Source organism: Melanerpes formicivorus, unplaced genomic scaffold, assembly GCF_026170545.1.
Source record: "Melanerpes formicivorus ecotype bairdi unplaced genomic scaffold, bMelFor1.0.p_v2 SCAF_2, whole genome shotgun sequence".
In the NCBI taxonomy this organism is placed as follows: Eukaryota; Metazoa; Chordata; class Aves; order Piciformes; family Picidae; genus Melanerpes; species Melanerpes formicivorus.
In genome coordinates, this window is record NW_027142354.1 from 43,237,193 (window position 1) to 43,309,281 (window position 72,089).

Below are 72,089 nucleotides of genomic sequence, written 5' to 3' on the forward strand. Positions count from 1 at the left end.
GAAATTGGGTGTTTGTGTTATTTCTGATTTTGTTTGCTGTAATATATTTACCTCATACTTTTGATGTCTTTATAAGCAACAGTACTACTAGTTTTGTTTTCTCTTTCAGAGGATCTCATTGCATTATACTGGCAGTAAAAAAAGATTGTGTTGCAAAGCTGTTAGTTTTTGTTTCCCAGAAGAAGATATTGAGTGTAGATAATTTAAACCCCAAACAGATGCTGTGCTATGGGGGTTTTTGGAAACTGTGAGCTGGTGTGCTTTCAGACCAAGTGAAGTGGAGTGGGAACGGGAGGACACGGTCTCAAGCTGAACCAGGAGAAGTTTAGGCTCAAGGTGAGGAGAAAGTTCTTCACAGAGAGAGTTGTTAGCCATTGGAATGTGCTGCCCAGGGAGGTGGTGGAGTCACCATCCCTGGAGGTGTTGAAGAGGGGATTAGCTGTGGCAGTTGATGCCATGGTTTAGTAGTCATGAGGTGTTGGGTGACAGGTTGGACTTGATCATTGTGGTCTTTTCCAACCTTATTGATTCTATGATTCTATGAATGCTTCTTAGCAAAAGCTGGTATCTTACGCAAAGAGCAAAGTTGTGATGGCTTAGGGGTGAAGGTAGGTCATACAATTAATATTTCACACATCCAGAGACCCTAAAGCACTTTCAGATATATCAGAGGCTGGCATTTGTGTATAAAGTGACTAACTTCGCTAGTCTTAGGTTATCAAGCTTTCTGTAAGAATTATGATTGCAGACATGTTCTTGCCTTTTACTTTTGTGTACATCAGACAATGCATATATGCCTCCACAGAAACAAATTGTCACTTCAGGCTTCCAGCTTGAGGTTTTAAAGTGCCAGTGCAAAACTACTCCAAAAGATAGCATACTGAATTTTCAAAGTAGACAAGAACCCCATAACCTCTCATGCAGACTTCATTCGCAGCTCAGCACAAAACTTACATCAGTACCTCATGTAGAAATGAAGTGTATTTTATTATAATTCAAATGTTCTTGTAAAAGAAGTTGATTTACTTCAGTGTTCAAAGAGCAGGGTGTAAGTCATCTCTTTGCAAAGGAGGACTAGTAGAGTTTCCAAATCTCATTTTAGCTGCTCCTTGCAGCAAGCTCATGAACATCAGGAGTGTTTGCTATTGGTCCTGACAGCAAATTCTAGGAAATAAAATCTGTAAGAAAGAAAGGAGCAAAAGGATACTCACAGTACCAGTATGCTGAAAACTAGATCAAGCTGGTGCTGTTGTTATCTCAAAGGTGTATCACAGTATCACAGTATCACTTAGGTTGGAAAGGACCTTGAGGACCATTGAGTCCAACCTATCAACACAGACCCCATGACTAGACCATGGCACCAAGTGCCACGTCCAATCTCCTCTTGAACGCCTCCAGGGACAATGACTCAACCACCTCCCTGGGCAACTGGTTCCAATGACGAATGACTCGCTGGGTGAAGAACTTCCTCCTCACCTCGAGTCTAAACCTCCCCTGGCACAGCTTGAGACTGTGTCCCCTTGTTCTGGTGCTGGTTGCCTGGGAGAAGAGGCCAACCCCCTCCCGGCTACAACCACCTTTCAGGTAGTTGTAGAGGGCAATCAGGTCACCCCTGAGCCTCCTCTTCTCCAGGCTAAACAATCCCAGCTCCCTCAGCCTCTCCTCATAGGGCTTGTGTTCAAGGCCTCTCACCAGCCTTGTTGCCCTTCTCTGGACACGTTCAAGTGTCTTGATGTCCTTCTTAAACGGAGGGGCCCAGAACTGGACACAGTACTCAAGGTGCGGCCTAACCAAAGCAGAGTACAGGGGCACAATGACCTCCCTACTCCTGCTGGCCACACTATTCCTAATACAGGCCAGGATGCCATTGGCCCTCCTGGCCACCTGGGGACACTGCTGGCTCATATTCAGATGGCTGTCGATCAGCACACCCAGGTCCCTCTCTGTTTGGGAGCTCTCCAGCCACTCTGACCCCAATGTGAGGGCGATCTGGCTGCGACATCTGTCACCCCATTGATCGCCAGGGTTAATTCGGCTGATCTGGCTGGCTAGGCGGGTGTCCCCATCCTCCCTCACGGCTCCATGTGCGTCCCTCACGAAGCTGCGCGCTCAGTCGAAGAGGACGACCTTCCCTGATAGAGACGGTACCGTTCATCGGTCAAGGGTATACGGTGTGAAACAGGATGAGACTGAAGAGGGTTCAAAATTAAATGATTTCCCATTCAGTGTTTCCTTCTAAAAACATGAGATAATATCTTAAAAAAACAACAACAACAAAAAAAACACACAAACCCAAAAAACAAACAAACAAACAAACCCACCAGAAAAGTAATTTTCTTTTGCTGTTCTGCCTATTTTATATTCACAAACGTGGGTGAGGAGTTGTGAGCTACAGGTGCACAAGGGCAAATTTCCCAAAAGGCTGCTATTCTTTTGTACATTCAGTTTACTTCTGTTGCATTTGTCTCTGTGATCCTCTGCTAGTACCTCAGTTTTGGGAACAAATCTGTCTGCTCGGGCTAACAATATTTATGGATGTTCCTGGTGTTCAGCTGCCAATCGGAGGCATGCAGATGCAAACTGGATGGTTAGATACACAAGCACTTTGATTTGTCTGTAAACTCATCGTGAGCCTGTGAAATCTTAGTATGGATTTTTGTAGGTGGAATTTTTGCTTTCTTAAAAGGACACTGAACCTTTGAAGCACCTCCACTTAATGGTTGGTCAGATCAGTTGGTTTGTGCTTATTTTCTAGGTGACGATAATCTTACAATCCCGAAGTTCAGCCAGAAAACATATTGCTGAGGCTAAAAATACTTGCGAAATAATATAACAGATAAAGCTCTGAAGAAACAAGTTTTATGTGACAGTCTTGAAATGTTTTTCAATGACCACACAAAAGCGTTAAATGGAAATGGCCTGGGGACAGGCACTAAATCAATGAGCACCAGTAAATTTGTGAAATCCATTTTTTGCTTTTCACATGCATAAAAATTGATGCAGCTGATGCTGTGTAACTCCCATTAATTGCCTAGGGTGACAGAAGATTTATCAATTGCTTATTGACTTCTTGGAAGCCATAGGGGGGAAATGGAAGTAGCTTCAAAGTTAACTGTGTAATGCAGAAGATATCCTTCCTGAGTTGATGGGTCTCTATAGCTTCACAATTTTCCTACCATAATAGTTTGCTATCAACATTTCTGCAATTGAAAGCAGAAACAATGTTACTACAGTGGCAAAATAGCTAAGATGTGTATAGATAATATACATTCAACATACGTAGCATCATGAACATTATATCATACTAAAAGATTTTCAGAAGTGGCTGTTGGTCCTGTGCTATCTGCCCTGAGCACAGTCTTGGGCTCTGAAATTGGAATATATGGAAATAGAGATCTGTATAAAACCAGCAGGCAGAGGAAGGAAGAGGATGATATCAGTGATGATAGTTCAGTACTACTGTTTTGTATCAGCTTTCTCTAGGTGTGCCTGGTTACAGAGAGGCCAGGATCATTTTTGTATGTAGTGAGTGTTGGTGCCTACAAGAAGAAAATAAAAATACAACATCTAATCCCTTCCTGACATGTATTAGCTAGAGAGAGGATGAGTCATGCTCTGAATGCACGATGATGTTCAAGAACACTATACTATAAAATCCCAGTTTTGCCAGAAACTTCCTGCTTTGTTGTACATCAGGCATCTAGACCTCATTGGTCTGAATGTGTGTTTTACTCCAGTGGTAAATTTATGTTTTAAAATGTTCAAGTGATGAATATTAAGATCTTAGCTAAAGTGAAGGATCTTTGCTAAGTCAGGCTCTGTCAAACTGACTGCTTCCTTTCTGAGTTTCCATTCTGGAAAAATGGAGATAATGTGTCCTTCTTCTTCCTGCTATCCTTTAACATGTGTTATTCTTTTGCAATCATTTATTCCACAGGAGTTCCTGTCCAGTTCAGTAGGATGACTTGTGAATCTTCCCCCCAAATCAAGACATTTGTTCATCAGACTTTAAGAATTTTTATAGGAGCCACAGTTCCACTGTTATAAATAGCATATTTTCAATTTAACAGCCATAAGATGAACTACTTCTTATGTGCCCTTCTCCATTTTCTTACTTCCCCTGGGTATAAGGTGTGAGAGCTCATTAAACTTCTAAGTAAGAAAAGAGAAAAAAAGTAAATAAAAATAAATATATAAATTAAAACTACACCATCTGTGATATAAACAGGGCACTCCAAAATGTAGTTAAGATTTCCATAAATGTGACACATGATAAAAAGAGCAGTAGCAGAAAGCAAAAGAAGAAAAAGGCTTTTAAGGCTAATAAACTTTGCACTGAAAAGTGACACCTGACACTTCAAAGAGAAAGAACTGAGGGTTATTTATGTTTTCTGTGTCTTTAACAGAAAACAAACCAATGGCCTTTTTTTTTGCAATAATAAATTGCTTGGGAATCTAACATAGATGTATAACCTACAGTGCAGCCAAGAGTGGGAGGAAGGTTTGGTATAAAATTAGTTTTATGTTTTTCTCTTTTCTGCTGCTCTTTAAAAAACATGACTCCCAGTCCTTCAGTGTCAATCTTCTTCCTTTTATCTTTAGCTCTCTTCCAACTCCTCTTTGAGGAAGTAAATCCTTCTAATACCATTAGCATGAATGCAGACAAGCATCCTGGAAAAGAAGTCTATCATTCTCTGGCTTTGTCTGTTCTTCCGTGTTTTCTCCATAGAAGCTACATATTAACAAGTAATTGAAAATAATCTTCTGTAATGAGATTTTTAATGATAACAAATAGTGACTTCTGCATAACAGTAAGATCATGAATGCACAATACAGTGAGATAATTTATTCAGGGAAGTTGGATATTTTTAGGTGATGTTTACATAAAGTGAAGAATGAAGTGGTTTAGCATCAGTTGGAGGAATTAGCAGTCACAGCACGATGTCAAATTTAAGTTGTACGAAACAAGTAGCTAGTAAAGATCCACCATATATTTAAAAGTGGGAAGATACTGATTTAAGGTGAAAAAATCAGTGATGCAGGATCAGCAGACATAAGAGTTTCTTGCCCATAAACCTTGTAAGCAGAAACTCTAAAATCCCAGGCACTGAAAGGGAAAAAAAGAGGGATGTGGAGGTGCTGAAATGTGTCCAGAGAAGGGCCACGAGGATGATCAGAGGGCTGGAGCACCTCTCCTATGAGCACAGACCAAAGGAGTTGGGGCTGTTCAGTCTGCAGAAGAGAAGGCTCCGAGGTGACCTCATTGTGGCCTTCCAGTATCTGAAGGGGGCCTACAGGAAGGCTGGGGAAGGACTTCTCAGGATCTCAGGTAGTGATAGGACTAGGGGGAATGGAATGAAGCTGGCGGTGGGGAGATTCAGGCTAGAAGTGAGGAGGAGGTTCTTCACCATGAGAGTGGTGAGACCTTGGAATGGGTTGTCCAGGGAGGTGGTTGAGGCCCCATCCCTGGAGGTGTTTAAGCCCAGGCTGGATGAGGCTCTGGCCAGGCTGATGTAGTGTGGGGTGTCCCTGTCCATGGCAGGGGGGTTGGAACTAGATGATCCTTGTGGTCCCTTCCAACCCTGAATGATACTATGATACTATGAAAATGGAACTAATGGAGGAAGAGGAAGAGAAGCAGATTTGGCAAGCTGCATTTTGAAGAGCTATTAGATTTAAGAGTGAGGAAGCAAGAGGGTTGCAGCTGAAAGGAACAGATTATTTTGTTGTTGTTTTTTTTTCCATCACATATCTTTGGAAATCCACTGATGTGCAAATAGGAAGCCCTCACTCTGGTGAACACTGTCTCAAATGTGCTCCTCATAGGGTAATGAGGAGATTGATAATGGAATTGGAAAGTTATGGCATTGTTTTGTGACTGTTCTCTCTGGGCTAGGTGTATTGATTTGTCTCCACAGATAAGGCAGGCTAGAGGAGAACGTTACACTCCCATTTGAGTTAATTTGCCCTGGTTTGTACCTGGAAGTGGGCTGTGAGCTGTGGTGAATCTCACCTGCCCTGCAGGACTGGTGCCAAGGCTGGGCTGCCAGAGGAAAGGTGTTGGCATCCCTGCCTCTGTGCACAGCCAGGTATTCACTCTGCGGCAGTGCTGGGCACAAAAAGCCACAACTGTGGAGTTTCTGCTGTGGAATGCTAAAAGACAGCCTTTGCTTTATACATGAATACGTGCTTGGTGAAAGTGTTGCACAGAGCTGTTACAGGATTTTTTAGAGTACATGAAAAATACGGGACTCAGTGTTGTCCTAGAACAGAGGCACTCTGTTTTCATAGTGAGATTGATCTAAGCAATTGAAAATTTACTTATAAATGAGACAGAATATCCATTACTTAATATGTCAAAATCAAAATTGTCATGTTTCAAAAGATACAAGATAACTGGTGCACACATTATGGGTTCACTTCAGAAATACATTAGTGAAAAACCTATATATGTCAATATGCAGAAGGTCAAACTGGGTGATGATAATAGTCCATTTCAGCTCCCAAAAATCGGTGAATCTAATAATTTCAGTGAAAGTGCCGGCTCTAACTGTCATTTGTACTGTGACCTCTTCATATCCATCTGGGAGTCTTAAGTGGCCTTAAAGTAGATGCAAGATTTACTGATTTTTTTTTTTTCCCTTTCTTCATTAGTTGGACAGTAAAAAGGATTTGTCTGTAACTAGGATTGAAAGCTTTATTCTACAGCTTGTCTGCAAGCTTTTGGGGCTGAGAGGAGAGAGTCCATCTCTAGCCTAGCTCTTTGTTTATCAGATCTAGTGTTCCCAGGTCCCACATCGCAAATAATGTATTCTGTGCTGAACGTAAAAGAAAAGTCACTTGCACATTTTTTTCAGTGTTTTTATTCAGTGGCAATGTTTTTGACCTAAAGATGAACCAGATTTTAATCTTTTGTGCCCTTTATTCACCTTGAATCTTTTGCCGTATTATTTAAAATATTCATACTTGCATTGAGAAGCCAAATTTTTCAAGGTGATCCTAGGTGAATAGGATTAAACAACTCAGGTCAAACTACTTACTTAATCACTGTATATTCTTCACGCAATTGGCAAGAAATTATATTTCATACAGCATTCTTTATAGTCTCTAGTTTTAGTATTCCGAACGAAGAAAAATGAAAGGCAAATATCATGACCTTTTGTATCTCAATGACCTGAAACTGGAGATGGGTTGCAATTTAAATACAGAATTCAATCCCAACTTTACAGTATCTGTAGGCACTTGTAAAATATGTCTGGGACATTCAGAATGGAAAAGATAGACTGTAATATCCTTTCAGGGAGAAGAGCTCTGAAAATTGCCATTTTCCCTTCACACATTAAGGCACTTAATGATTAGAATTCATGAATTTGATTAAGAGAAAGTCATCATTTCTCCCAGAAGCAAAGCTGTTTTCCTTTCTAATTGTTTGTTTCTAGTGCAGGAGAGATGACTCGTGTTTCAGTTTTATGCCAGAAAAAATGCCATTTTTTTACTGTTTTCCAATACAAAAATTTCACTTTATTAAATTATCATCTATTAATGACAGAGCTATGCAATTTCTGCTCAGTATTCTTTAACAGAATGAACTGTGACAATCAAACGTGGGAATTTAGTCTAAGCACATACTGCAGTGTTACTGGGCAAAAAGATGACATCTTAGCAGAGGGGTGCTTTTTCTCAGTCTGAGCATGTGCTCAGCTCCGTGGAAGTCAAAAAAGAATGACACCTGTAGAACAGAGGGTGAATTTTAGGAACAGACAGACTTGAAAGGAAAATCTCTTTCCCCTTGAAAATATCCTAATGAAGGCTTTTCCTGTCTGTACTGGGTGGGCCTGACAGGTTGGTGAGTGTAGAGGGCCACACTGGGCTGTTCCTGCAGCAGAAGCTCGTCCAACGCAGGAGCTCAGCAGATGCTGCTGCTTACTGTGTTGTAGCCATTGAGAATTGCCTCTCAAGGGCCCCTGCAAGTCCACCAGCAGTGTACAAAGATTCCTTATCATACCAGTTTTGCAAATAGGGGATAAAATCTTCAGATCTGACTACTGATTTGAGCTACCTTTTACTCAGAAATACGTATCTTGAGTACCCTTGCAGAGGCCTAGCTGACTGAGCACGGAGCGCCTACATCTTAAATATCAGGCTTTACTGGAATTTCTTGGCATAGGGGTTCAAGTTCATTATTAACATAAAAATCCTGAATGAAGTCATTATTGGTTTATGTCCTGTATTGGGTGAAAAAGAAGATGGTCCAGCTGACCAGTAGCAGCATCACGTAGCTGCAATGACACCAGCCAGCTTTAGGTGATCTCAAGTGACACAGGTGATCTAGATAGCTTCAGTTCAAAGATGCAGCAAAAATGTGACTGTCAGTCATTGCAGTATAGCAAATGTAGTTATTTTCTCCTTTCCATCTGGTGCCAGACAGATCCTTAGTGAGTGGTTTGTACCAGCTGTTCTTACTCAATTCTGCTCACAAGGAAATGAGAAAGTGTTTCATGGTTTTTCTGACTGGAGTAGGAAAAAGGAAAACATCTGAACTGCTGCAGCAACAAGATGAACAAAAGAAAACCTAAGACCAGAAGTAGATTTCATGACAGTAAACATACCAAAGGTATGCTATGCCAACTTGGACACAATATCTAGACTTCTGGCATCATGAGCAATAGATACAAATCTGTCAGTGATGGGTATGTGTACCTTATATAAGAATTCATTGCATTGAAGGTGTTCTAAGAAGGTCTTGCTATTGGTTTATTCAATATTCCATTGTCTTCATAAGATAGGTGAGGGCATTTTACAAAGCAAGCCATAAGCAAAGTATATTTATGCATAAGCTTTCTGGGAGCAGTTTTCAAGCATGAAAGATTTGCATATCCAGTGGCAGAGTTAAGAGGTCTCCAGGTGAACATAGGTATTCTTACTAAGACTTTTAGACCTCATCAGTGTCTAACGTGTATACTTCTAACAGTATTTTTCTGGAAGAAGACAGAAAATGCCAGATTTAAAAATGGGATCTTGATCAATGTCGTGTGATTTTTGTTGTGTGCTTAGCTGCATGCAAATCCTAGGAATAACCATTGAAGACACAAGCACAGGATGTGAGAAAATAGGAGTAGGCTGGTAGATTGCATTCAGCTCCTGAGTTTCTCTGACAAAATGTGTTTCCTCTAAGGCAGTTTGTCTTTAATATTTTCTCTCAATTATTATCCTAATTACTTTTATTTTCTTTTTTTTTTTCCCTTTTTTTTTTTCCTTTGCCAGTTTTGGGTATTATTTATAAAGCTCCAACTGCCAGGCTGAAACAGTTTTGCTGGAGCCAGCTTGCATTTTAAAATGCCATTTTTTGCTTCTCATTATTTAAGAGGGAAGATGAAAAGATGAACCTCAGCACACAAAACATTAAAAACAATAAAGGAGACTAAATAAAAGAATGACTAGCACAAGCATTGTTTTGGAAACAAGAGCTTGCTCATAGTTTGGAGAGAGGGGGAGAATTTTTGTTATCACTTCAAGTTACTGGGTTTCTTTGAAAAGAAGAACCTTGTCTTTCAACAGGAGTGTACCACAACCCTTTACAGGACCAGTGACTCTTTCACAACACTGAATATAAAGAGCAATAAATTGGCAGTGGCGAATTTAGGAAAACAAAAGGAAAGCAGGAAGAGAAGCAAATCCCAAAGAACCTGTAATGCTATACTGTAGAAGGGAGCATGAATGTTAGTTGGTTTATTTTAAAAGGTGTAAAGCAGTAAGAAACAATTTTGAATTGTTGAAGAAATCATTATCCTCTGTCTCAAATTACCTTTACAAAAGCACTCGGGCTCTGAGCAGGGGAAGGCCAAGCAAAATGGTGCCATGTTGTAGAACACAAAAGCTCTATTGTTTTAAAGAGGTGGGGATTTTTTTTCCACTCTTTTTCTTTAAATCTTTTACCAGACTAATGTTTTTTCTCACAGTTAATAGCACAAGTCATAGGAAAAAAAAAATCTAATAGTCTGTAATACTTCTGAAAAAAAATGACTATTAAATGTTATTCAAATTCTATGCATTTGTTCTCTTTTTCCACTTTTTCATCAAGCTCATTTCACAAAATGAGACTCAGTGCGTAGACAGTGTTTTGAGCTTCTGTAATTAAAATCAATTATTCTAGAAGTATTAGTTCTTTATAGAAAAAAAAGGAATTTACCTCCTAAGAAAAACATAAAAGAAAAAAAGAAAGGGAAAAAAGGAGAGAGAGCCGGCATAAATAATACAGTGAAAAGGAAAGATTGGATCAATTGTTCATATGCTTCCTTCTTTCAAATTGAATTATTCATTGTTTCCTTTTAAAATGCACAGGAAATAACCTTTAAAAAAATAAAATAAAAATTAAGACTGCAACTGAAGTTGCACATTCAACAAAAGCAAATCCATACCTGTGAAGAATATGCAGATTCTGGAAAATTAGCATACCTTGAGAGTTACCTGGTTTGTGACTTTTCTGGGTTTGTATTTCAAAGCAAAATCAGGTGGCATTTCCCCGCTGAAGTGCAACCTTATCATTGTAATTGCTTACATGTTTTTAGATGATATCTTTTTATCACATTATTTTCTAAAGATGATACTACACTTTGGTTGTATTTCAGGTTCATTCATGTCTATATTAAGTGGCGTTAACCTAAATTGTTAGGGTTGGAAAATACAAAATTAATGAATTTAATGTATCAGCCTCACAAAAGGATAAGTTTGGGCTGCTGTGTTAAGGAATATCAGTGCTACAGAACAGCTGCTTCCAGGAAGGGCAAATGGCATTTGTCTGTCTATGAGTATTGCCCCTATGTTTAACAGCTTAGTCAATAGTAATAGGTGAAAGATGCAGTTCAGGGTATAGTAAAGACCTTTTTTGTATGGAGTGTTTGCTTATGAAACAGTCAGACCATGCCTATGTTAAATAACCTTTGGGAACAGATGCATCTGGGTCCTTAACTCAGAGACCAGAAGTTTGTTCAGTACTTCACAGAACCACAGACTATTAGAGGTTGGAAGACACCTCCAGAGAACATCAAGTCCAACCCCCCTGCCAAAGCAGGATCACCTGGTGTAGTCTGCACAGGAATGCATCCAGGCAGGTTTTGAAAGTCTCCAGAGAAGAAGACTCCACAACCCCCCTGGACAGTCTGTTCCAGTGCTCTGTCACCCTCCCTGTAAAGAATTTTCTCCTCATGCTGAGCTGAAACCTTCTATGTTCAAGTTGGTATCCATTGTTCTTTGTCTTATTACTATGCAACACCATGCACAGTGATGTTCCTTTTTTTTTTTGTGATCTCTGCAAACTGTCATTTGGAAAAATCTCACTGCAGCTTCCACTTTGCTTTTCTTTCTGTCTTGCTGCTCCTTGTAGGATGTCACTTTCCAACAGTTTCTGGGCAACATTTAAGGAGCATGAAGGTGACCTCTGTAGAGGGCTTCACATAGTGGCGCAGCATCTAGTGCATTTTCCTAGGAAACTCAAGAGAGGATGGATGGTAGTGATATGTATTTCTGATAAAATATTTTCCATGTAATTTACTTGTATTCAACATAGGTGACTTGAAAGGAATGTCCTGCCCCATAGGCATAATTTTAGTTCTGGGTGGGGTCAGACTCCAAAGCTTTTAGAGCAGGGAAACCTGGAGCTCTTTAAAGAGTGAATCTCACTGGTGCTTTTAGAAAAGAGGTGACATTTCACATCAGAGGCAGATGGAAGAAATATTTATTTGGCGTGTTGATTTCAAGCAAATGATGGATGTTGTAATTTGCTCACTGGATTGGAATGTTAGAGTAAAGCTCCGGGGAACACAGAATTATCTGGCCAGTGAGGCAATAAAGAGAGCATAAATAATTGATTTATCATATGTTTCTGCAACTTTTCCCAAGGTTTTCACCTCCACATATCAAGATAAGTGTTTGTTATCATATATGATTTTTCACACAGGTACAAGTTAATGCATACAAATGTATACCCCAAAGCTCATACATGGAACACCATAAATGCGTTACAGAAAGCGAGCAAGCAGACTGTTGAAATTTCAGTGACAAATACAGCATTGCATGTGGATGTTTCTTATGGGGAAGGGGACAGGGGAAAAAGAATAGGGCAAGGGAACTGTTCCCAGGTCATAGATCTTGAACTGGAAAAATAAAAAGCTTTCCCCTGTCTGCAGTGGCCTGTGGCTGTTTTCTTTCCATCTGAAGAAAAATCATTTTTCTGTAACAGATATCCAACCTTCAGAGTGGCTAGTGAAAGAAGCTTCATTTGCATCTTTAGATAATCATCCTATTTTTTTCACTATGGAAACAGCTGCTGCCTTGCCCATTGTGCAGAGGAAAACATATTTCATCTCTATTTATGTTCGGAGAATGTCTTGTACAATATTTTGGTTTCTTAATTTATGACCTGTAGCAATAATAGCCATAATCATTTTAATGAACTAATTACATTAATTACTGTTATTGCATAGTAGTGTTAGTATTCTTACCATAATAATCATGGGGAAAATTTTAAGCATTAGGAATGAAGAATTGTATTATTGTAACTGCAACTTAATGTACCTATATTTCTCCTCTAATCCCCAACCATGCAGTGTCAAGAATTTAATGCCTTCAGTTCTACCACACTTCAGCTCCAGCATTGTGAATGGAGTTTCTTGGTTTTTTTCAATATACTTGACCCATTTTCAACACTCTCATGGTAGGCTGAATGTTGAGGGGGAAAAAGAAAAATCTCTTGCTTTGTATTATTAAGATTAAATTTGAGTCCTTATTTTCTCGACATATTTAGTCTCGGCACTTCCTTTGAATGGAAGAGGAATTGGATTATTGCATTTTTGTGGGCAGTAGATAACTCATGGATATTATAGCTATACCAGGGTTTGCTTTATTATTGTCATAATCTTGGAGTGGTTGGGGTGTGCAAGAATTGTTTGTCACTTATACTTTGCTTATAGTGAAGAAAACAAGTGAAATAAATTAAGGTGAGACAAAGTGTAAAAATCATGATATTAAGGCTCAAATTATGCAACACTGGAAGTCAAAGAAATGTTAAAAATGATAAGACTGAAGTGGAAACATCAATGAGAAAGGATTGCCTGTGAGAAATGAGTTGCATGAAAACATAAAACTGTTTCTGTTTCTTCCTTTGTGTCTATACAAAAGCGTTCAGATATAGCTGATTCTAATCAGTTGAAGCCTTTAATATATTTCAAAGTAGATGAATGGTGTCTGCAGAAAAAAGGGAAAAAAAGAGAGTCCTTGATACCTTTTAGTGAAGGATACATTAAAATTAATGATCAGTTGAGTTGAACAACTCAGAAGTTACCAAGTGAAGGCGGGACCTGCTCTATTCTAATATAGCAAACTAACACCATTGTAAGTGTAAAGGGACTTAATTTTAAAAGAGCTGCTTCATTGTGAGCATATCAAGACAAACAACCTCATCATAGGCACATGAACAGACTGTTTAGGTGCACATGAGCAGGGCTCCACAGAGCTTAGTGCTCCCTTTTCAGTTATTGTAGTAGTCTTAACATTAATTGTCAAATACTGTAAGGAGTCACTAAAATGTTTTAATTAATTCCCTAATAATCTCTTTCAAACACTAACATTTAAACAGGATGTTTACTCATCATTCATTCCTTGCGTTTTGACAGCTGAACATTTGCAACATAGCATTGAAAGTAAGTTTTTTCTTATGGATAGAATGATGTGCATCAAGATGCCCTATGGAATAAGCCAAACGCTTTTAAGAGGCATCATGTTTGGTGCTTCTTTGAACATTCAGGTTTGCTCTACAAGTGCTTGGCGTCTGATCTGTTTCCTTCAGTAGAAATATTCAGGATTTCCAGATGTACAACAGAGCAGTAGCTCAAACCAGCTTGCCAGATATCCCTAAATCCCAGACAAATGTTAAACTTTCTTGAATTGTGCCACCCATGTTAACATTCTGATCAGAAAATGAAGACAAGCCAAGAGAGAGTTGTAAAACCTCTTACAAAAGTCTTTAAAAGTGCATTTTTTTTCCTTTTATAGTAAGTGAATTCTGAAAAGGGCAAAGTATGGATAATCAACATAATGTGGGCTATTTTTTATGCACGCCAAAATAGTTCAGATTAATGGCATTGTTTTGTGTGCATGCCTGTGAAGGGCAGCAGAAACATTCTCAGATCCTCGAGCCATGTTTTGTTGTTTCTCTGGCTGTACCATCATTTGGAAACACTGGTATCAGATTCTACCTTGTTGCTCTCCTTTTTAAGACCTTTGTGTCTGATTCTCTATGGGGTTTTGGAAGCTCAGGGGTTTGGATTGGTATGTGTAGCGGACAGATCCTTCCCAGTAAGATTCAGGGTTACTAGAGCCATTGAGGAAGCAAATTTCTTTGGTATAACCTGGATCTCAGTTCAAGGAGGTGCCTCATTCTGTACTTTGAGGACAAATTTGCCCAGTCTTCAAACTCAGCAAGAGCTTTCAATAACCTTTGGGGTTGTGCTCGGTGTGTGATAATTACATTAACCAGTTGAAAACTCATTGTGCCATGCAGTGTTACAAACCCTTCTGATTTGATCGGACAACTTGATTGTGAGGGAGATTCTGGTATTCAGCCATACAAGATTATCCACAGATGCTGTGTCTGAAGTCGTCCCATATGTGTGTCATATGTGATGGTCCTCCCCATGGCTTTCATGTATCTTCTTTTGCACAGTTAGTATTGTGATTTGGAAGTAAACATTAGCTTTTGTGTAAGTAACCTTTAAGTGTGTATGTACTATGCAATTTACTCCATTTTCTTCTGTGTATCTTTGCAGCCTTATGTTGCTTTATGCGTATAACAGAATCTCTCTTGTCTGATTTTTCATTAACTGGGTATAAATTTGCTTTCCTTTACAAGTTTAAAGAATTTGGAGAACATCAAGTCAGAAAAAAAGAATCAAAACAAACTGAAACAACCGGGAATGCATATGTCTTGATGAATGAGACATCTTCCTCATAAGTCAGGAAAACCATACAGTGATTTTTCCGAAACCATTTGTACAGCCTTTCAATGTCCACATGTAGCAAGCTCTTTGAAGCATGGATGGTCTTTTGGCTGGATGTTCAGTATATGTGTCAGACTACGACCCTAGAATTAGTTCTGCCAGTAACAGGAATGGAAAAAAAAATAATAATCCTTACACCGCTTCCTTCTGTTAACACAGTTTCACAAATCCTGTTAAGACACTCCGCTCAGATGCTATAAGAATACTGATATTAAGGAAGCTGGGATCCTGAGAACAAGGGAATGATCAAAACCTTACTTTGCAAGGAGGGAGCAATGGAGAAGGGGTAGAAAATTCAGACCACCACAGAAAATAGGCATAGCACTGGATTCCTGAAGAACTGATTAAAATGCACCTGATGAACATTGTGTCTTCTGCCAGGCTGTGAGGACAAGCCTGTATCAGAGAATAGCAGGGGAGGGATTGTTCTAGAGAAGATGGCTAGCTGAAGGGCAAGACAGCAGAAGTTGTGCTCTTTCACTACTGCTGAGGGAAATGGCCTGTGGCCCTGGAGTCTGAGCAGAAACCAAAAGTGAGACCTATGTTAAGACCTCAAGGATCTGCATTTAGAGACCAGATTGATTGAGGTGAAATTCATGTGATTTTGAGGAAGGGTTATTCAAAAGATTAATTGCTTTAATTTTGTCCCAGCTCTACCTCTTTAGTGCATAATAAAACAATTTCTCACATTTTTTATAGCTTCTTATCTCTGATTTTAGTTTTAACAGGACAGGCTATTTTTTTCATTTAGTCTAAGATGCATGATACGAGCCACGCTCTTCTGTCCCTGACTCTTAATCCTGATGTCAAAACCAAGCAAACTGTACTTCAGGTTAGAATAGAATAGAATAGAATTAACCAGGATAGAAAAGACCTTCAAGATCATCAGGTCCAACCTGTCACCCAACACCATCTAATCAACTAAACCATGGCACCAAGCACCCCATCCAGTTTCCTCCTAAACACCTCCAGTGATGGTGACTAAACCACCTCCCCGGGCAGCCCATTCCAATGGCCAATCACTCTTTCTATGAAGAATTCTTCCTAACATCCAGCCTAAACCTCCCATGGCGCAGCTTGAGACTGTGTCCTCTTGTTCTGGTGCTGGTTGCCTGGGAGAGGAGACCAACCCCCACCTGTCTACAACCTCCCTTCAGGGAGTTGTAGACAGCAATAAGGGCTCTGAGCCTCCTCTTCTCCAGGCTAAGCAACCCCAGCTCCCTCAGCCTCTCATCATAGGGCTTGTGCTCCAAACCCCTCCCCAGCTTTGTTGCCTTTCTCTGGACATGTTCCAGCAACTCAACATCTTTCCTAAACTGTGGGGCCCAGAATTGGACACAGTACTCAAGGTTTTTTATTGTCCTTCACTGAAGTGGCCAGTCTAGGCTCTAAATGGCCTTTTGCCTCTTTAATTTTTTTCCTGCATGACCTAGCAACATCCTTAAGCATTTCATGGGTTACTTCTCCTTTCTTCCAAAGATGACAGACCCTCGTTTTTTTCCCTTAATCTGTTCAGAAATTCATTGCCCATTCAGGCTGGCCGTCTACCCCAATGGCTCATCTTCCAGCACATTGGCACAGCCTGTTCCTGTGCCTTCAAGATTTCTTCCTTGAAGTAGGTCCAGCCCTCCTGGACCCCTTTATTTTTAAGGGCTCTTTCCCAAGGTACCTTCTGGGGTAGTTCCTTAAGTAGCCTGAAGTCTGCCCTCCAGAAGTCCAGAGTGGAGGTTTTGTTGATATCCCTCTTAGCTTGAGTGATTATTGAAAACTCAATTATTTCACAGTCACTGGACCCCACACAACCTCCAACCACCACATCTCCCACCAGCCCTTCTCTGTTTGTAAAAAGAAGGTCAAGCAAGTCCTTACCCCTGGTAGGCTCACTCAGCAGCTAGGATAATAGGCTATCCTCCATACACTCTAAGAACCTTCTAGACTGCCTTCTCTCTGCTGTGTTAAGTTCCCAGCAGACATCAGGCAGGTTAAAGTCACCCATAAGAACAAGGTCTGGCAATCTTGAGACAGCCTCTAGCTGCCTATAAAATAATTCAACTTCTACATCCTGGTCAGGTGGTCTGTAACAGACTCCAACCAGGATGTCAGCCCTATTGGCCTTCCCTCTAATTCTCACCCACAGGCACTCAACTTGATCATCCTTAATCTCTAGTTCCATGGCATCTAAAGCCTCCCTGATGTACAGGGCTGCCCCTCCACCCCTTGTACCTCACCTGTCTCTCCTGAAGAGCCTGTAGCTATCAATTATAGTGCTCTAGTCATGTGAGTCATCCCACCACATTTCTGTGATGGCAACGACATCATGACTTTCCTGCTGTAACAAGGCTCCCAGCTCCTCTTGTTTATTACCTATGCTGTGTGAATTAGTGTACATGCACTTCAGCTGGGCTGCTGGTTTCACCCCTGACTCCAGCTTACCACCCTCAGACTCCTGTCTGGGGAGACTGGTTTCAGCCCCTTCCCCCTTCAAATCTAGTTTAAAGCCCTGTTAATGAGACCTGCCAACTCCCTTCCTAGAACCCTTTTTCCTTTGTGGGATAGGCTGTTCTCGCATGCTAGGATTTTTCTCCCCCTCTGGGATGGATGGAGTACATGTGTATCACATGAGGTTCTTGCCTCACTTTTCTATTTCAATCACCTAATTTTAAAGACTTGTTTTTCTTTTTCCTAAATTACAAATCAAATTATAGTGGAAAAAGGTGAGCCCTGTGGCAGTGTGATTGAAATAAAGGTAAACTGTGAAAAGACACATGATTCAACTAACCACTCTTCTGTTTGTGTTTGGGCATGAAGGCACCTTCCTGTTGGAAAAATCTCTAATATAGTTTGGTAAACTGATGATTGAATCCTAAGATAAAACCCATTGCAATGTTGCAGCAACTCAAAATTGACTGTAAAGCCTTTTTCTGTGCAATTTCACTATCACTAACAGGTAAGTAGAACACATTTGATTTAGTTGTGCCATTTTCAAATTGTGTCATCTGACAAACTTAGTACAGAATATATAATTAGATCATACTACTGTACTTATGATAATGAATGCTGCATTCACGTTACTTGATGCCTCACATTAAGCAGATATTTAATTTTTTATAGCTGGTTTTGACAGGTAACATTTTTTATCCTGAGCATAAATCTGCCAGGAAGTCTATTTGTACTAAAGGCTTACGTTTAGTGTATTAAAATTTTGCTTTTTAACTGGCAAATCTGCGCAAGTAGTTTATTTTCCAAGCAAAATGTCTTTAAGGAAATTCTTTGTAATTACAATTTCTTTATTGTATGATCTCATTAGCAGTATAAATGAGGCTTTAAAACATTTAACATTACAGGTGTTTATCAAAACGTTATGCATTCCACGAACTAAAGCCTTCTGATACATTAACAAAAAAAAAGCAACTTTGAAATATTTGCTGGCAGGAGTGAGCAAAAACACCAAAATGTGAACTGAGAGCAGACAGCTCTGAACTGGATCTGGTGGATGAAAGTGCCTGTGTGTATTTTTGTTTTGGCATATTTTATGGAGTAGCCAAGAAGTAGAAAATAAACCATGAAGAGAAAGAATAAAAATGTGAGAAAGCCTAAACATGGTACTGAGTTTCCTATCTGAATGTAAAAGTGAGGGTTCTGTCACTTTGTGGGAATTGCCTTGTATCTGCTGCATGTAGTGACTGTACCATAATCCTAAGCAGTTATTGTTCACTGCTAATTAATTATTCATAATACTGGGTTTTGATAATTCCTCATGCTGGCATGCTAGCCTGTTTTGCTGAATGGGGAGGCTACTGTGGATATGTTTGTGCATGATACTGAGTATATTCACAGAGCCAAGTTTCTCTCCTAAAGGAACAGAAAATAATCTACCTTGTCACCGGATCTTAACTTCAGTGTATCATTAGCAATATGAATGTAATGAGAAGAAATTGTTTTCAGACAATATGCAGAAAACTCTTTTAAAAAGACATAGATACTCTTATTTTAGTTTCATCACTCCTAATCTCTGGTTATTTTGGTTGCCAGAAAAGAAAAGTGAAACAGCTTGGAAGTCTCTGGGCAGTCCCTTTGGCTACAGAAATCTCAGGCTGCATTTATCACAGGAAGATAATTTAAAGTGGAGGAAAATAATTTGTCCCTATTGGAATTGTGTGCTTTGCTTTCATAATGTGTGTATCCTCTGTAGGCTAAATAATTTGGGACCAGTGGTGAATAATCAGGGACCTGACTGAATATATATTACATTACTGGAAACACTCTTGTTGATTTAATGTGGACTTTGGATCAGGCCCTGAGGGTGCAGAGCAAGTCCAGCCCAGTAGATGAGGGCTTTAATAGACCTTTCTTCCTTTAAGATGCTCTGGAATGCACACAAATACACATTGGGGAGCCTGGAGAGTACACAGATAGGTATGTGGAATAGAGGCTTATCTACAAATAAGTCCAAGAAGAGGAAGATTATATTTATCATAAAGCAATTGGGAAAAAGCAGTGTGTCTGTGAATCAGCCCTTGCATCTTCTCCTTTATCTGTGGAACTGATAGTGGGAGAAACATTGACATGCCCTTGTCTGTAAAGTTTGCATTTCTGCCTCAGAATGGAAAGCCTTCAAAACCTTTGAAACAGTGACACCAAAGTGGTGATTAACTTTATAGGCTAAATCACCTTCATTAAATTTAATTTGATCAAATTAAAGCTTTGCTTTTTTTTTATATGCACTGCTTTAAAAATGAAACAATTACCATTGCTACTTTTGGGCCTTGAATGCAGATACGGCAGTCCCAGAGATTGGATGCTGTCAAAATTTCCTGCCTGCATTGACTGAAATATGAATATTTTATCCTAAATACCCTGGTTATAGCCTGCTTCTCATGGTATGGTAGAATTTAATGAACACTCTTTCCTTAATAATTCTATGTTATTTAGTGCTTTAGTAAAAAGGTAAGGGGACATAATTCTCAGATGCATTGAGCAAATGCATTGTGACAGTTATTTAAATTGTACTTTGAATCACCTGTGCCCTATCTCTGCAGCTAATTAATAACTTCTACACCTGACTTTTGTCAGAGGCACCCCCCACACACACACCCCTTTTGTTTCTCATATTTACAGTACTGCTTGGTGCATTGTTCGAGAGTGTTTGCTATAAATTTGACAAAGAGGAACAACCATAATGAGTGCAGATGGACAAAGATGATGGCTGCAGGTGGCAAATGGGAGCTGGAAGTGCAATGGGTACAATTTCAAGGATTATTCAGTCATTATCTGAAGGAAATATTTAAATAGCAGTGTGAGGTATGACAGATTCTTTCATCTGACTGGATAAGTGATAAGAAATGTTGTTGATGACTAGTGGGGGGCTATTTACGTAACACCTTGCTTTGTGTATCAAAGAAATGGATGACAAGTAAGCAGTTGTGGCACAAGGTGGACCAAGTCCTGTGTGAGCTGGAAAAACTGGGCAGGAGCTTCTGGAGAGGGGGTGTCCAGATACTGCTAGAAAGCACTGGCAGAGGCCAGCTCTGGAATGTAGAGACAGAAGGGAAGAACAGGCACAGATTTAGCAGAAATTGAAGTAGATTTCCCAGTTTTGCTTACCAGGAAAAATCTTCTTGAAGCCAAGAAGAAATTATTTTGCTTTCCTTTAAAGCACACTGGGATCAGGGAGGCTTGTTGGGACTGTAGCTCTGGAGTTGTTTGGGAATGCCTTCTCTGGGTGCTGAAGGGATCTGTTGTCTATAGCTGAAAGAAGCGATCCTCCAGAAGCAAAAACCTAATCCAAGACCAAGCCCAAATGAGTGTTGGATCAGTCCTACTTAGAGCTGGGGGTGGCAAGACCTGACCCTTACCCAGCTCAAGTAGTTTCCGCTAAAAGCCACGGACAAAGAGTGGATCAGCAAACCTGAAGCACAATGAAATTGAAGGTCAGAAAGGAAAACTGCAAGAGTTCTAGAAGGTAATTGCCAAGGAGTCATGAACTAATGAATTATGCTTCTTTCAAATCTTGCAGATCTTAGCTGTCCTAACAGCAGGTGATTGGCAGCTAGTTTCAGAAATAGAAATACAGGTGAATTAATATATTTCCAGACAGTCTTGTGCTGATCACTTTCATTTCCTGCTTGTTTCTTTTGTTCTTTCTTCTCAAGAAGCTTCCTTGCTGTTCACTGCTATCATTTAGGTAAGCCAGTTAAGTAGACATTATAGGTTTAAATGTAATGTTCACAGGTTGTAATCTCTCTAAAGACATAACTTTTGTTGGAAGAACGGCGATGATGTATTAAAAGAAAACCCTCAAAATTCATTGTGTTTTGATTTCAGGGCTATGTCTATGTTGAGAAATTAAGCTGAGATTTTAGAATTTCAGATACATATGTGAGCTTAAGAAATCTTAAGGAACTCACTGTAGGTTGGACATCTTTGCAAAATATGGGATTTGTGCAACTATTTGGTACTATTAGTTTTTAATCTAATTAAAAATTCACAAATACATATTAAGAAATATCACATCTTGGCTTTTTTGTCTGCCTAATATTTGTCTTTGTTCCATGTCTGCTCAATGAAGATTTATCACTGTGTTCCTCATTCTGTATAATAGTTTTTGCATGTCTAATTGGATTGGTATGTGTTCAGTCTGGGTTCACTTGAGTGTTTGTCACAGCAAGGTTTTTCTATTAAAATAAGTCCTACTTTAGAATAATTCTGTGGTTTAAATTTACATTTCTGTTGCTTAGTGTACATTTAAGTAAGGAAATGATAGCTTGCCATCTTGGTGGCTCCTTCCTTCAGTGGTACCTGAATGAAAGTAGAGTTTAGTGCTATATTTTAAAAATAAGAACCTTTGTGTGAGCTAGTGAATTTTGAATTGTTTTTTCTATTTTAATTTTTAGCAGTTCTCTGAAATGGCTGCAGGCTAAGTAGTGCACCTGCAAGAGTGCAATTATGTCATATTGAGCTAAGGACCCCTAGCAGAATTGCTTGAAGTGTTATTTATGAGCATTGCAGTCCCTAAGCCTTGAACACTTCAAGATATAATACAAGTAATCCTGTGCCATTTCCCACTTTATCTAGGTGTAGCATTATTATACTTAGAGCTTTCTCATTGTAACTGCACTAATGGGGAAGGGGGAGGAGGAAAGAGAAGAATGTGACAGGCTAATGATAGGAAGGAACCTCATTTTCCAGCAAGGAAGAAGAGCAAAAGATTTTCATGATCTCTTTCTTAGTGTCTTGATGCTGATGTACAACCTTTTTTGGCTTTGGACAGAGGACAGGTGTATTGTCAGGAGCTGTATTGGCCCCTAAAAGGAAACATAAGTCTTGTGGTGATCTATTAGGGAGCAACTGACAAGGACAAGTCTGAAACACTTTCTCTGGATGTGTCCCTCTCTCAGACGTGCTTCCTGCATTCTGCTTACTCTGACAGCTTGAAGAGTGGGAGAGAATGGTAACCTGTGGCATACAAATGCTAAAGACAGCACCCACACAAGTTTTGCATGGCAGAAGGCAGCATTGTTGTAGGCCTGCAGGTTGGAAGCCATAGAGTGTTGAGAGAAGTAGCAGACTCCAGGCAAAAGTGGGAAACTGGGCAGTAGTCCTGATCAGCAGCTTTCTGCACAAGGTCCATCTTAAACCCTGATTTGGGAAGGAAGTACACAGTTTGTCGTATCAGTCTTCAGAGGTTGTTGACCTCTCTTGTAAACCACAGTAGAATGTGCCAGCTGAAAAGCCCTCTTTCCAAGCCATTTGCAATTTGGCTACTACAGCTACTTTTTTCTCAGTTGGGCCTTTCCATTGCCTTCAGTAGCAATTTAGAAACAGAACCAGTTCCAGTTCCAGCTGTGTTAAACTAGCTTAATGGCTGCCTTTTTATTTTTCTTTTTTTCCCCCCCCTTTTTTTTTTTACACTGTTGAGAAGGACTGCTTGCTGGTGGCTTGCATTCTCAGACAACTGTTGATTATTTTCTTGTCATTTTCAGTTCACTGGCTGAGGAAAAATCGCTGTAATAAACAGTGACAACAGTAGGTCTGGTAGCAAATCCCACTCAGCTTGGGGCCTTACACAATCCAGTGCCTGCAACACACCCAGCGGGCCACCCAGAGGCTATTCCTTGTTAGCCACCAGTGAGGTATAGCAGCATAGTAATTCTTAAGCACTAGTTTCTCACCCTGAATCACTCTGAGGGTTTCTCTTTGTCTTCACATTGTGAATTCCACTTTCTTGGTCCTAATCCAGCAAATTGGTTAGATGGTGTCAGAGTGGCATGTTCATATAGATCATAGAGAGCAATCAAAATGTAGGTGGCAAGTACATAGAAGAGAAAATGCAGTTATTTCGTGGGAGCCCCACTGATTATGCACACACACCACGTGGGTAATAAAAAACAGTGTCTCTCTGGATGTTATTAAAAGTCAAAACCAAGTTGTACATTTGAAATTCTCTGTTAGCAAAGAGTGCCCTCAGGCAGCTCAACTTTCTAAATCTTGATGTTATTTATTGAATAGGATGTAAATAACCTATCAGCAAGATTAAAAGGAGTAAAAAGGAAGAGAAACTCTGTTACCTGCACCCTTTATGTGATACTGAGGGACTCATTGATTCAGTCAGCTAAAACATGATTCACAGAGATGAAAGAAATTTGGTCATTGTTTGTGATACTATTTTGGAAAAATATTCTTATTGCTAGACCTCCAGACATCTGAATTGGAGGAGGGTTGGAAGAACATTGTGTTCATAGAAAACAGTAACTTTTCAACCAGTGTTTTCAGCATCCTGTGATTTTTCATTAAGATGCATCCTTACTTAAATGATGAAATGCCTAGATAAATCTCCAGACACTGAAGTCTCATTTCTGATTAAAAACAATAAATTCATAAAAATATGCTGCTGTGATTTGCATTTGCTATCAAGTTTTAAGTCATGCATGAATCTATGAAATGTGAGGTTACTCCAGTAACCTTCAAACATAAGACAGTGAATGAAATCTCAGTCGAGGAAAAAAAAATGTGAATTGCATATGGAAAATGAGAAAGCTTTTGGAACTGTCTTGTTGTAAATAGGAGTAAGCTTGGATGCAGCAGACATATGTGGCCAGGAATCATACTCAAGATGCAACAGAGGAATGACTAAGCAAGCTTAGGAAAGAAAAATTTCCACTCCTGAATGGAAGCATAAAACTGCTCCAAATGGCTGATACCTGGCTATGGGCTGGTTGGCTGCCACTGATCATGTGTCAAGGGAGCCTGTAGTAGGATCAAAACTGCTATACCCCAGACTAGTCTAGACTGGAGTCTGCCTGGTGGCAAGTGAGATTCAGTGTCAGGGAGCTCAGAGAAGCACTGTCTGCCTTTCTTTTTTTTAAACAGAGACTGATAACTCTTCTCAAATGCACTTGTAATTCTGTCAGCAGGCAGACGATAACATATTTTAAGGGAAGTGCCTTGAATCTGAGCCATTTGGACTTTGTGTTATATGTATGACAGTATGTTTAGCTTAAGGTTTTTTCCCAAATGTGTTAATCATATGAAATAATTTTGTAGTTCTGAAGACATTACTGTATGAACCCAAGAACCTATGGTGAAGATCCTTGCATGCTGAAAATAGGGTAGCATAAGGGCTTTTCTAATAACCACTTTTTTGTCCTTCATAAATCCATCCTTACAGTATGATATGTTAGCTTTCCCTTACCCCTGTCAGGGTAGGATGCAGGAGAACTTGGTCCTTTGCATCTAAGGCAGGGAATAAAGTGTGTATGAGAGAGCCTCTGTATCACCAATATACAAAGAAGAGATAGAAATCCCCTGCTTTCTCCTCTAACAAGAGGAAAAGAGAACAGAGTCTGTCGATCTAGTAATTTTCTGCCACTAGCTAATGAATATTATTTTTTTTAACTTTTCATTACAGAACCTTCTTTTGTGGTAAAAGTAGGTGATGACTTTGGCATCATAGATGTCAGAGTGACTAGCAACAGATTGCTATAGAAAGATTGAGAAATATGGAAATCACTAATAAAAATGTGCATTTTCTTAAGGAAAAAAAAAAAAAGCCGACCACAAAAAGAAAACCCAGACATGTAGAAATACATCATTGGAATACCAGCATATTCTAACAGCAGCAGTAGCCCCTTGAACAGAACCACTGTGTCTTCTCTCCTTTCAACTATGGAACTAATTAGCTGTTGCTACTTCCAATTTTTAACCTTGGTCTATTGGTTCATTTCATTTTTATTCTGTCTTTAATCGTAGCATGTCCATCTTGGCTTTATGTGGCATCCAGGCTTAAAATGCTATGAATGAGTGAGAGAGCAGACAGGAATGCCTCCAAGCTGAGCTTACCCTGTGTGAAGGTTGTTTTCTATGGAATCACTGTAGATACCCAACAGAGACAATTAGAATATATCTACTCCAAAATACCCTTTGGTAGAGCATTGGTGACTAGCTAATTAGAGGGACTTTTACAGCCCATGGAGATAATGAGACTCCACTGCCACCTCAATAGAAGGACTCACAGTGGGCCACAAAATACCTTGTTGCTTAGCTTACAGAGGGCTGAAATCTGGTAAAGGACTTACATCCTTTTAAGGCTAAGTCCTTTACTTACTCACACTGATGGCTCATCTGGCTCCTGGGCTCTACTGACTGCCCTGTATAGCCTGGATTATTATCTTCTGTTGCATGTCTGCAGCAGGACTGCCATAAAGAGGAATGCATGTGACAAACTCTTTGAGTGCTGCCATCTGAGAGTACACTTCTGTATTGTCTTTTAGTGTGCATTTATGGATCTCCATTTTATTCCAGCAACCTACTCCAGATGATCTGTGTGTGAGCTTTGAAGCATTTCTTCTGCTTTATTGTTGGCCTGGTACGTGAAATTAAAAAATACAAATTAGGAATTATTCCATAGTCTGTTATTGGAAGTAACTGATGATCAGCAGCTAGTAACACAGAGTAATGCTTGAAACATTAAATCAATATCAAAAGCTGTTTATGAACTGGTAAACTAGAATTCAGTCATTATGGACATTGAGTGAATCTTTGCAGGAAGGAGTTTTAGCTCTTGTGAACTCCTCGGGACATTAGTAAAAGGAGCAATATATTGATAAGGTGGCAGAGTTGGGAACATGTTTGTTCTGTAACTCAGCAGTGAGGCCCTGGGTTCTACTGTGTCTCTGTGTAAGCTCACTCCAGTGGTATCTGAGCTGACTCCCAGTCTGAGTGCTGCTGCCTGTAACTTAGCTATGGACTATAGAATTAGACCCTGAAAATATTAACAGGCACATGCTAATAAAACACAGCGGTAGAGGCTGAGAGCACGCCTTTCCCATCCAGCTTCCTCAAGTATTACAAAAAATGTGTGTCTGGAGAGGCAGCACAGGGACTCTTACAATAAATCTAGATTGGCCCTTGGCCAAGAAAAGTTATCATTGAGCTCAAGGATCTGGGCATCTCCTGAGGAAATAAAAAAAGCCTCATACGCTCATGTTTCTAGCGGCACAGTTTACATTAAATTAAAATACGTTTTATCCATTTAGCAGTCTGAATAATAAAAGCTGTATACAGCTGCACTAGCACTGTGCTGTGCATTTTAATGACAGGCTTGTGACTACCCTCCAATTGCAACTGCAGTTCAGATGTTTCTTAATGTATCCCAAATATTTTATTAGGGCTTCTTTTAAGTGTGCGTGCCAGAGAGGGAGGGGAAAAGAAGAGTAAATAGCATTTAAGATTTTAATAATTCTTTGTTAAAGAGGGTTAATGTAAGGGAAATATGGAAATTGTATGTTTTCAGACTGACAAGCATAATCATTTTGCCAAAACATGATTCAAATAACTGTCTAAATATTTGGAGTGTCTTCTAATAAAAGTCTACTCAACCTGTATTCCACAGTCAGATTAATTTGGAAGCAGAAATGACATGCAGTTCAAAAGAAGGCATTAAAGCAGAAAGGACCACATTGTTCTCTTCTGGAAATCGTGATTTAATATTCAGACTAAAGCCTTAAATGTTTGTGTATTTTGCCAGCTGTTTAGCAGCTTGAGGCACTTTTGAGTAGTTTCAACAAAATGACAATAAGACTTGGGCAAAGTAAGATTCATTAGCAGACAAATAAGACAAAGGAGGGGAGGAGGGGGAGTAAGGAAACTAGTAAACAGGCTTCACTTCATTTTTACCCTGAGTTTGAAAGGAGTGTGTGTGTGTGTAATTTGGAGAGTATTCTCCATTCAAGGGAAAGCCTCTGGAGTGAAAATGGGTAGTCACATGTGGCTCCCATTCCCTCTTAATAATCTGTGGGAAGAGTGTCTGTTCCTTATAGTGACTTTTCCCTACAAACAATAAAAATAGTTTATAAAAAGAACACAATTGTAGATATTTCAGGCTTTGAAAAATAACAGCTGCTTAGTGCATTAGCTAATAACAATGCTTTAGGCAACCAATGTTGTTTGTGAAAGAAATGGAGGTGCAACACGTAAAATATGTCATGTCCAAATGGATCTTTAAACAGCAAAGATCTTAGCTGCAGCTCTGCTTTATCCCTGACACAAAAGTACTTGTGGCTTTTGGCTTTTTGTCTTAAGATTGGTGCATACATTAAAAATGTATTGCAGAATACTGGATGAGGATGGTCTGTTCTTTTGCCTTACAGCTTTGAAAGTGTTTGGTGCTGTGGATTCATTCTGATCATGCATTGTGTAGTTTATTTGGCCTGCTCTTATTTGGCCGTCTTGTCAGATTCATCTGGTGCTGAGGAAAGTTTTCTAACTTACCAAACTGCTCAGTCAAGACTAAGTAATTTATGTCTGTAGGGAGAAAGCATAAAAGCAGTCCTATATGGTCAAGCTAAAGGAGGTCATAGCCAAGCTGGGGAACATCAGAATACGGTACTCCAAGTGAAAGTCCACAGAACAATAAAACCTATTCATTCCTTGCCACACTGTTGTGAAACAGCACTTAAATAAGCGTACTATAAAAGCTGCATAATAAAACCTGCTGACATAAAGCTGTAGAAGCCAACTCTTCACTTCAGGTATTAATAAGAATTTAGAATTCAGATTTCAACCAATGGAAAAAGATTTATTTTGTTCATTTAGCCATGAAGCTGAGTGGTCACTGATTTGAGGAATGTAAATTTAGATCCTTTTAAACTAAATAGCAATTCCATAGTTAACATTTCTCATAACCTTTTCACTCCCTTGGCATACAAGATACCGCTGTATACACGCCCAGAAGTGTTTCTGCCAGGATCTAATTACCCTTCTGATATATGAAGAAATACATCAGACTCCTGAGAGCTATGTTCACCACAAACATGCCTCACATGCACTTTGCTTCCAGCTACAAATGAGGAGTGAAAAGAATACCTGCTTATCTGTCTGTCCTGAGAGTCCCTTGTTAGCAAGCAATGCAAGGACATCTCAGCAAGTCAGTCTGTGTCTAAGACTGCATTTGAAGATGATTCCTAGTGAATTGTAAACACGGAGCAAACTGCATAGGTAGTTGTAATGTAGAGGCAAAATGAATAAAATACACTGAGGGCACCTAATATTCATTTATCAGCAGTGGCCTTTAACAAGGTGGAGGAGGCCTCTGGCAAGTCAGGAATGCTCTTTGGAGACTGATGTAGCCAGCCATCGGATGTCACTGTTGCACTGCTCAACCCCTGCTAAAAGACTTTTTCTAGTAAAAATTCTCTCTGAAGGAAGATAACTAGATAAGAATTGGGAGAGGGGGATTCTGAGTCAGATTCATCTCTGTGTGTAAATTGAAGCCAGTAGCTTAAAGAAGATTGAAACAAGTTAGTCAGGTTTTTTCCCACCAGTGTTGAAAGAGGCAGAGTCCATTAAGGCATGGATGCAAGCAGTTGCTTGATTGTAATGAGGGAGGGAGAAGATTGTCTCAGTGATGGATCCTGGGGCTTGATTCCTTTTAATTTTGATGGATAGATGAGGGACCAAAGCTCCAAAAACTTTAAGTAAGGAAGGAAAGAGGGACCAGGCAGTGCAGAATACTTGTTTTCTTCCTACAGTAGGATGAGGACATTTCCTGTGCAAAATTGGACCATTGCCCCATGCTTCAATTGTCTTCAAGCCATTGAAAATATATCATTTATCCTTATTTTAGTCCCCACGTGGTTATTGTAGTCTTTATCTGCTTTTGATGGTGGTACACTTTGGATCATCTGCTCTTAATTTGTACCTTCTTAGCACATACATACTGTAGTATTTACCTGATAATTACAATCAAAGCAGTGTATAAAGATGTTTGAGAGCATTGAGTGTTGTGGACCTATTAAGGAAACAACATGTTTCCTAGTGTTACTATACATGTATCTATAACATATGTATAGGTCTAGTAATGAAAGAAAGATTGATAGCAATGATTAATCTACAGATCCATATAAAAAATGATCCCTAATAGGCTACATTGCCTTTGTGCTTTATATATGTACAGTTACATCCACGAGGAGACTTTAATGCCTTAGGTTCCCATAGCTTACTTTGGAAAAAATAGTTCAAATTACCTTAGATATGAACATTATCTGTCAAACGAGTTGGTAAATAGGTACACTGAGTTATAGGGAGATAGCTCTGCATTTATTGTTAGATCTGCTTTTATTTAACACCTTAATAATCTCAAAGGCACATTAAGCAGCATGGCAAATCAATTTGCAGGTTACATTTTGGAAGATCTGTGAATACCTGTGAGATGAGATGCTAACTTAAAAATCTTGCAGTTAGAAATAGGACAAAAAATAATAAATAAAGTCATCTAGGAAGTGTGCAAACAAAGAAGCTAGTAAGAGAGCAGTACTTCAACACAAAGGAAATGAGATAGTGAAGCCAGTGTGATTTTACACTGTGAACTGCATGACAAATAATGGGGAAGGGATTGTCAAGGAATAGTTGTAAGACTATTGTGTAATGAACTAGGCATGGAATAATGATAGAGACTAAATTCCTACATTTGCTTTGACTTGCTGTGGATTTAGCATATCAAATTCAAAATCATTAGAATGCTGCTTGTTTCTTGAAAGCCCCAATGTTCCTGATGCTATTATGAGTCTCATTTTTAATTTTCAATGAGGTTTTAGCTTCTGGTATTTAAATAAGAAAAAGAATTACCTCACATGGCTAGTAAAAAGAAACTCAAGTAATTGAAAAGTACTGTGGTTTTTTAATCTTATCTCAGTACATTTGAGTCCTAAATGGTAACTACTACTTCAACAATTCTTCACAAAAGTGAAGGTAGGTCAGAAAAGGTCATAAAAAAAGACTGATTAGTCAGAAAGGTGATTAAGAAAAAAGAGTAAACTGAATAAATAGAAACAATTTGCCAAAATGACAATAAAATAGGTATATAATAAATAACTGAGATCACTGAAACATGATATGAACAGCAATAACAAAGGGGCTATTAAACAACAAAACAAATCATAGAATATTATTTGAAGCAATGAGTAAATGATGCTAGATGGTAGAAGGAACATAAAGGAGGAAGTAGGTTAAACAGTGTTTGAAACAGGATGAAAGACCATGAGGCAAGAAATCAGGCATTGTTAGGGGGATAAACTGAGTAGTGCCCTTCCCATTCCTAATCCTGAGTACACTGTAAGGCACACTTCCACTTTGCCTTTCCACATTGTACTAATTTTCATTCTGCTTTTATTATGACACTTGCCTTTCCTGAAAGAAGTGCAAGGCCAAAGGTAATTGAACTTGGTGAAGACTACAAAAATGGACTCGTTGCTGGCAATATGATTACAGAAGAAAGTATTCTGAAGGCTGCACTTGGAATTTTTAATAGGAAATGCCTTTCCAAAAGACAAATGAGAATACTGGAAAAGAGAGCTTAATTGTAAACCTAGATAATCCCTTAGGCTCAGGAGCATATTTTAAGAAATACATATCTCAGTTCAAAAGAGGCTGTTTCTTTAGCCTTTTCCTCTATTAGAAATGTTATTTCTGCCTGCCATGTTTGTGATCAGATGGGGAAATACCCAGAGATTTGCTCACCTTAGTCCCTTTCCTGTCATCAACAGGCCCCTTCACACACCAACGCTTGCTGTGAACTTAAGTAAAATCAGAATGTAACTTTAGGGGTGTTTGTGTACACGTGTTCTTTCTTCTTTCTTCGAGATGTAGCGGACAGTGTCAAACAGCTCAAGTTTAGGGGTAAAAATATAAAACCTCAAACTGTGAAGACTGGCGAAAGAACATTAAAAAGTTCCCAAGAGGGAGCTTTAGCTGTTAATGAGAACTATCAGTGCACAGTAGAAAATGGCATAGCGTGCTGCATAGATACATAGGAATGCAATGGCAGTGGACAGGAGAATTTTCATGCTCTGTAAACAAGGATCTGTTCGAGCTTCACACAGAATTTGAAATGTTTGCTGTGACTATATACAAGGATGCAAATAACTGCTAGCAGCAGGTTCTCCATAGGTGGTTCTAGAAAGACAGGAGTATTTGTATTTAATGAATTCTAAGACTTGACAACTGCTGGACAGCATTAACAGTTTTTCACTTTTAATGTTCACCCTTTCTGATACATACTGATGACATTTTTTTCTAGCCACATCTGGAGTGTCTTTAATTGGTTCTGCACATGTTGCACTTGTTTTGCCTTCCAGTGAATTACCAGAAGCCTCCCTTCTACTAGTGTCCAACTGTGTGTTCTTCTTTCCTATTATACTTTCAGCTACTGTGTTCCTTCAGCATACATATACAAATTTATGTTGCTGTGTAGACGGTTTTGTCTCTGATTACAAGCACAATTGCTTTTAAATATGTCAGGTAGCCTGTTGCAAAGGCTGAATGCCTATGCAAGTATAAACAAGAGAAATTCCTAGATAAATGTATAATCATTAGGAAGGGACCTTTAACTAAGCCAAAGAAGATTGCTGATGCACATTCATAGGCTCCGATCCAGCAAAGTGCTTAAACACCTGTTTTACTTAAGAACACAAGCAGCCCAATTGAAGTTAATGGGACTATTCAGGCTTAAAAATAAGCACATAGATTGAACAGTTGGATTTCAGCCAGGAATATTAACAGGTAGGAGCCATTGTATTTATGAATTGTCTTTCTGTCATGCAGAAAGTTAGTAAAGCACTATCTGTTACAGTGGGATTGCTTGTACTTTGTGCAGCCACAGAAATTGAAGAAAGAGGAAGGATGGAATAGTTCCACAGAAAGGAATTAAAAGCCCCTGCATTAGAATCGCACTATCTGCTTCCAGGCACCCAATGTTTTTCACCCAATGAAAAGTGCTTTTCTAACATGGCATTTTCTGAAAAGCAGTAAGACACGTGTGCATGTATGCCATCCCTGTCTTTGGGCTGGCACTGCATCTGCAGAACCAGTTCTACCTAATGCTCTGTACAAATGTCTTTGGCTGTCTCTCATGCAAGGAAAATGATGCTGATGAATAAAACAAAAGAATTTGCTAACTCTCCTGTCTGAAATCACAGCATGTACTAATGAAAATGCTAGGTCTGCTTTATTTGAATGCAGCTCGACACAGAACCTCCACCCCGATTTTCTTTGTGTGAATCACCCATTCCCATTGAGAGTGAAATGAAATTCCTTTCCTTACATCCTAATAAATCTGAGGAACATTATGTAAATTGAAAAATGCACCTTTGTCAGAATGCTGTCAGGTAGCACCTTTCACTTTGGAGCACTATTTGTAAGCACAGAGAAGCATCGAGAAAGTAGTAATAAATTGCTCTGGTACACTATTCTGGCAGCTGTTAATAAATCAATGTGAAGGGGAGTTCTGAAGGGCAAAATGTTGCTGTCGGTAGGTGTCCAATTTAATTTTGCTCAAAATTAATATTTCGGATATGATAAGTGAGCTGGCAGGAACAGATTTCATGATTAATTCTATGGAGTCAAAAATGCTTTGATGGCACTTTAATAGCGGCTTCACTGATCTGAAAGTCCCTTCAACTAACCAGTGTGCTTGAGTTCCCAAATTATATTATTAAACCTCTTCTGTTAGTTTGTAAATAATGAAATGTTGCATATTAAAAGGTGAAATTAATATTGCTCCCATTTCTACCCATGTAAACTAGGTGGGGACTTGACTGGAATTAACTTGGATATGTAGTGGTTTAAGCAGCATCAGGTAAAGGTCAATGCTTTTGAGAAAAAAAAAAGTAAGTTATTTTGTTAGGTATCTAATTCTCTTGACCCTGCCACAGGAAAATTTGAATGACCTTGGGTTTGTGCTGGAATAAACCAGAGAAATGTTTGAAGGTTCATTAGTATCTAGTTAGGGTGGACTGAGAAAGCTTTTAAACATAGAATGATGTTAACAACAAATACGCATTTTGTTTTATAGTAAAGACCTTTCATCCCTGCATCACAGGGACCTTTGCAAATGCTAATCAGTGAAGATTTGCAGTACCCTTGTCAAATTTCATACCTAACATTTGTATGTACAAAACCGTTCTCTTTAATGGAGTTGTCCTTTGTATTGGACATTTGCTGATATGCCAGCTTGTGAAGGAGATTCTTCTATTATCATTTTACTGATAGAAAAACTGAGTTACAAAGGGCAAGCTCACATCAAAGTTAAATGCCGCCTTGAATCTGTAAGTATTTTACAACCTTTTGCTGTTCATTTTTCTTGTAAGCCACAGAATTCTCGAATCTCAAGACAGGCATGGTTCTAGAGGTTTGTAAAAGTAGAAAGGCACTGGGGGTGGAGTGTTTGGATGTACATATGCATATTAAAAACAAGGAGAAGGTACATTTATGCAATACAGATGAAAAATCATGCAGATGCATAAAATGTATAAGAAAACTGATTAACTTTAGCAATGTAAATTACCCTTATGTTTATGCATTTCTTTGGTTTAGAATATTCATTAAAAGCCATAGAAACAAGGCATGTTGCTATCTGTTTCCAAGAAGGTAGTACTCAACCTGATTAACTTGTATTTTGAGCATAGTATCATAGTATCATAGTATCATAGTATCAGTCAGGGTTGGAAGGGACCACAAGGATCATCTAGGTCCAACCCCCCTGCCATGGGCAGGGACACCCCACACTACATCAGGCTGGACAGAGCCTCATCCAGCCTGGCCTTAAACACCTCCAGGGACGGGACCTCAACCACCTCTCTGGACAACCCATTCCAGGGCTTCACCACTCTCATGGTGAAGAACCTCCTCCTCACATCCAGCCTGAATCTCCCCACCTCCAGCTTCATTCCATTCCCCCTAGTCCTATCACTACCTGAGATCCTGAAATGTCCTTCCCCAGCCTTCCTGTAGGCCCCCTTCAGATACTGGAAGGCCACAATTAGGTCACCTCGGAGCCTTCTCTTCTCCAGACTGAACAGCCCTAGCTCCTTCATTCTGTCCTCATAGGAGAGGTGCTCCAGCCCTCTGATCATCCTTGTGGCCCTTCTCTGGACACGTTCCAGCACCTCCACATCCCTCTTGTAATAGGGGCTCCAGAACTGGACACAGTACTCCAGGTGGAGTCTCACCAGAGATGAGTAGAGGGGGAGGATCACCTCCCTCGACCTGCTGGCCACACTTCTCCTGATGCAGCCCAGGATCTGATTGGCTTTGCAGTCTGCAAGTGCACATTGAGAGCTTATGTTGAGCTTCTTGTCCACCAGCACCCCCAAGTCTCTCTCCTCAGGGCTGCTTTCCAGCCAGTCACTGCCCAGCCTGGATTTGTGCCTGGGATTGCCTCGACCCAGATGCAGGACCCTGCACTTGCTCTTGTTGAACTTCATGAGGTTGGCTTGTGCCCACCTCTCCAGCCTGTCAAGGTCCCTCTGGATGGCCTCCCTTCCGTCCAGCGTGTCTGCTGCACCACACAGCTTGGTGTCATCAGCAAACTTGCTGAGGGTGCACTCAATGCCACTGTCCATGTCACCCACAAAGATGTTGAACAAGACAGATCCCAGGACTGATCCCTGAGGGACTCCGCTTGTCACTGGCCTCCACTGGGACATGGAGCCATTGACAGCCACTTTTTGGGTGTGGCCATCAAGCCAGTTCCTTATCCATCTAGTGGTCCACCCATCAAACCCATGTGTCACCAGTTTGGAGACCAGGATGTGGTGCGGGACAGTGTCGAAGGCTTTGCTCAGGTCCAGGTAAATGACATCAGTTGCTCGCCCCTCATCTATTAATTTTGTCACCTGCTCATAGAAGGCAACCAGGTTGGTCAGGCAGGATTTGCCTTTGGCAAAGCCATGCTGACTGTTCCCAATCACCTCTTCACTATTCTTCTGAGCCAGTAGTGTATATATTGAATTTGTGTAGAATCCACACTTTATACCCTTTGTAGCAAAGTGTACACAAGGTGGGTGAAACAAAAGCTTATGTCATTTTTACCTTGAAAGGAACTGTTTTAAGTGGAGTTTGCATCAGCACATCTCTCCCAAATTTTATCTGCTAATATTAGGAGCTGGATTATGCCAAGTTCAACACAAAGCCAGTAAACCCAGGAAAGTAATCTTAGTGGCAGAAGTAACATAGAGGGCAGAAGAATTTGGTGTTTGGGTGCCTCCTCTTCCTGTGGCTGCTCTGCATGCTCTGTGCAGTGGTCTCACCTTGCCTCCCTTGGCAGCCCCAGGAGATGTAGGTATGTCTGTCCGCACTGCAGAGCATTTGCCCATCAAGCTATATGAGGAAGATGACTACCCAGCAGTTGGCCTGTGTAGGTGGGAAGAGAAGGTCACACACAGCTTTTCAACTCAGCATTGCACCTCTGCTAGAGTCATGCTTTCCCTGGGCCGTGACACTGGTCCAGACTTCCATCTGGTGGTACTTCTTAAAATCTGGCAGACTGAACAGGAACTGGGGTTTGTGACCAGTTCTGAGCTGTAGCTCCTGTACCTCAAGCCTAGGTGATAACCCAGGATGTGCCCTAAATATTCCTGGTGACATCTGGGCATGCCAGAAAGTTTATTCCTGCATTAACCCTGTTATGCCTATCCTCAAGCACATTGCTGCCATGAGCTCTGCTTAGCCTCTGGATCCAAGCTCTGTCTGCAGGGGACGTGAGCCCAGCTTTGACAGAGACTCACTAGTTCAGTCATTCTGAGTTGCAAATACACAGAAGACTGCCACTTTCTGTCACATCAGAAGGCATTAAGAAAGAACAATGTAAACCAAGCATTGTTCGACATCTAAACTTCAGCTGTCAGTCACGGAAGAATTTCTGAGGGGTTTTCTTCTATGTCTGGATGAGTAAATGAAAAGGTGAAAATGAAAAATAAATTCCCTTATATAAATGGAGCACTTGGATTATAAACTAGATGTAATGTTCTGTTTCTGTGGCAACACAGAGGGACTGAAGGCTCTTATAGTAGTAGTTCTCTGACTCATTCCTTGAAATTAGTACAGTCTTTTAATTTGAGGCTGTTGGTTTGGCAAAAGAACTTCAGAAGCAGCACTTTGATGTCTTTTTGTAGCTGAGGAAAAGCCTTTAATTAGGTCACCTAAACTTCATTTTCTTTCAAACTGTTCACTTTCACAATTCCTTTTTCCTTTCTTTCCTTTGATGTTTCAAAATATATGCTGGTGATATTTAAGTTTATTTATTATGCACTGGCATTAAACCTTTGCTATTAACATTTACTTATCTGCTTGAAAATTGATTAATTAATGAAGTGTAGAAGGAGAATTATTCATTCACGTCTCATTTAACATCCTACATGTTTGTCACAGTATACATATGTTGTACTCTGTAGCAGTAAAAACTGTACTGTAGGGAAAAGGGTGTTGTGTCTCTCAGCACAATGGTTTTCCTGGGTTTAATTCCATGTGTAAGATGAAAATTAATTTGGACTAATTCAGTAAGAATGGCCCAACTTCTGAGCTGACTGCAAAGTCAAACACAGACAGATCAGTCTGACTGTGGGAAAATAATAAGAATTCCATAGGACCTAATGCCAGAGTATTTCATTGCAGTATCTAACAGTTCTGTATGGGTATTGTTTGGAAGATTCAGAGAAGAAAGGTTTTGTTGATGTGCATGTTCAGACATGCAGGTTTTGAGAGTTTGTACAATTATTCTTATAGAAAGGGGGAGCAGAAACAGTACCAAATGACCTGTCATGCAATTGAAAGGATGGAATTCAGCCTGTGCAGCAGTACAGACCATTACCCACACACTGTTAATGTTCTATATTAGCAGCCTCATACTGAGCACAGTGCTGGTCATAGCTGGATCCTTACAGAGGCTGTAACTCAGCTCTGGTAAATGCTGATGAATATTTGTGATGCCAGTCTGTGAGGCATCTAATGAATGGAATTAATTTACATGAAGCATTGAGTGACTTTTGTGCTTGATCCTGGTCTTGGTTTTGGAGCTGAAGAGCAGCTCTGCTTGGGGTATGATGTATTTATGGGGAGTTCTTCAGATAAACCAGGAACTGGCAGTTGGTTCAACAGAGTGGCTTCATCTTCTAGGCTTAAATATGTGGATCTGTATGTCACCTTGTCAAGGACTGTAGGGACACATGGTACCTCACCTGGTATAATAAAATAAATCAATCAATAGAACAAAATAATTAGTAGGAAAACACAGACAAGTTTGGGAACAGTAAGTCAATGTTTTCTATGAATATGGTGCTCTACTGAAAAAATTACTATATAGCAGTTTTCCAGTAATTTTTAGATCTGTCTTATCTGCTTTTGTTTGTGGATTTGGATTAGTTGGTTTTGTTTTGTTGGTTTATTTAGTAGGTTTTTTTTGTTTGGTTGGTTGGTTGTTTTGTTTGGTTAGAGTTTTTTGTTGTTGTTTGGTTGAGTTTTGGTTTTTTTTTTGGTTGGGTTTTGGTTTTTTTGTTTGGGTTTTGTTTGTTGCTTTGGTTTTCAGTATTTTTTCAAGGAAATTCCCAGTTGAAAACACTGTAAGGTATATATAAGATCAGAATACATACATGTGTCCCTTTTATGTTCAGAAGCATGTCTCCTTGTCAGTGTTATGTGGCTGTTGGGTTTTTATTTCAAGATGTGGTGATATGCTAGAAGTTCAGAATGGGGTAGCTAATATCAGAGCCCCATTATGTCAAGCTCAGGCTTCTTAGGAATGGGAATTATTTAGGAAAAGTAGTCATGCTGTGCATTCCAGGGTGTAGAGAAGACTGACTTACTTGTCATTGGTTGTGGTTTTGTTTTTCCACAAGAGCACCATTGTTCCCTGCAGATTATTCACCTTCTTCTCTATAGCTTTATATAATCCAGATGGACAGAAACTCATTGTTGCTACAATGAAACAAAAATTTAGGAAAGAACAGGATCATACCACTGTGTACTGAGACTGTAGTCAGGTATGTGTGGTGAGCAGGAAAGCACTGAAGGTTTTGTGCTCGTAGGAGATGCAGAGACAAAGTGAAGACATCACAGTGTGATCAGAAGCAAAACACTGTTCTTCCAGTAGGTGTTTTTTATACAGAAAGACGGATGGGGGAGCAGGGAAAAGGGGTAGTCAAATAGGAGATATGTGACATAAACCAAAAAAAAATCTTGTGATGCACCTTTGGGGAAATGTTGGCAGAAAAATATGACACCTGGTACATCATCTATTGCATTCCAAAGGGGTAAAAAATATGTTCTTGTCAGTTTCTGTAAACACCTCAGAGATGGCTCAAGATGGTGTGATGGTATTGAGAAAGAAGGGAACTCCTGCAGAAGCAGGGAAATTAATGTGAATTTGGTACTGAAATGTTAATGTTCTCTTTCAGTGCATCATAGGTTGAAGCTGAATACCCACAATATGTTACATTTGTTTTTCCTGTTCTCTCATGCTTTGATTAGACTACACAAATAGAATCATATTAATTGTATGTCATCTTGCCATCTGCAATTGAAATTCAAGGCTGTAGCATGCAGCCTTTTGATTGAGATGCAAAAGAGCTTCTGGTAGTACCTTTTTATAAAAGAATTTACAGTTCCTGTTTTGCAAAAAGTTATATTCCACACCACCCCTTCTCAAAGTTCTGGCAGTCCTCTGAGTTATTTTGATTCTTAGTGATATTTTTTTCTGCTGACAGGTGATGATTGAAAACAAAATTCTTCTGCACCTAAAGGTATTCCTAAGGCTCAACTTACTGCTAAACTGAGGTCAGGTTCAGTGCTGTCAATACTGGAAAATAAGTATGTGTAACAGAAATCTTCCTGCAGGTTTAGGATGATTAACATAACTTCTTTTATCATGAAAGGAAATGAGTCCAGGCCATATACAAAGAAGATGGAGAAAAATTATTTTTGCTAGTGTGTATGTTCTAGCATAGATTTTATGATAGCTCTTTAGAAGATGGCTTTTTACCTACTGTTTAGTAACTCTTACTGAAAGAAAGATAAAGCAGCTGATCTGTTTGCCAGCCCACACAAAGCCATGGCTCAGTTGTACAGTAGATGTTCTTCTTTGTAATACAGAATACAGAATTAATCAGGTTGAAAAAGACCTTTGAGATCATCAAGTCCAACTAATACTGCAGAGCTTCTAAAATTCCTGTGCCCCTGATGTATTTGTTCATAGCATGCTTTTATTTGCATTTTGCACCCTAAGGATGGCCTAAGATTAAACTTGCATGTCTGGGTTCTTGTTTGTGCAGTGCTTCACACCTGTGTAAAATGACAGTGCAGTGGGGTTTGATCTCTAGGGTACAAACAGCTAAAGCAAGACCATTTTCACACAGCTTCATTGAGTTTCCTTTGCTAGAGAGGTGTGAAAAATGTGTTGGGTGCAAGATGTGCCTAGTCAAGAGGCCACAACTTGCTGCTGTCCCGTAACAAAGCCAGCTCAAATGGGTATGAATGTCTCCCATTCAGATTTAATAGTAATTATACACAGGATGTCAGACACTTCATGCATTCTCAGTGTCTGAACAAACATAAAAGGGAGCAGAGAATTTAATTTGTAATCAGCATTGATGTGTCTGATTTGTAGTATGACCTTCAGTATAGGTTGGTTACCTTTAATACAAGCTTTTAGCAAGCTAACCTCAAGTTAGCTCTCAACCTAATGCTGTGTGTGATACCTTACTTTGTGTCAGACACTGTAGGACTGTGTATATCTGTAATTTCTGGATGATTTTGATAGCAGCTGTGGTTAGTGAGATTCTGTGAAATAAATAATCAACAGTACCCTTTGGTTCATACTTGCTTATCTCACTACTGATAAGCCTGGACACTTGGGACCTTGTAACTTATAAATCATTGACAGTAAAACATGAGGATATCTGCCCAACACAGAGATTCTTCTGTCTTTCATGAAGGATCTGTCATCTAATTGACACCTTTAGTCTGAAGTTTCTGAAACCATGTTGCTCTTAATAAATGTTATCTAAGCATTAAGCTGTCATTGATCTGTACACATTAAGGAAAAGCAAAGCCAGCACGCTGTGGAGCACTTCAGATTTGCATTTTGTGTAAAATGCTCTGAATAAAGCAACGATGCTCAGTGATATGCAAAATAATCCCCACATATTATCACTGCCAAATAAAGTGGCACAACTGAAGGACTGGCTGCTTTCAGGGTAGGGTGGCTGCTACTTTAATACTCAAGTGTGGCCAAACTGTCAGCCTATGGCTTGGATGGGAGCACACTGCACTGGGTTAGGAACTGGCTGGAGGGCCGAGCCCAGAGAGGGGTGGTGAATGGTGCCACATCCAGCTGGCGGCCAGTCACTAGTGGTGTGCCCCAAGGATCAGTGCTGGGCCCTGTGCTCTTTAACATCTTTATTGATGATCTGGATGAGGGCACTGAGTCCACAGTAAATTTGCTGACGACACCAAGCTGGGGGCAGGAGTTGATCTGCTGGAGAGTAGAGAGGCTCTGCAGAGAGACCTCGACAGGCTGGACAGATGGGCAGAGTCCAGCAGCATGAGATTTAACACATCCAAGTGCCGGGTTCTGCACATCGGCCACAATAGCCCCATGCAGAGCTACAGGCTGGGGTCAGAGTGGCTGGAGAGCAGCCAGGTAGAGAGGGACCTGGGGGTGCTGGTCGATTGTAGGCTGAACATGAGCCTGCAGTGTGCCCAGGCAGCCAAGAGGGCCAATGGCATCCTGGCCTGCATCAAGAACAGTGTGGCCAGCAGGAGCAGGGAGGTCATTCTGCCCCTGTACACTGCACTGGTTAGGCCGCACCTTGAGCCCTGTGTCCAGTTCTGGGCCCCTCAGTTTAGGAAGGAGGTTGACTTGCTGGAACGAGTCCAGAGAAGGGCAACGAAGTTGGGGAGGGGTTTGGAACACAAGCCCTATGAGGAGAGGCTGAGGGAGCTGGGATTGCTTAGCCTGGAGAAGAGGAGACTCAGGGATGACCTTATCACTCTCTACAACTACCTGAAGGGAGGTTGTAGATAGGCAGATGATGGTCTCTTCTCCCAGGCAGCCAGTACCAGAACAAAAGGACACAGTCTCAGGCTGCACCAGGGGAGGTTCAGGTTGGATATTAGGAAGAAGTTCTATACAGAGAGAGTGATTGCCCATTGGAATGGACTGCCCGAGGCGGTGGTGGAGTCGCTGTCATTGGAGGTGTTCAGGAGGAGACTTGATGTGGTGCTTGGTGCCATGGGTTAGCTGTTTGGGTGGGTTGGATTGGTTGATGGGTTGGACACAATGATCTTGAAGGTCTCTTCCAACCTGGTTTGGTTTATTCTAAATGGTTTATTCAAAGTCCTGGACTGTTAAGGGACATCTGGTTTTACTGATTGCCGTACTCATAAAATTATTGTATCTTGTTCTTAGTGTTATGGGGGGTCCCAAATGTCCTGAACATCTGTTGCTCTTCTTTCTTACCTCTGCTATCTTTCTGTGGCTTATCAGGGGCTTCTGTTACACAAACATCTGATTCAGCATTCAATGCTACCAAGGATAAGAAGTTGTGAAGACTGAGAAGAGTTGTTTCATGAGACAGCATCAGCAACCACTGAGACAGAAATTCTGAATTGGTTCTGAAGGGGCTGACTAGCTGCCCTGTTGCCTCTTAATCAAAGCAGGGGAAGCTTCCAGTGCAATGGCAGTTTTTACCTTACGGTCTGTTACCAGTTATGCTTACAAAATAAAATTGATACCTTAGCCAAAACTAGCCAAATGTTACTCAAACAACTGTGATGAAACATGCAGTGTGCTGGCAAATTGTGTGGGGCAGCTCTATGGCAAAATGTTTGTTGTTTTTTTTTGCTCTCTCTTGCATGAGTTTCTTAAGAGGAATAATTTACTCCATTGTAATTCTATTGGCACTAAAGCTCTTGCATATAGGACTGATAAATGTTGCAAAGTCATACTCTTAGTGTTATTTTAAGGGTCAAAATGTTTTGTTATACCTGTTCTTATTACTATTATTAAGTCCTTATAACCTGTAAAACAACTGGGCATGGAGGGAGGTATGAGGAGATGGGGACTCACAGGTATGCTGTTGTAACAGCTATTGAGTTTATTTGGTTTTCTGTCTGCCACTGTCATCCTTATTTGGCTAAAATGCTGAAGAGGAGACAGTTGTGAAGTATGACATTTAAGGAAAGAAACTGTCTGTGGCTATTAAAAGTGCCTTGTTTTTCATAAAGATTCATTCCACTTAACCAGAAAAGAGAGACTTTTAATTAGACTTTTGAATCCCATTAGGAAAAACAAATACCAATACTTAACTACTCATATATGACATGATGGAAAATTGCTAATGTAATTAGATTTTAATAGTGTTAATGACTCTCATTTCTTATTAATAAGAATTAATTCTAATGCAAGAATGTATGAAAAATTGTTGCTGCCTGCTTTCCTGCCCTTGAATGTAAAGCAGTTGTGTGTACTTGAAGTCTTTTCTTCCCGTTCCGTGAAGTCAGGTGGCGCTGTGGGTTTTTGTATCGTCGCAGCCTACCTGGCATATAGCAGGAGTGATTGGGATGGAGTCAACAGGTACAATTTTTTAAACATAGCAAGTGGGGTTTGCATTCTTAGAAGTATTGCAGCAAGCATTAAGATGTTGCAAAAGAGACAAAATGCAAACTTGAGTTAAAAATGTACAGGAAAACTGCTTTAACCAGTTAAGGTACGGGTGCCCCAACAAATAGCTGTGGAAAGGTTTTTCATTAAGACTCTTGACAAACTTTGACTAGTGGAGAAAAGTGTGCCCATACATGGAAAGATGTCTGGATGCTTCAAGCTGTGCCAGGGGAGGTTTAGACTCGAGGTGAGGAGGAAGTTCTTCACCCAGCGAGTCATTCATCATTGAAACGGGTTGCCCAGGGAGGTGGTTGAGTCATCGACCCTGGAGGCGTTCAAGAGGAGATTGGACGTGGCACTTGGTGCCATGGTCTAGTCATGGGGTCTGTGTTGATAGGTTGGACTTGATGATCCTCGAGGTCCTTTCCAACCTTGGTGATACTGTGATACTGTGACTGTCAAAACTTCTCAAGTGACCTTGTTCAAAATGTGAATCGTCTGTATCAGGTGACACATCAAAATGCTTCCTAGAAGCAGCTTCAGGCCTTGGCCTTTCAAAATGCAAATCCAGACTGCTGGAACATGCTTGCTTTTTTTATACAAGCAAAAGCCAAACACCCTGCAAAAGAAACCCCAAACTGTGCTCATATTTCTTTCCAGCCTAGTGCATTTTTACTTCCAGAGCCTGCCATCACTTTTGCTGTATTTTCTTTGTGACAGAACATTGCATTCAGGCCCTTAGGCCACCTTTCATCCTGGCATTCGATAATAATGGACAGTGTGTAAAGATCTGTAATCAAAAGGTAGACGCTGCAGCATTGTGTACAAATAACTCTTGAGATATTTATCCTGAAAGACATCCAGGTTAACATTTTAGCTGAGGACACTAGGGAAAACCTACCTGGTGGTGAGCAAGCTCTTTTTTTGTGTTTTGTGTTGTGTTGAGCTGTTTCCCAAGCACGTTCAACTGTGTGAGCTTGCAGCCGTTGTGCTGCTGCAGGAGTGAAGCCATCTCAACCTGACAGCTCCCTGGAACTCATTCACTGCTGGCTTCTCCCTTTTTTTGTCATCATCCCCATTTAAGCAGCAATTGCTGGAGGATTCTATAACCTTGTCTTGTACTACTTTCATGATACTGGTGTAGTTTCCCCATTACTGTCCTCTCAGGCCTGGCAGCAGAGGTAGTTATCCTGGTACAGGCACACTTCTGTTCCGTAACTCTTTCCGGTATGACAAAAGAAGTAAACCAGATGGTATAAGGTGCTTTCCAGAGGGGCAGTTATTGCTATGCCATATGTCATTCTAAGTTAAAAATGGTAATAGCATGAGTACACAAGCAGAGGAGACAGCTGTCTAAAAAGGGAAAACGTTAAAGCCAACGGAAGTGTGTAAAAAGCGGCAAAAAGCAAGGGACAACAGAAATAGGTTCTTGCAGAACTATAACAAAATCCCTATCAACTCCTAGGATTTAAAGGTCGTGTGTAGAGACAGACCCACTGAGCTCCCTGCTGCAAGTCCTGTTGGCAGGCTCTGGGGCTGCTTTTCATCGCACCTGTGTGGAACAGAGATTGCTCTGTTGCTTTGGAAAATGCCTTGTGTGTAGGGAGGTACCACAGGGCGGTGAGCTACAGCCTCCTGGCAAGTTTCTTGATCATGCACATTCCATGGGTACCTCTACTTGTTTATCAAAGACATTGCTTCACAGGCACATGATGCTTTCTGACAACACACCGAAGGAAGTAATTCTCCCCCTCTAGTCTACTCTTTTGAGACCCCACCTGCTGTACTGGCACCCACAGTGTAATATACAGACTTGTTGGAGCAAGTCCAGAGGAGGGCAGGAGCATGAGGACAGAATGAGAGAGTTGTGGTTGTTCAGGAAGGAGGAGAGAAGGCTTTGGGGAGACCTTACTGCAGCTGGAAATTTTGGGGAATTCTGCTTTCGTTTTTGATGCCCTCATATATTGCTAAAATAAAACCATAAGAAGATTACCACAGAATGATCCATTTATCTTCTCATTTACTTGAACTTAAATTAGATGCAAAGTGAGAGAGTAAAGAAAGCAGTAATTCAAGTCTTTTTTCCATTTTTTTCCATTTTGGTCCTATGGTCCTTCAGCCCTTACATGCACGATAAAGTGAGAACTCTGTGCAAAAGATACTTAGGCCATAGACAACATACCAGGTTAACTCATGATAAATTGAGCTGTCCTAGCTGCAAACGCATGATTCAATTCCCAAAAGTGATTTAGGTTGGCCCCAACTATTGGGGCAAATGAAGCCCTGGATCTGAATGTCTGGAGCTCTCTACCGCCTGCCTCCATATACAGCTGTTTCTGCGGTTTCCCAATACACTGGTCTCTTGTGCACAGCTGCTGTCACACAGCTTCTTGCGAGTACTTCAAGACTTAGCTGTCCCTTTTTGTATCTGTAGTATTAATGACCCCTTGAGGAAGCAGGCTGGATAGGGTGGAGTACTGAGGTAAGTGGTGAAAGTGGGCCAGGCTCTGGTTCTTCCCCCATAAGCATGCTTCTTGGCAGCTGGGCCTTCTTGTATGCAATACATTTAGGATGAGGTGAGAGTGGGATGTGTGCCTTGAGCAATGTGGAAGCAGGAAGAGAATTTTGGTGTTCTGAGGGCTTCTCAGGAAGCAGAGTGAGAGCACTGGTGTGTTGTTAGTCTCTTAGGATTGTGTCTAGGTCATCAAATCTGTTAAGGCTATACTTTTAAGGCTTCCTTGGCTCCTGTTTCGTTTTCAGATAAAAGACTGAAATGTCATGGAGACAAATTCCATATAAACACCAAGCAGACAGGCAGGTTAGCCAGTTTTCAGCACATTATTTTATATGACATATTAAGTAGGAGCATAGTGAAGGCTGGCAAAGCACCCAGTTATATTGAAGCCAGTCAGTTGTCTCATGCAGTGGATAGGGATGATTCTGTTCATAATAAAAGAACAATAAAGCTTTCTCTGAAACCAGAGGTAACATGCTGTGTGATGCATTTCTCTGTTACAATTTGAAAATCAGAAGGATTATTTAATGACGTTCCCTCTTTATCTGTGATGTTTTGAACAGCAGTAATTTTAATCTGCCTTCCCAGAGTCAGAGATTACTAACTACTTCATTGTTAATTACATCAAAGTTAACAGGACTACTTGCAAATTAAAACAATGCTCACTAAGAGGAAGTCTGGGTGAGTCTCAGTCTTATTGTTAGCCTGAGATATAAAATAAACAAATGAAAGCCAGTTAATTCTCATGGCAACCTGTTGGTGACAGCAAAGTTACATTGAAGTGCAGTGCACATTCAAAAACAAGCAGAGCCTCGCATATTCTCAGAGATGGACTCAACAGATTTTCATTAAATTGCTTAATTATGTTTATATAAAAAGCACCTGGTTTCTTCTAGTTTTAAAGTGACTGTCTGACCCACTGATGCCTTGGCTAAGTAAAACAGTGACTGCAACAAAAATTGCAGATGCCAGGGTAGGGGACAACCCTTTGTTTCTTTTAGGTAGGAACAAAAATCCTCGTTCAGAGAGCAAATTAAACTTCATCTGTGGCAGGAACAAAATTTTTGTATTCAGAGAGTGAATTAAACCTCATCTTTCAAATAGAGTCACTGTGTTGCCTTTCTTTGTGGGCAAATTAATCATTGTGATCAGGTGTGGGCATGAAATAGCAGCTGATGGAGATTAGCTCTAATTTGCCTGCTTCTTTGGCCCCCACTTGGGGCCAAGGAAGTGTTTGCTGCTGTTGTGCTCCAAGCTTGAGAAGACACAGGACCTTCTTGAAAGATGTGAGTGGAGATGTACAGCAGGAGGATTCAGGTATGGTTATTTCCTTACCTAGGTAATACCTTGTAGAAAATTATCCAAATGTAGATCCAGTTAATTTCTAAAATAATTTGTTGATGTTGGATGTGGGTCATATTTCTAGTGAAACTGAAAAAGGAACCAAGGCCTCTTCATTTAAGATTGTCACAGGGGAGAAGTTGTGCTCTCTGTCCTATTGAGCTCAATGAAGGTTAGAGAAGCAAAATCATTTTCTCAAGTGTTTACTGAGGCTTGAGATGATACCAACAGTCAACTACTGAACAAATGTGGTTGCTTTGGCAAGCCTGGATTGATGTTTGAGTATAAAACTATTTTTAGTCTATTTTTTTAACTGAAGGTTCTTCTTCTCACTCCACCCCCAGTAGAAATAACCTGTTTTGTTTAGACCCACTGAGTCTAAGCAGGGTGCTGGGAGTGAAATCCAGCTAAAACACAGCCACAAAAAGGTTTGTGCAAGCTACTGGGACTGGAAAGAGGTGCATTTCATAAAGGAATAGCTGAGTCATGCTAGTTGGCTATATCTTGGACTATTCCTGTCTTTGTGCAGATAAATGTATTGCAGTGGATGTATTAGGAGTTAAGCTTTGTGTTGAAAGAAGCAGGAAAATAAGCAATAAAACAGACTTGTTTTGATATTTATTTATTTATTTGTATGTATGCATGTAAAGACACGATGGTATAAGTGGCAAAAATCAAGTGATTTGCTCCTTTAATTTTGTCTGATCAGCTGTAACTCTAGATTATCATACAGATTTCCTGGAGATGAATCATTCAGTCTGCTTAAAAAATGTGAAATGATTGATACCAATTTCCTCTTGAGAAAGGCATGTTTAGTTAAACTGCAAGCTTCCCCTAATGAAATAATCTGCCAAAATCTGGGCTGTTGTCCATAAAATGCAGAGAGGCTGAAAAACAAAGATTGTTGATTGCTAGCAAAGACCTATTTTTGCTGTCAATCAGGCCTTTTTATTTCAAGCTGGACAAAACTTTTAGATGTGATTTTGTAAGCCTTTTTCAGCAAGTCTGTGGCATTTCAGGAAACCCTTTGATCAGGAAGAATACTTCACCCTAAAATTTGTCTTTTTTTCATCCTCTGTGTGCCAGTTTGAGCAGATTCAGTTGTGTGCTTCTCATTCTCACAAAAATGGCACTTGCACCCATGTTGTCACTCTCCTACCCCTGCTGTAGCTGGGAATCTACAGAGTTCAATTCAAGAAACTGGGACATCTTTGCAGTATACCATAAGCCATATTGGCACTCATTCTCTTCAGAAAGTAAAAGATTTCCATTTTCTTCTAAGGATGGGAAGTTTGGAAGCCTTGACTGGATGTATCAGTGAGACTTCAGTGCTTTTATCTTACTTAAAGTGTAGACTACACTTTGTAAGAAGCCCATGTCTCAGCTCCATTCCCAACTAATGCACTGTCCAGAGAGTGGACTGCAAAAACTGTAGAGATTTCAGTTGTTTGGTTTTACAAAAAACAAAACAAAACAAAAATACAAAACCAACAAACACCAAAAAGGAAGAAGTTGCAGGTGAGGATTTGCCAGTAAGGCATTTCGGGAGTGTTATCCTCCATGTTTATGAGACAAGTGGAGCTGGTGCTACCTAGCTTGATTGACTAGCTTGTGCTAGCCTGGCTGGTGCTCTCTAGGTTGGCTGTGGAGCTGAGCAATGTTCTTTCCTCATGGCTAAGCTGAACTGAGGTTGTGCCTTCACACCAGAAACAGTTTTTATTATTTTATTTTTTTTCCTAAAGGATTGAAGGTACTGTAAAGCTGTAAGAGATTATACCAGGAACGTTGCATCAAAGTGGAAGGTCTCTGATAGCCACCTTAAGTTGCGAGCAAAAATGTGCTTAGTTCTGTTAAATAGTTTGGATTAGGTGATAACGCAGTGATGGTAGCAAGCTTTCGTTGAGTCTGTCTTGACATTTTCTCTTTATATTCCTGAGGGATGAAAATACATTTCTTCTCTGTGTTTGTAATTGGGAATAGGCCTGTCTGAAGAACTGTTCCTGTGCAGCTCTGTCTTGTGCACTCTTGTAATTTTAGTCCTCTTTGGGAATTCAAGGAGAAACCAGAGATACCAGGTTTGTCAAGCACTTTTCATGTAATAAGCTTTTTCTCAGATTGTGAAGTGTTGAGGATGACTTATTTCTTTCATTAAGAACCTTTTTAAAAGGTGCAAAGTCTTTTTCTGTCTCATAATTCTCACTTGCACAATTGGTGTCTTTCTTCTGTCCCCCTCCTTCCAGCAGATGAACTGTTCTACTAAAAGTCCTATTTAGACATCATAAAGGGATTTTCAGACGTGATGGGGTAAAGCAGAGTATAAAGATATAGGTGTTCCTCTGTAATGGGGAACTCTTTAAAGGAGGATCGATTGCTGAAGCAGATAGCTGGTAGTTCAGACAGGCATACGTACGTAAAGAGAAACGATCTGCATACTTATATATAGCTTTGTCAATGTGATACTGAGTGATGGGCAGGCTAGAGATGTCAAACAGACATGGACCTTGGGGACTCACTGGAATATGCATTGCTAGCAAATCCAGCTGCCCATCTCAAATGCCATTATGCTGCTGCTCTTCATGTCCTGTTGTGCTGTGACACTGCACTACATCACAGCACTGACACTATACTACATGGCAAAATGCATCATAATCTACCTTGTTGCATCTGGAAAAGGAAAAATAAACATTTACTGTCTGTCAGTTTGGATAGCAAACCTCTTATCAGCTCTTACTGTGTTTGTAAGCAGGTTAAGAGGGTAAGTGTCTGTGGTTTGCTAGTTCAACATGTCTGCACTGATAATGCAAACTAATGTGTGGTTAAAGCTCCTAGCAAGTTGCTTCTCTCTGCAATGGAGTACTGGAAGTGAAAACTCTGGCAAACAAAGATTGGTTATAGCTACAAGAAGAATTACCACAGTCTGAAGAATTGTAGGCTACAGAGCCCAGGAATGGGGAAATTGAAGACTAACTTATTTTCCTATTTGTCAATGCACTGTCTGGCAGGTAAAATTGACAACTTTGCTTAATTCTGAAATTCACAACTGGTATCAATGGGTTCTGGGTTCTTGCTCCCATACTTCAAATTGTCTGGAAAGGGCTCGCATGGCTGCTGGGGAGACAGAGGAGAAAGGAAGCCCAGAACCAGGGAAATCTGTAGTGCTCATTCCCACACAGAGATGTGTTTGGCTGGTAGTTGTTCATAGCTGATAAAGGTGAAGCAGAGCTACAACTAATTCTGAGCAAAGGTGGTGGTGTTTTTTTGCCTTTTGAAACAGTGACACATGATTGTTTTACTCAAGACAGCTGGCACACAAACACAGGACTTCACCTCTTCTTCATTCAGTGCTATTCTGGAGAATAGAAATGAATTTTGAATGTCACCTCTCATGTGCATGTTGTTAGAAAGGTTCATTGTGGAGCTAGGCATTCAATTCGGGATGTTAAGCTCTGAGTAGGTTAGGAATCATGTAGTTGAGGCCATGTTCCTTCTGAAGGCTGCCTTGTAGGCAATAGTTGGTGTGGGACATGTAGGATAAGGAAGCAAAGCCAACCTGGAGTGGGAATGAGTAATCTTTGTATTCTTTTTTACTTGCAGAATGCATCAAGTTAAGCTTGTATGTACTGCCAACTGGGTTCATTCATTTTTTCTTGATAAGAAGTTTGTTTCTCCAGATGTGTGTTGCTGTTTGAGAATGTGGTGATGCCTACTGTATGAAGATGATAGTGCAGGTTGTTTTCTCAGTGAAAGAATATGGAGAGGGTGTTTGCATTTGAGCAGAGCATGATTCTTCTGAGGACTGTAATACTGGCTCTCAAAACCCAAGAAATTGTGCAGGAAGAGTGTGAAAACTACTTTGTAGTTTCTTGTAGTCTGTTTTGCTTCCTCTATCTGTATATATATAAACACTCAATATATATAAGGATTGTCTTGTAAATATCCCATTGACAGATCTGCTAAGGAGTAACAACATGTGAAGATGCCTTGTAAAGCAGCATAACTGAGCTCCAGTGACAAGCAACACCAGCATCTGCCAAATCAAGTAGTTGAAACTACCTTTCATTACACAGTGTAAAAGTAATGGAACAATACTGTTAAGAGTGTTATCACAGGAAAATGACTATACCTCACTGAATCCTGACTGTAATGGTGGGGAATCACACTGTTAAAGCATACTAGTCTTGTGGCATAATCACTGAAACACGCTCTCTGGTGTCCTTTGTAAAGGCTTTATTGCATGTGCTCTTGTATTAACATACTGCCATGAGGCCAAAATCAGCGACTGTCTTTGTCTGGAGCATCCTGGAGGGGAACAATACATTCTCCTGCCCCTTTATCTAGGGCTTCCAAATTACAAAGCACTTAGTAGGATTTGTAGTCGTCATTAAATGGTTAGTGATACTGGATTTATCTTGTCCTGCAGGTAAAAGTTGCTGGTCCTTTCAGTTTCATTGCAGAGCTGTTCAGATGAAGCTGCTCCCAAGGCACAGCAAATGGGCACAGTGGTAGGATTGCATTCTGGAGGGAACAAGACAAGACTGTTACAACTACTTTGCTGCTTGTCGTAATAGCTACCTGAGTTGTGTGGGTAGGAATGTGAGTTTTGTGTGTTCTCTGACCCAGAATCTTGCCAAGGGCCAGTCATTCACTGTTGAAATAAAAGCCCCTTTGACAGTGTCCTGACAAACGTTGTTTTAATGGCAGCAATCCTTCAATGCCAGTAGCTCCAGACCGCTTCTAAAGTGTCTTCTGTCCTCTTATCCCCAGTAATGGATTCCAGATGATATAGTGAAGATGTAATGAGTTCCTGCTTACTGAGAACAGAGTTGGTGTTTACATATCACTGAACTTCTTTTGAGGGTGCATTTTTAAATTTCACCCTCAGGAGAGTGCCTTGCTTCTTTACTGGAAAATAAACAAAACAGTGTCTGCACTTGGCTGTGAATTCTCAGTATGATCACTGTGCTGTGTGGCTTTAAATGGGTGAGAAGGGACAGCGGCAATGCAGCCTGGAGCCCTGGCAGCCATTTCACCTCCAGCTCAGCATCTCACTGCAAGATGACAAAGGTGCTCACTGCTCTTCTGTGCAGACTAAATATTTCTGGTGGTTTTGTTACCCTCATGGAAAATGAAGGGAAGTGGTCTGCAGAAATATGATTTCCCTATCCGCACAAAGTGAGGGAAGGTTCTCTGTTTAGTATCTGCTTTGCTGTAGGCAAACAGTCTGATTGCAGGAGCTGTTACCTGGGACAGTTTGCTGGGTAAGGTTTCTGGGATAGTAACACAATAACTAAAGAGGTATGATGCTAATAGGGAACGATTTACTTTTGAGAAGCATTTAATGGTCCCAGTGCTGTTCTGCCATTTTCACAAATAGCAGCTGTACCAGCAGCGACCAAAGAAAGCAGTGCTTTGTGCCAGACGCTTGAGTGTGGTAGCACAAGGTCATCTCAGATAAAACACTGCTAAATATTTGTCGTCTTTGTAGCATCATCTCTCTAAGAGGGTGTCAGGAGAAAAACTATGGATGAAAGAGGGCATTTTCTTGTTGGTAGGACTCCAACTCTTACATGTTGGACGATAAAATGAGCTGGGCTTTTTTGCTCCTCTTGTCAGAGCTTTACCAAACCCCACACAGTAAGTGCTCAGACTTGTAATAGTTAGGATTTTTCAAAAGTAAATGTAACTTCCTGTTAATTCTCCTACACCTTCCATGTGTTTTGAAATGAGCCCTTTTCTCTGCATCAGTATGTTATGTGACCCTCAGTCCTTGAAGCACGAAGTTTTATTCCTTCAGAGTTCTCATACTGTCTTGATAAATACAACCTCTTTTAACAGTAGTGAGAACAGAGAGAAATAGATAAGTACATTATATATTTAGAAAAGCAATTCACTCCTACTTGAAAAACTAGGCAAATTCCATGGGAATATTCCTTTTCCCTTCCTGATCTGTAGTCTTCAGACAGGCAATACAAGAGATTGGTGGTAGGTCTCAGTAGGATTTATCTTCACTTATCCATTTATCCCTGTTTACCCACTCTGCTTACTGATATCTCTTACTATTGTAACATTCTTCCCTTTGCAGTGATCCATTTCCCATATCAGTTCCCTTTCTTTTCAGCCAGGCCTTCTTCCAGCCTTGCTTTCTGTCCATTTCTCTGTAAAACCAGATGAACAGCTGGGCAAACTGCAGGCATGGTTGAGCTTGGCAGGGAACTCAAACTGGCCACAGCCTTCCTGCTTTTGGCTTCCCCATGTGAGTTTTGTTGCTGTTGTCCAAGAGGGGCAATGGTAGATTATGCTGAGGTCAGGGGACACCTAATGCCTCTCTGACAGAAACATCAGCAAAGCCATTTCTCTTTGATTTTTTTTCCATCGCTTTTTCTTCTTGCTCTTTGTTGGGGCAAACACATTTAAGATTTTTCTCTCATGTAATATGACAGAAGTAGTGTAGGGAAACGAGAAGCCAGGGCTTAGTCCTGTCTACCAGTGACAATCTGAAATCCAGTACATTTGTGTGAGCACAAGGCCTTCCTCTGTAGTTTTTCATTTGCAGGCAAACACATACTGTCTTCATGCCTCTGTGTCTCTCAATAAAACATCACAGATAATGTTTTTGGAGATGTATTTCATCCACCAGCCAGTGAGTTGTCTTGGCAGGGTCACCATTTATCTAGGTCTGAAAATTACAGTTGTTTCTTCCACCTAAAATTTGCCTTGTAACTACTTCCTAGATTTTTATCTAAAGTACACAGTTGATCAGCAGCATGACCATGTGTGTGCACATCCTATTATTAGGCATGTGGTGAAAATATGACTTAACATAGACTTATTCCGGTTAGCTGTCCTTCAGTACTCTAGGAGCAAATTAATGCTGGCAGAAGCTGACAGGATGGCCATCTGAGTATTGGGCAATATGCATAAGGTTATGGCCCATGGGAAAGCACATTAGGATGCTGCTTTCTGGCCTCATATCACTTCCTCCATTCCTGTCTTGTCAAAGAATCTTGTCCCCCACCTGCTTGAGAAGGGCTGCAATAACTCAAACTAGTTTGTTGTCTGCAGAGATCTGAAGCATCTCAAAATTCCTGTGGAATTTTCATGTGAAAGATTGTTAGCCTCAGGGCTGTATAGTAGGGTACATTGACAAAAGTTGTGCTTGCTGGTTTCTACTACTGACAGTGCAGTTTTCCCTCTCTCTCCCACAAGTCCCAGTACAGAGGTCAGAGAAGGCTACTTGCTTGCACTGCATACCTGTGGGCTAATGGAAAGGAGAGGACATATTATGCTAGCAGGGGTGGCTCTTAGGGCAAGCCTCTAATAAGAACAAGGCATTACTAATTTCAGTACGTGGTACAAATATCTCTATAGATCTAATCTCTGTTTTCTTTATTTCTGACCTTTATTTCATGGCCTTTATTACCACCATAGTATCTTGGTGCTGAAAGGAGGTTTTTTTTTGGCTTTGTAAGCTGTAGATATGGATTTTTTTTTCCCTGTAACTGTCGCTTCTGATTCAAAGAAAAGAAGAAATATATAATTTTAACTAGTGCAACTCATATCACAGCCAAATTCAATATTAATGTACTGGATAGGCATACCTGAAATATTACCTTTTAATACCCTTATCAGTGCTTTTAATGCACTTCTTTGTTCTGCCAGCTCAATATGTGGAGGATTTTTTTTACAACTGTTTTAAAAAATAGGATGTTAAATGGCATTTCATGTTGATTCTCAGCTTCTAATAGGTGTTTGTTATCAATAGCACTTTCCTGGAGGCACACATTGAAACCTCTCTGCTTACACCATTTTTATTTTTTTTTTTCAAATGGAACTCTGCTCATGCTTCTAACGTGGACATGATATAATTAAGATAAGTCCTTGGATATCATATATGAGTCCAGATCTCTGTAAATAGAAATGTCAGTGATGCTGGCAGCGTGCTGAACGTGCGGTGGGGTGGTTTTGTTGCCCACATTCTGCTGTATGGTGTGCTTGGGTGGAGATAGTGGAAGCCTTTGTTTCAGTCTGCTCCTTGAGGAAAATAAACTGAGTGCTAATCCAAAGATTTGGAATATTTAAAAAGTATTAATCAACCTTCCTAATGGCTGCTATTCGGCTAATCATACTCAGAATGGCAAATGGTTGTAAAGATGTCAAAGAGATACGCAGCACACCCACTGTTTGAGCTCTTCCCATTCTCATTAAAATAAGCTCTTACGGCCCAGCGGGAGAAATCATGTGATAAAATACTCAAATTAAGAGCATTTAATAAAAAAAACATGGCAGGGAGCTTTGTTAAGGATCTTTTTAGTGTATTTTTGCATTCATGCTAAGGACATCAGAAATAATTTAATCATTGCCTGATTATAAGAATGTTAGAAATAATGGGATCATTGCCTTATCACACGTGGACTAATTCAGAGGCTCATTATTTATTTGTCAAGCATTAAGTATCAAATCAATTTGGCTTGATACTTGAAAGAAGGAAATTTAAAATGAAAGTTGAAATGAAGATTAAGAAGATTAAAACCTAACGAAAGCAGAAACATTTTGCTTGCTAGAGTCATGCCTGCAAACAGATAGGTGGATAAAGTAAGTCTTATTCTGAAGTGGGAATATATTGTGCAATGAATGTTTTATGGGTTTGGACAGAGTGCTATTTTCAGTGCCTTTACATCTTCAGGTTTTGTGTCATCCATAGCTAGGGTTATATCAAGATTTGTCAAACCTTTTTTAATACTTCCTTTAATGAAAATATCTTCCTCTATAATTGGTTTATAAAGAAGACAATCATATACCAAATTGCTAGAATAAAATTCATTCTTCAATACTTTTTTATTTGTGTCTGTTTGGAGAGCAGTGAAGGGGAAAAGGTCCTGGGGGTCCTAGCGGATAGAAGGTTGACGAGTAGCTAGCAATGTGCTCTTGTGGCCAAAAAAGCCAATGCTATTCTGAGATGTATTAGAAAGGGTGTGGTTAGCAGGTCAAGAGAAGTTTTCCTTCTCCTCTGCTCTATCCTGGTGAGGCTGCACCTGGAATATTGTGTCCACTTCTAGGCCCCTCAGTTCAAGAAGGACCTCAGGGAACTGCTTGAAAGAGTCCAGTGCAGAGCCACAAAGAAAGATTAAGGAAATGGAATGTCTTCCTTACAAGGAGAGACTGAGGAAGCTGGGACTCATTAATTTGGAGAGGAGGAGACTGAGAGGTGACCCCATTAATGTTTATAAATATGTAGAGGGTAAGTGCCAAGAGGATGGAGTCAGGATCTTCTCAGTGATGCCCAATGACAGGACAAGGGACAGTGATGGAAGTTGAAGCATAGGAAGCTCCATGTAAACATGAGGAAAAAAGATTTCACTGCGAGGGCAATGGAAAACTGGAACAGGCTGCCCAGGGGGGTTGTGAGGTCTCTTCATTCAAGACCTGTCTGGTGGTGTTCCTGTATTCACTCTAGGTGATCCTGTTCTAGCAGGGGTGATGACTGTTGTCAGATGATCTTTTGAGATCCCTTCCAACCCCTAATGTTCTGGGGTTTTGTGTGAAAAGGGTTTGGACTGAGTTTCAAAAGGTCCAAGTTCAAGTTCATTGTGTTGCTCTTTTTTTCTGTAGCAGCATATGTGTATAGGTGTCTTTGTGGGTGGCTTTTGGGTTGGGGTTTTGTTTTGTTTTGTTGTTGGTTTGGTTTTTTGGTGTGTTTTTTGTTTGCTTGGTTGTTTTTTTGCTACAGAAATACTTTTGTTGTATAAAAAGATTCAGAGAATAAAACTTCCTGAGGCTGGATGCCAAGCTAAACTGCAAAGGGAGAGTAGGACAAAAGATGAATTCTTGAATCATTACTTTGATGGAATTGTATCAGTCTCTTTAGGTTAGGGAAGTTTATTTTGTTTTGTGTTTTTACAATGTTATAGAAGAATGGAAATATCAGTGTTAATCATAAAGGTGTGCTCTACTGTTGCTGTTTCCTGATGGAATTGTGGTTTGCTGTGTTTTGAGATCTTGACTGTGAGAGAATATGGCTTTAAAATATTGTGGGCGAAAAGGATATTGAATTTGCAAAAACAGTTCCTTTTCCTCTGAATAGTTTTGAAATTCTTTGCTTTGTCTGTTCCACAGATTGGATGGCTTCTAAATATACTGGATAGTCAGTTTACATCCATGTGAATGGCAGAGGAGTCTGTTTCATTGCTCAAGCTTCTGCCGGTTCCAGTAGTTAAGCAGAATTCAGTGTGTCACCCTCACATTGAGCTGCAGGCGTGCACTGTGCCTCCAGTGTGGAATCGCATGGGCTTAGCCTCAGAAATGAGCTTTTACAGAGCTATCAAAGAGCCCTGATGCTGCTCAACAGACAGGTATTGGACTTGCTTCTGTGGGCTTGCAGAATCTTCTTTGGGGGTGGTTTTGCCCAGTGTGTCAGAAGATGCTTATGGATACATGGGTGGAATAAGTCCCCTGCATATTTTATACTTGCTGAATTAATCTTATTTAATACAAGCTGTCAGACAACATTACTATAATTATATTTACATAACTTTAGGAATTTACTTCACATTAGTTTAACCTTGCAGAACGTGTAATGTGTATTTGTGCCACTGCTCTCAGTTTCATGGAGTCAGCCTGCTCAAGCGTTTCTCAATTTGTGATGGATTTGTCTTCCAGCTGCTAATGTGAGAGGTGAATGTAAACACTGTTGTTACAAAGTTCTGATATATGGAGCTCTCTTTGTTACATTTAGTCAATTAAATTAACTGCTCTGCCTCTTACTTGGAACATTTTTTTTTATTATTGAATTAATTTAAACTCTTTTTCTTCTAAAACATTGCGGACAACATTGACCTTGTTTTATATGAAGTAAAAACATACTTTTGAGGAAGGAAACCTATATTGTGTTCAGGCACTTCTGTGTTAGCTCTAAGGCAAGGAAGCAGTTTCCTGAAATGGAAAGAGAAGAAAGACAGATTATAAGCTTTTACCCAAACCAGTATCAGTGTGATAAAATGAACACTGATTGTGCCCCCATGAAGGAAACCTTTTTATTTTTTGTCCCTTTGCTGCATAGGGTGGAGAACAGCTCCGGTTTTCATTTATGGCATGAGCAAACAGTGGTTTGCCCAGAGGAAGTATACCTCTGTTGGAGTTAAATGCAGGACACCTTTTAATGACTTAACTGTAGAGCCAACCTTTTATTTCAGTATTTTACAGTCTGATTGTTTCCCTGGCAGAGAAAAAAGGATGTGAAACTGGCTTTGTCTTTGTTTTCTGAGCCATGTTGTCTTTTTCTCCATGCTATTCATTCTTCTTTTCCCACCGGTGGCAAGTTCACGGAGAAGTTCTGGTGTTAAGAGCAAGCTGAAGGTTTTTGCCCTTAAAAGCATCTGATCTGTTTTATGGAGGAGGAAGAAGATTGAGAGGCAGTGTCCTCTTCAAACTGCCAAGTGGCAAGGTTTCCTCCTGCCCTCCCCTGCTGCTCTCACAGCCCTGTCTTGGAGATGCTACCCTAAGGGAAGATTAAATGGAAAGGTAGAAGAATTCTAGAATACAAGAAGCCCTTTTTATTGACTGAAAAGAAATGAAAGCACTTTGCTTTTCTAATTTTGTCACAGCACCTGCATTATGGGGGAGGAGAATACAAACAGACACAAATTGAGACCAAACACTGTAGTTTAACATCAGCTCTCCTGAGGTCAATGCCATTGCTCCATTTGATGTTATGCCCCATAAAGCATAGCACTGGGGGAGAGGGTAACTTTCCAGAAGAGATATTTATGATTACAATTCCTTAAAGCAATTTTATTGTGTTCTTGTTGGGTTTTACCACATTTGTTCAGTTGCAGCCATTCCTATTTAAGGAAGTTTCCTTTAGTAGCAGAAATATTGCCACAATTTTGTTTCTCACAAGTAACTTGTCAGGAAAGATTAATGAAGTTTCTGCTCATCAGGATAGCACTTAAATGCTTAGCTATCCAAAGGTGCACCGCACGATAGATGTGAGTTTCCCTCTTCTGTTTTATTTTCCTGTCTTTTCAGTTCTGCTTTCTAAGTGTCTGAGTTAATTTTCTGTATTGCTTTGTTCCAGTGAAAATCTTGGGTTTTTTATTTATTTATTTTAATTTTCATATATCTTCTATCCATAGCTCTCTAGAGCAGCATTTAGCAAAATAAGGGAGAGTACAACTACCTGAAGGGAGGTTGTAGCCAGGTGGGGGGTGGTCTCTTCTCCCAGGCAACCAGCACCAGAATAAGAGGACACACTCTCAAGCTGCACCAGGGGAGGTTTAGGTTGAATGTTAGGAAGAAATTCTTCATAGGAAGAGTGATTGACCATTGGAATGTGCTGTCCAGGGAGGTGGTGGAGTCACCATCACTGGAAGTGTTTAGGAAGTGACTGGATGGGGCACTTGGTGCCATGGTTTAGTTGATTAGGTGGTGTTGGATGATAGGTTGGACTCGATGATTTCAAAGGTCTCTTCCAACCTGGTTTATTCTATTCTACTTGCCAAGTCTGACTGGCTGCTGAGTACCAGGCTGTTTCTTTACTTTCTTCAAATGACCTAAAACCTTTTAGCTGGCTGGATATGCCCAGGTCTTCTCTGCACACCACCTGTTTCCTTGTGTACTGCATGGGTGTCATTTAGGGTAAATGCCATCCTTTCAGCTTTTCAAGTGTTTCTTTCATTTCAAACATGCTACCATTAGTTAAATAGTTGTTTGCCTTTGGAATGGGCTGCCCAGGGAGGTGGTGGAGTCGTCATCCCTGGAGGTATCACAGTATCACAGTATAGCTAAGGTTGGAAGAGACCTCGAGGATCATCGAGTCCAACCAGGTGTTCTAGAGGGGATTGGACCTGGCACTTGGTGCCATGGTTTAGTCATGAGGTCTGTGATGACAGGTTGGACTTGATGATCTTTGATGTTTCTTCCAACCTTGGTGATTCTGTGATTCTATAATGATGATGTGTTGCCCTAATACAAAATATGAAGTTCATGATATTCTTTCTCATTAGAGTGAAAAATCCTCCTTTCAATGTAATACTACTTGTTTATTGTGAACATCATGGGAGGATAGATTTCTCAGCATACATACATACTATGCCACTTACAACCAGATATTGTGTGCTATTGCATACTTCAGTCAGAAGGCACTGTCGTCTTTGCTGAGCAAAGGAAGGATGGACTTGAAATACTTTGCATAGTCTTTAAAAGACTTCCCAAAAAAGCCTTCTCATCAGAAACTTATTAAATGCTGAAGCCAAGGGTCTCAAGGAAGCAATTGCTTTTCTGCATTGTTTATCTGAGCAGTTCTAAAAAAGTTTGTTGTTTTTTCCCCCCTTGGAACTTACACAGATCTTCTTTCTTATCCCAGTATATGTAGGATCAGTTTGTAGGATCAACTTTTATGCTGCTCCATTCTATGGCTTTAAGGCAAAATCTTCTAATATAGCACTTGAATTTTTTATTATTTTTTTTAAGAACATTTGGACAAAGGGCTGAAATTCAAATAACTAACTGGAAAAAACCTTCTCGAACTTGGTCACGTTTTGGGCAAAGAAGCCTTTTGAGAGGATGAGGTTTGTTCTGATGCCCAGTTTTGAAGAAGTTTGCATCCCTGGGAAATATGTATTGGTTTGTTTTATGGCTTTCAGTATGCCCTAAAGCTTTAGAATTCTTTTCCTCATAAAAGTTTTTAAGTTTCATTCAGAAGCAGGACACACAAGTCACCAGAGCTGATTAATGAGGAAAATGTAATAAGTACAGGTTGAGGATAGAAGTTATTAAAGGTAAGAGAATACAATATCTTTGTGCAAATATTTAACCTGTGAGACTGAAGGAGAAAGCTTACTCTGCTGGGGGATAAGAGAGGCCAGCTAAAGTAGCATTTGGTAAGGGCTGGCATGGAGAAACTTTTGAGGCTTTTGAGGTCTGCCTGGGTGAGACGGGCTGAGGGAAGTGAATGTTTGTCTCATCACTTGGAGTAGCAGTGAAGGGCCAATTGTCCCAGTAGAGGGGGGCCTTTGGTGGCAGGCAGTGACACTGACAGGCCCTTTCATTTGATGCTGAGACATTAGGGATCAGGGAAGGGTGTAGCTTTTTCTCATGGGTGTCTTTAAAATATGAAATAATGTGCAAATGTAAATAAAACCAGCCCCATTTTCAAACTGAGCTCACTTGGGCAGTGCAGGGTCTGGTACCTTGGCTGGAGATTCCATGGCTAGGGTACAGTTGATCCTTTGTCTCTGAATCTTCCTATCTTCCCAGTGCATGCCCTTCCCTGTCCAATGGGACCACTGAGATAGTGTGAAACCCTGCTTGAAAAGTGCATGTATTGATTGTTCTTTTCTTCCCTCCAGCCCCCACTTTGGAGGGAAGTTATTAACAGGTCAAGGAAGTAGGAAATCAAATCCAGCTCAGGAGATGAGCTGGGCTGTTAAAATTTGATGATAATAGCTGGCACAGAGGGGAATGAAAATAAGCTCCTTCTAAGAATAATGGCAACACATACAAGCAAATCGTAACCTGCTAATGGTGCAGGCTCCTGTAGAGGCTGTCTCTAGGTACGCTGCTATGCATCAGCTCCTTCTGGCATTTGCTGTACCACAATGTGGAGGGGAGTCCACTTCCCAAATGCAAAATAGACACAGAGTGTGTGTTCTTCTGCCTTGGAGTCCCTGGGCCTAATCACTGTCAACACATTGTACCTGTGTTGTTTGCAGTCTTGACACTAGAGTAATAGTGTCTTATGTGGTGTGTCCTCAGAATGCGAGATTATGGCAATGTCAACAGTTTCTGACTAAAGAGCTGATTACAGAAAATTAAAGGGGAACATCAACAATTGCATCTTGGAGCTGATCTTCAAACTCTATCAACTCATGTATTTCAACTTATTACTGTGAAACCTGAAGTAAATAACCACTGAGTAATAGCTAAGTAGTGTTCAGAAGGCAATTCTCATCTGTACCTCATTTCTATTTATGTTTACTTGTTTTTATATATGTTTATGTATAAATATGTTCATTTATGTATTTATATATGTTTTATTTATTCTAATTATGGTTTTTAATAAAAATAAGAAGTCACTCCCCCTTCATACTATTTGTGCATACATTTTTGAATTCTGCCTAAATTGGGGTCTCTATTTTGCTGCTCCATGCAGAAGTTGGTTCCAGTTGAGGATTTAGAAGTGAGCCCTCAGAGCGAGGGGTGGGGGAGACCCTGTTTAGTGAGTAGTAGCAACACTGTCTCTATTTTCACTCTTGCTTAGGAGGAAGGGCTGCTGCCTCTGAGTGTGTAATTTTGTAACTACTATGTTTTTACCATAGCAAATGAAAACAGCTCAGGGAAGTGTAGATGGAAGTTCTTACCTGATGCTGGTAGTCTGGTGTAACTCTCCTGGATTTGCTTCCCCAGTAATCCAAGTCACATTCTTAAACATTAGTTGTTATGAGTCTCATGCTCTCTCTCTACAAAGGCTGACTGTCAAGGACAGTGGAGTGTTGTGTAGTGCTTACTTTCAAATAAAATACTCCTTTTCAAAATTATGTCATAGCACCCGTGTGCTATGAGGGCATTACCTGGTCTTGTGGAAGGGATTATTCAGTTTCCTGCTTTGAAAATGTAAATGCTGACATAAACTTTCTAGAAAATCAATATTGAATTTCTTACTCTGCATAAATGAAATACTTGACTAAGGCTGTATTTTTAAAATACAAAATATGAATATCTTTTTCTGTCTGATAGCTTCTGCAGTTTTCTTTCAGTTTAAAAAAAAAAATACATTTTTAAAAGAGAGAGGGGAGAAATCCCTTATTTTTACTTACTGTTCTTCATGCTAATTTCTGGTTATAGGGTAAGTATAGAGACACAGCATGTCATCCATGTCTTACTACAACAGATCCCTCATGCTCCCTTTTCCTGTGTTTGTAAAAGGGGATGATGTCTGGAAAGAGCTTGTATTTAATAATCTTGAATTTTCCCTATAACCTTATCACTTCCTAATGTGTTTTCATTATTTTCCATAAACGTTGACATTACCTTTCAGATTATTTCTTTTTCCTTTTTTCAAAGTTTTGTTTGAGTGATTTTTTCCCCCTAGAAAATAGAACATGACCTTGCTAAGTTTCCAGATGCGCAAGAGTTAGAATAAAAGCGTGTGAAAGGAATAAGCTCTACTTAAGAAGTTAAACTTGCACATTGGACTGCTTGTGGCAGCAGGAGAGCCATTTAAATTGCTTTTGCTGTTCCATTTTCTTATGCCTCAGTTGATGCCAGTTTGTTTGCAGCATCTTTCAGATTATCTTGGCTTCTTTTTTTCCTGTTTACCAGCTGAACACATTCCTTTGTAAATACAACATTTTTGCACTCATGTCAATGACTCTTGAATTCTCAGAGTGCCTATTAGAAGTTGCTTTCAGCTGAAGAGGTCACAACAATATCACAGATGCACAGATTGCTATGCGATTAATACAATTATCAACATGGAGAAATTATTAGTTGAGTGTTTGCATTTCAATATAGCTTTTATTTTAATGCACAGTTTGAAAAGCACATTTTAAGGAGGCAAGTTTGAATCATTCCAGAGGAATGATTTTTATCTTGCACAGATCAAAGCAGCAAAAACCATTTAACAATTTGTCTGTCTTTGATGAAATCTAATGGGTTTTCTGCCTTTCTCTAAATAGGATAATGTGGCATAAGTCTATTGTTTGTTCTTAATGCTGTAAAAGCCTGTGTTATGTTATTTAGTGTTCTTAAGACTTTTAAAATGAAGACTTTTTTTATATTTTATTTTTTTTGTGTTGCATATACAAGTAATTATGTTTGACAATTTGGATGCAAACCGGAATTGGCAGCCACTTCAGCATTCTCACTAGTAAAAGCATTACACATGTCTATTAAAAATGGTTCTTCTGTAATTTATTTCTTCATAAGCTTTCAATTCAGCCACAAAAGCCCCCTGCCTCCTTTACAGCTAATTTACTGCAGACTCCCATATAATTTAGGGGTGAAAACTTTTCTGTGATAAGTTTGTCCTGAAAGAAGGGCCAAGTTCTGACAGTATCAAGAAAAGCCTAGAATTAGATTGAAGCTTTCTGAAGAATTGTAAAAGGTGGTTAAAAAATGCAATGTATCAAATCATAGCATGGCCTGATGCAAAACCATTCTGAAGTCAGAGTCCCTGTAGCTGTACTAGTGTAGAACTGCTCTGTTGTTTCTTGCTCTTGGGTAGATGGTGGTTGGAAGAGCCAGCCTGGCAGGATCATGATTGAGTGGCTCAAAACCATTCTGAAGTCAGAGTTCCTGTAGCTGTACTGGTGTAGAACTGCTCTGTTGTTTCTTGCTCTTGGGTAGATGGTGGTTGGAAGAGCCAGCCTGGCAGGATCATGATTGAGTGGCTCAAAACCATTCTGAAGTCAGAGTTCCTGTAGCTGTACTGGTGTAGAACTGCTCTGTTGTTTCTTGCTCTTGGGTAGATGGTGGTTGGAAGAGCCAGCCTGGCAGGATCATGATTGAGTGGCTCAGTAAACGTAGTTGTGCCTCTGTTCCCTTTTTTTTACCTGTGTCATAATGTGGAAGGAAAAACTATAAAACAAGCCTAGCATGAAAGAAAAAGGATTCCTCCCAACCACAAAAGTATTTGCTAATGTACATTAAGCTGAAGAGTTTATTTCCCTTACAGTAATTCTGGTGAATTAGCCTCTCTTGGAAAATATTTTTTTTATAACTGACCCTTTGAGAAATAATTCTAATGGAACCCCATTTGGGGCCACAGTTTACTATGTGGTCATCAGTGACTGTCATCAGAAAATTTCTAATTTGTACTCTTGTCCTGTGTGTGCATGTTTATGAGTGTGACATAGAGAAAAGTCATATATCCGTATAGTCATTTATGCAAAGCTTATGAGTGTAAATAGGATTGTGTATTCTGGACAGGAAGAATGAAAGAGGTAATTGTGTTATGTGAAGCTATTCATCACGTGAAAAGGGGAAATAGAAAAACTCAGGTAACCTATGAGGATACCGAGGTAAAGATAAAACATGTAATGATGCTGTAAATGTCACCAAGACAGTTTTACCTGTAAGGGTATAGGTTTAATTTTGCCCACCAAAGCACCAGTGCAATTCAAGTGAAACACTATTTTTGGGCTTGAATTTTCTATGGATTAAAGCAGCTGGTGGTGAGAATGTATGGACACAAACCAGTTCTGCATAACTGGATGAATAATCTTTCCCCAAACTTAAAGGTATGCTTTCATGTGCCTGGTTGTCAGCCATTGTAGCTCCAAACTCAATCCCAATCAGTTTTGTCATTTAAAGACAGCAAGAATGTGTTCTGTGGTGAATATTTTTATTTGGCCCACAGGATTATCTTCATAAGGGAAAAAGGGAATGTACACCATAAGGATAGCAAACCCTTCATATCTTTCACTGTCTTCAACCAACCTCTTAGTTCTTTAATTGCAAAAAATAACCAGAAACTCTAAGGGAGTGATTACAACTTGTCTAAAAGAAGAAAATCATCTGACTTATTTGTACACTTTTGAGACAGAATGTATTGACTTACAAGAATGTTCAACAATAGTTTGAATGTTAAATGTAAGAGGTCTTTTTAAAGCTGTCATAAATATCATGTGCTTTCCTCAGAAATCTGCCAGTCAGAGTTACTTAGAAGTTACGATGGTTGTATTGGGAAATGCAGCATTTCTATACTAGAAATGTCTGAGAGTCAGGATGCTGCAAATAAGGAAATTGTAGAGCCTAGAAAAACTCCAGGTATGTGTTTGACTAATGAAGTTTTGTGTAGGTAGCAATGTTTTCTTGGGTGCCTTACTAATAATAGCAGACATAGTGTGTTTAATAAATGAACAATTAAAAACCCAGGCCAATCTTTGGCTAACAGGTCAAAATGCAATGAACTGTCCTTTGTATGTCTGCCTGTCTAGAAATCAATAATATAGTGGAGAAGCTTGACTATCATTTTGCATGCGATAGAGCATAATAGTTTTCATTATCAGCTATGACAGTCTGCCTCTGCGGTGTCTGGAGAAAACTTGGTTCTTGCCAGATCTTCTCCTGGCCCATAAGTCCCACATCTTCACACCATTCGGTGCACTCATCCTTCTATGCCCTCTATCTCTGGTATTGCCCTAACACATGGGGCTGAAAGATTGTGGAGCTTGTGTCACTGAAGCACAAGTTCCTAAGTCTCTTTTGGAAGAGGAAAAGAAAGAATTTGCATAGAATATTTTACACTTCAGTGAGAAAATGCTCCGCTCACTGTGCACATCCAGCTGGTTGCCTTCTCTCAATATGCTATTAGATGATCCTACTTCCATTGAAATTTGTGGAATGCAAAGCCCTCATGATTTCTCGTTCTGCAAAATGTCAGTCATAGAGTACTCTAATAAATGAAATTTATTGATGATCAACTTTTCCTCCCTGTTATAGCGCATTTCAGCTCGATTTCATGATTTCTGGCTTTAATACGAAATGTCAGCAATGTCTCCAGCATCCACCTTGTTCCTGTTATCCACTAATCTTATTTTTATAGAGATCATTCCTGATGGCTTGTACATTCAGCCAGTGATCACAGCTGTATAACAATAAGCTATAGTTTCTCACAGGGTAGCTTAAATCTATTCAAGGTAATGATATAATTTGCTGACTAATTTGCCAATTCGTTCAGTGTTCATTTTATATCAAATAAATAATATCCAGCAATCACTCAGACGATGACATTTCTGCTTAGCTTCATCAGCAAAGCTAGTGGAATAAAACAGAACATCCAACTTAATTTTTCTATGCAGACATTGGCTCTGAAATTGGGGCAAAACAGTTTGAACATGGAGCTACAGCGTCATCTGTATTCGTAGGAAAGAATGCTTGTCTTCTGGTTCATTGAGAAGTAAATCAGACAGATGGAGCTTTCAGGGGAATTGTTAAAGGGATTCACTGTGTCTGCCTGGAGCTGGTGTAAATGTTTAACTTCTTTTATCTCTGGTAATGATATTGGATGGTGGGGGAAACAAATGCTGAGGAAGAAAGGAGTGTGTGGGGGAAAAGGTAAGACAGATAAATATCCCATGGCTGCTGCTGTTCTCCCAGTGGATGTAAACCAAAACAAAATAACCCCCTAGAACATTTTGAGGTCTGAGGCAGTAGTGTCACTGGAAAGTTTCCTTCAGTGTCACCCTGCATCCTCTCTGCAGTTTTGATATTACAAAGTGTTGTCTTATGGCTGCATGGAGTCTGCAGTACACCTGAGCACAAGAAGCTCAGCTGTAAAGTAGATATTTTTCCTAAGAATTCTTTTTTTCATTGTAAGGAAAGCAACAATGCTGCAAATACTGTAAATCATGTGTTTACCGCATATAAGCAAATCATAGAGATGATTTCTTTGCTCTGCAGATTAAGTATTTAAATGCAATTAATTATGGAGTCTGGGACTAAAAGAATATCTTCTCCAGTTTGAAAAGAATGCTTTTTTTTTTTTTTTCTTCCTGGAACTTAGCAGCATTTCTACCAAAAATTAAGGGGGGAGGGGAAGGGGGGGGAATCTTTCCAATGAGGCTATTGTGTGTGTGGTCTTCACATGAGTTTGTACTGCTATTGTACTATTGCTTTCTACAACTACCTGAAGGGAGGTTGTAGACAGGTGGATGATGGTCTCTTCTCCCAGGCAGCCAGCACCAGAACAAGAGGACACAGTCTCAGGCTGTGCCATGGGAGGTTTAGGCTGGATGTTAGGAAGAAGTTCTATACAGAGAGAGTGATTGCCCATTGGAATGGGCTGCCTGGGGAGGTGGTGGAGTCACCATCATTGGAGGTGTTCAGGAGGAGACTTGATGGGGTGCTTGCTGCCGTGGTTTAGTTGATTAGGTGGGTTGGATGGGTTGATAGGTTGGATCCGATGATCTTGAAGGTCTCTTCCAACCTGGTCTATTCTATTCAAATCCTCTGTACACACAGCTTCAGCACTAGTCAGTGGTAGCTGAAGGTGATGTATCTTCAGTACTGAGATGAGGATGGATTTCTCTTACCATGTGGTCTGTTGTGTGTAAGCTTTCTGATGTCAATATTGAGTTGACAAGCTCTAGTCTTTTGGACAAGTGTAGTTTAAGAAAGGTGAAGCATGGGACTACGATTTAGCGTGTCAAATAGAGAAGCTTCATGTGAGTCAGAACACTGGACTGGATCTGTATATTCTGTTACCTTCATGAATGCTTCTTTCAAGCACCTCACTTGAAAGGAAGAGGGATTTATTTTTTTCATTATTTTTTTCTTACTGGAGGTTCTATCATTTTATTCCCACAGAGTATACCAAAGATTTCCAAGCTGCACCTCTCCTCGTGTAAAAGAAATGATTTAAAGCAAGGGTGTTGTCTGAAGCTCACACTGTTGAGATATGCTTCTTTGGCAAGGGCTTGATAAGTGTGATACTTTTTAACTCTGCAGATTTTCAACTGGGTGCTGATTTAATCTCAACCTTTTCCAAAATGTTTTGGGATTTCCAATTATTTTCTCTAGCTGAAAATTGGCACAAGTATGTGCATGTCATACTTCAGAGCCACCAGAAATGTGGATAATCAGTATTTTAAATAATCTGGAGAGGTGAGATGCACAAGCATAGATCAAGGGAGAGACCTCACGTTTAACTGGGATTCTGTGAAGTGACGTTTTATTGTAGCAGCTTGTAGGAGGGAAGGGAAGAGAGCTGTGAAACCACTAATTTGCACCTAATAAATATTTACATGCCAAATATTTTTGTGGGTGTTTGTGAAATAGATTAAATTATACCATAGCTACAGCAAATGCAGCTGTCTAGCTGGTTCTACAGGCAGACCTACACCACAGTTTTCACATGACTCTGGTTTTGATTGAAGCATGCTGATTGTACATTTTGGAATGACACTGATTCCTATTACACCCTCTCATTTTAGCACGTCTTATCTCTGTGGAAAACTTTTGTCATGGTTGATAGCAAAGCCCTAGAGATTCTAAGGAAGCACGTAGGAGAGACTGGAGGTCTGTGCAAGTGGTGGTGATTCTTTGGACAGTGAAGCAGCAGAGCACTGTTCACAGGTAGATGTACTTGATATTAGTATTATAAAAATATAAGGTGTAATGCATCAAATATGTACATGCATCTCTGTCTTTAGAAGATTGTTAGTGTTAAGATAATCATCTATGTTGAAGGGACTCAGAGGAAGAAAAAATCCTCATTCTTCAGACAATGTTGTAGACATTATCACAGTATCACCAAGGTTGGAAGAGACCTCAAAGATAAAATAGAATAAACCAGGTTGGAAGAGACCTTCAAGATCATTGCGTCCAACCTATCACCCAACACCACCTAATCAACTAACCCATGTAACCAAGCACCCTGTCAAGTCTCCTCCTGAACACCTCCAGTGACGGTGACTCCACCACCTCCCCGGGCAGTCCATTCCAATGGGCAATCACTCTCTCTGTGTAAAACTTCCTCCTGACCTCCAGCCTGATCTTCCCCTGGCGCAGCCTGAGACTGTGTCCTTTTGTTCTGGTACTGGCTGCCTGGGAGAAGAGACCAACCTCTGCCTGTTTACAACCCTCCTTCAGGTAGTTGTAGAGAGCAATAAGGTCACCCCTGAGTCTCCTCCTCTCCAGGCTAAGCAGCCCCAGCTCCCTCAGTCTCTCCTCATAGGGCTTGTGTTCCAAACCCCTCACCAACTTCGTTGCCCTTCTCTGGACTCGTTCCAGCAAGTCAACATCCTTCCTAAACTGAGGGGCCCAGAACTGGACACAGGACTCGAGGTGTGGCCTAACCAGTGCAGTGTACAGGGGCAGAATGAGCTCCCTGCTCCTGCTGGCCACACAGTTCCTGATGCAGGCCAGGATGCCATTGGCCCTCTTGGCTGCCTGGGCACACTGCAGGCTCATGTTCAGCCTACCATCAACCAGCACCCCCAGGTCCCTCTCTACCTGGCTGCTCTCCAGCCACTCTGACCCCAGCCTGTAGCACTGCATGGGGTTGTTGTGGCCAATGTGCAGAACCCGGCACTTGGATGTGTTCAATCTCATGCCATTGGACTCTGCCCATCTGTCCAGCCTGTTGAGGTCTCTCTGCAAAGCCTCTCTACCCTCTAGCAGATCAACTCCTGTCCCCAGCTTGGTGTCATCAGCAAATTTACTGATGATAGACTCAACGCCCTCATCCAGATCATCAATAAAGATGTTAAAGAGGATGGGGCCCAGCACTGATCCCTGGGGGATTCCACTACTGACTGGCCACCAGCTGGATGTGACACCATTCACCACCACTCTCATCAAGTCCAACCTGTCACTACAGACCTTATGGCTAGACCATGGCACCAAGTGCCACATCCAATCCCCTCTTGAACCCCTCCAGGGACGGTGATTCCACCACCTCCTTGGGCAGCACATTTCAATGGCAAATGACTCTCTCAGTGAAGAACTTTCTCCTCACCTCGAGCCCTGGCACAGCTTGAGACTGTGTGCTCTCCTTCTGGTGCTGGTTGCCTGGGAGAAGAGACCAACTCCCTCCTGGCTACAACCCCCCTTCAGGTAGTTGTAGAGAGCAATGAGGTCACCCCTGAGCCTCCTCTTCTCCAGGCTAAACAATCCCAGCTCCCTCAGCCTCTCCTCATAGGGCTTGTGCTCAAGGCCTCTCACCAGCCTCGTTTTTGCTATCATTCAGTTCTGGACAAATTTCAACCAGGTAGCTGTGGTCTTATGGTTAAAGACACTGAAAGTTTAATTTCATGCTCATTATCAGTTCTTCTCCTAAACGGTTGTGTAGTATTGCTCTGCAATATTAAATATCTGCACAGCGGTGAACTACATCCCATTCTTGCTAACAGCTGAGTGTACGCAGTAACATTCACCTGGCTTAAAAGGTAATGTAGAAACACCATGGTGCTGTTGCTGCTTTCAGCAGTAGGTTTCCATATGTTCTTAGCTTGCTGTTGTCTTGGTCGCTCTCTTTGCACAGAGGAACATGTATTCAATGACTGTTGCACTGTCACAGCGAAAGTTAAGAACTGGTAATTGCGTATGAGAAAAGTCCTGGTGTGTATCTAAGACCTCTGTGAACCACTTGCTCCACTATATTTTTTGCCTTGCTTATATGCTGAGATGTAAAGCATGAGTTGCTGTTCAGCAGTTTCTACTCCTCTGAATTCAAGCTGCCATTGGTAGATGGAGCTTGACTGCCTGCAGTTAGGTTAGTTGTGTTATTCCAGAGGAAGATCCTTGGTCTTGCAGTGACACCACTTCATCTGTTTACTTTGGATTAATTCTGACAGGAAATGAAAGAGAAAAGTTGCAGAACTGAAATAGAGGGAAGAAATGTGTAACAAAACAGGAACAGCAGCTGAAGAAAATCTTGTGCCAGTAGGCTAATCTATCTAGCAAGGACACATATTTACAACCCAGAAAGACTGGCAGATCTATGCAGGTTTTTAAATTAGGCCTAAACAGTAGCATCAATCAAAATTAAGAGTTTTTAGCATGATAATTGGATATTTGTATGGTTTCATAGCATACTTCAGCAGACTTCCAGGCAATTTGTCTCTAAATCTTGATAAACCTCCCTCACTGTATAAGCATTCTTAAAGCTTCTTTCCTATCCCCATGTTCTCTCTCAGTACCGTTTCAGCTTGGATGTTCAATAGTGTTGTCATGTGCATCAGGGAGAAAAATTTTTATTTCCTTCCTCATTAAATAAGCTAATGAAGAAACATAGCCCAAATCAGTTATTGCATTTAGGTCAAAGAGTCTAGTCAGTGGGATGTCATTTTTATGAGTGTGTTTTTTTCATGCTAGACTTGTTCGTCCTCAATCTTTTTGCTGTTACCTCTGTCTTCATAAAAAACAGACCTCAAAGTGGATTGGTGAGATGTTTGTGCTGTAGGAACACCAAAGAATGCTTAGTGTGTTCTGTAGTGGTTTGGGCCTATAGAAGGACACATGATGAGGCAAGAGTAATGATAAGGACAAAGAGTTAAGTGAGGATTTCTTCATATGTAATGTCTTAAAAGGTTTAGCAAGGGCAGTAGACACAAAGTGGGCATTTTTGGAGTGGGAGAGGACAAGGCAGAATAGATAAAGTGAAAGAAGGGATGGAGAATGTAATGGGTGGGTTCCCTGGTTTAATAGTCTGCTCTGACAAGCAAGCCCTGCCCCAGCCTGGTCAGGAGGGACAGGGTTCGGGATTCACAGTCTGCCTTCCAAGTGTAAACCCTTCCACACCCAGACAGGA